At 47.0% G+C, this 51,760-nt stretch overlaps 1 protein-coding gene across 1 annotated transcript; it reads left to right on the forward strand.

Annotated features, from left to right (window-relative positions):
- The first annotated feature begins 7,586 nt into the window (after positions 1–7,586).
- Positions 7,587–33,859, forward strand: LOC149448956 (extracellular calcium-sensing receptor-like). Its single transcript, XM_089694032.1, has 4 exons — positions 7,587–8,318; positions 9,838–10,065; positions 11,900–12,023; positions 32,817–33,859. Exons 1-4 carry the CDS (start codon positions 7,602–7,604, stop codon positions 33,725–33,727), a joined length of 1,980 nt encoding a protein of 659 aa, XP_089550158.1. The 5' UTR covers positions 7,587–7,601; the 3' UTR covers positions 33,728–33,859.
- Positions 33,860–51,760: the final 17,901 nt, after the last annotated feature.

Raw genomic sequence — 51,760 nt, forward strand, 5'->3', positions numbered from 1 at the left:
AGTGCCCTGATGATCATTGCCCAGCAGTGCCGTCCACCTGTGCCCATCAGTGCCACTCACCTGTGCCCATCAGTGCCACTCACATGTGCCCTGCAATGCCACCCACCTGTACCCATCAGTGCCACTCACCTGTGCCTAGCAGTGCCACCCATCAATGCTGCCCATCAGTGCTGCCTATCAGTGCAGCATCATCAGTGGCAGTTCATCAGTGCCGCCTATCAGTGCCCATCAGTGCTGCCTATCCATGCCACCTCATCAGTGCCCATCAGTGCAGTCTATCAGTGCCCATCAGTGCTGCCTATCCACTGGACAGTTTGAGGCAGGAAGAATAGACATGATGTTCTAAGACACTGTTTTATGTTACTGTAACTGCATCAACTTTCAGTAAAGTTCTTTGTCCTGGTCTGAAGTTCCTGGGAAAAGGGGTGCAAGCAAGGCATATAAAGAACAGGGCTTATAATGGGGAGGAAGAGGAGACTAGGAAGGAACACTAAAAAGAGTTAACATGTGGTGACGATGCAAGAGTAAAGGGCTATATTTCCATTGCTACGAGTATTGGATGTTATAGCTGCCAACCAGCAGAAGGACAATGTGACCTGACATGGATGATGGCGAGCTCTGGTAGCAAGGACTGATTTTGTGGCACAGAGTCCATATAGAGGAGCGCAATACAGGCTCTGTGGTATCCCCTCAGAAGTGCTGCACTGGATGGAAGAAGATAAACTACAGTTATGCAAACTGTGAACCGCTTTGGAGCGCGATTGTATGCTATATTGCCATAATTTTTGGGACGCTTGCCTTTACACGCACATGAACTTTAATGGCCCCCCAGTCTTAGTCCGTAGGGTTAAATATTGAGTTGGCCCCACCCTTTGCAGCTATAACAGCTTCAACTCTTCTGGGAAAGCCATCCACAAGGTTTAGGAGGGTGTCTATGGGAATGTTTGACCATTCTTCCAGAAGCGCATTCCCAGGGACAAGGCTGTGAGGGAATACTCAACCTTAAGGAGGGTCTCTACTCTTAGAGATGAACATACACCATGTACATTTGCACAACAACTGTTCTCCAGTTAACTCTTGGGCCCAGCTGAACACTGACCACAGCCACCTGCCTAGCGTTCTTGCACTACCTGTCCCGGTAGCAACATGGAACCTGCCATGCACATAACATGGGCTCCAATGTGCACCTGACTTTAACGCTTGAACTTCGATATCTCTATACAGGATTGGGGCCTTGACAATGCAGTTCTCCTCCGGTTGCTATGGAAGGCAGAATGTGGTGTAGGGTGTGCCAACTACATCTCCCTCATGGCTAGAGACTGACCCAGCTATAACAGGCACATGTTTCTGATAGGCTGCCTGCTGACAGCACCTCTGCACTAGAATGACTCTTCATATACTGGCTCTTCTTACCCCATGTATTACATGACCCAAACCTTAGACTCAAGGTGCCAGTTACTTGCATTACACTCCTTTAAAGAACTTCAGACCAAGCAGAAGGCAAATCTCAACACTTTACTGTATAAAATGAAGAGCAGTACAGAAAAGTCCAAAGATCAGGCGAAACAGTCATTTTCCCTTTTCCCTAAGTCCCTCCTTACCTACTCCTGTTCTCCCTCAAGGTACCTGCAAAAGGCATAGTCCATGCGAATAAGGGTCCATCAGTGGCGTTCCCCAGCAGCTGGTGTCTTGGGGTGGAACCCCATGTGTGTCTCTCACATTCTCAGGGCCAATAAACCTGTGACAGGACTCCTCAGCTCTTAAGTGGCATTGTGGCTTCCTAGAATTCTTTGGGGCTCTCTCTCTTTACTGCTTTCCCTTTTCCCAGGGGCTCTTTGACTCTGGACCACCGTCCCTTTTTATACCCACAGGAGCAGTGGGTCAGACCTAGAGATCCCACCAAACAAAAAACCTTGGAACTAAGTTAACCCCAACTCTCCCATCTGGGGCAACACCCATCTAACTAATTTCCACCTGTTAATAAGCATGCCTTTGGGTGAGGTGTTACTACATATGTATGGGCACAGTATTCCCCACCCACACGCTGACATGCACTACATATAGAATAGTTATAGAAAATGTCTAGGCTATGATTGTCAGATGTCTTCCCAATGCTGGGAACAAGAAGAATACAAATCTGAAAATATGTAATTTTTTTGTACTAAATAAAAGACCAGACACCTGACAGGGTTTTAACCACTTGCCGCCCAGCCACTGTAGATATACAGCGGCAGGGCGGCACTCGCAGGCAAAACCACGTTTTAAAACGTGTGTTTTGTAAACAAATAAGGGGCGCGCGCAAGGTGTGCCGCCGCCATATCTGTCCCGCCGCAGATGTGAGTCGCCGGGTCACAGCCGGTCCTTAACGGCTGTTTCCCGGCGATCGGCGGCAAACAGTGACAGAGAGCACAGCTGCAGTAGCTGTGCTGTCTGTCACTTCCCTGTCAGCTCGAGGATGAGCTGATCGAGAAAGAACAGTTTCTCTTTCTCGATCAGCCTTGTCCTGCCCAGTACACCCCGCCCCCTAGTAAAACACTCCCCTCACTCCTATAACCCTTCCCTGCAAAATAAAGTTAACCCCTTCCTCCCCATTGCCATTAGTACAGTGTCAGTGTTTTTTTTTTTTGCACTGATCACTGTATTAGTGTCACTGGGGATGTCAGTGACCCCAAGTCAGTACCCCCCAATGTCAGAATGTCCGCCTCAGTCCCGCAGTCCCGCCATAAGTCGCTGGTCGCTGCCATAAGTCACTGATCGCCGCCATAATTCGCTGATCGCCACCATTATTAGTAAAAAAAAAACACCCTAAAAATCCCAGTATCTTTCCTGCCATTTGTAAACGCTATAACTTTCACGTAAACCAATTAATTTACACGTATTGGGTTTTTTTTTTAGCAAAGACATGTCGCAGAATACATTTTGGCAGAAATTTATGACTAAATTTGATTTTTGCATTTTTTTTTACTGGACATGTTTTATAGCAAAAAGTCCAAAATATTGTTTTTTTTCCTCAAAATTGTCAGCCTTTTTTTTATAGCGCAAAAAATAAAAACCGCACAGGCGATCAAATACCACCAAAAGAAAGCTCAATTTGTGGGGAAAAAAAGGATGTAAATTTCATTTATGTACCGTATTGCATGACCGCGCAATTGTCCGGTAAACTAGCGCAGTGCTGTATAGCAGAAAAATGGCGTAAATTGCAGTATTTATACCATAGTTTGTAGACGCTATAACTTCCACACAAAGCAATCAATATAAACTTATTGGGATTTTTTTTTACCAAAAACATGGAGCAGAATACATTTTGGCCTAAATTTATAACCAACTTTGAGTTTACTATATATTTTTTATAGCTGAAAGTAAAAAATATTGTTTTTCTTCAAAATTTTTGGCCTTTTTTTGTTTATAGCGTGAAAAACAAAAAGCGCACAGGTGATCAAATTACACCAAAAGAAATCTCTATTTATGTGAAAAAAAGGACGTAAATTTCGTTTGGGTGCAGCATTGCATGACCGCGCAATTATCAGTTGAATTAGTGCAGCACCGAGTGGCAAAAAGAGGCCTGGTCATTAAGGGGGGTAAATCCTCTGAAGCTCAAGAGGTTAATTGATAAATGACATATTTGAAAAATGAACAGGTTCTTTTTAGAGTGTTTTTTTTTTTTTTTTTTTCAGGTTGATGCCCCATCTGTACCAAACGCTCTGGCACCTCGTTGTCCTGTACAATGTCCCGACTTCCTACTCAGATAGTAACCCGGCAGACATGTATCCCAGCGGCATACTGGTACCTGGAGATGTTCTCATTGGGGCTGTGGTTCCCCTCCACATCAACCCAATTTACCAAGAAGTCACCTTTCAAGAGAAACCCCCCGCAGATGTGTGCACAATGTAAGAGAAGTCATAGTAGTTCTGTGTATGGTCATGAGGCTGGATGTGGAATCTCACACCATTCTGTGGGTCCATAATTATTTATTACCAATAGATGGAAATAACACTTTTAAGTAATTTGAAGGTTACAGCATTGGCAGAAGGTACCTATGGCCCCGTTACAAGTTGTGTTATGGACTTCACATAAATGAGTCCACCTCTTGCTGCCCCTTCCTTTCCTGAGGGAAACAAATAATGGAAAAGCCTCTCTAAGGACCAGCATTGATGAGTCTTTGTTCACGGCAGAAGTTCTTTTCTCCCCATACCAGTCAACAGTTATATGAAAGCAGCTCATCAATTAGTAAAAGGTCAACAGCAGGTTAAGCGCAGAATCATGAGGAGGTCAAATGCAAGTTGCTGCAACTTAGAAGCAGGTGAAGCAGGTCAAGTGCAGGTCAAAAGGAGGCCAGCTGAAGGTTGAGGCAACATAGAAGAAGGTCAAGTGTAGGCCAGCAGGAGGCCAGCAGGAGGTCAACTGCAGGTTGGTACAACTTAGAAGCAGGTCATGTGCAGGTCAGAAGGAAGTCAACTGCAATTTGTTACACCTTAAAAGCAGGCCAGAAAGAGGTCAACTGCAGGTTGATGCAACTTAGAAGCAGGTGAAGCAGGTCAAGTGCAGGTCAAAAGGAGGCCAGCTAAAGGCTGAGGCAACATAGAAGAAGGTCAAGTGTCAAGCAGGAGGCCAGCAGGAGGTCAACTGCAGGTTGGTACAACTTAGAAGCAGGTCATATGCAGGTCAGAAGGAAGTCAACTGCAATTTGTTACACCTTAAAAGCAGGCCAGAAAGAGGTCAACTGCAGGTTGATGCAACTTAGAAGCAGGTCCTGTGCAGATCAGAAGAAAGTCATCTGCGGGTTGATGCAAAATAGAAGCAGATCAAGTTCAAGTCAGAAACATATCAACTGCTGCTTGCTGGACCTGTCACTGAACTCGGAATGATTTCAGAAGCATCTCAAACTTATGTCAAATGCAATTACCCATTGACACCAGCCCAAAGCCCCTAAACACAGGTCCTGGTGGTGGTTTGGCATCTTTCACTTTGCTTTCCGTAATACCGAACTCGTAAAAAGGTGGTCCAAAGAACTACACACCACTTCACTAAGGAGCAGTAAAGAAGCCATGGTATGGTATGTCACCTACAAACCATTGAACCTGGTAGGTTCTCTTGCCAGCCAATGCAAACATAGCACCAAAAATCTAAACAGTGCCCCAGTGTTGAAGTTGAACTCCATGCAAGCAGCTAAATACACAGATGAAATACATACTGTATATGAGAGCTGTTTTTAGACTCATACCGCACTGCCAAATAGCATTGGTGACCTGACTTTCTTCTCCTGCAGTTAAAGCAATACAACTAAGTAACCTTCCTGACTCCCAGACAGTGATTGGAAAATGAAGGAGCAGCAGTTGATTAATGAGGTCATCAGACTATTTTTTTATTGTTTGTTAGTGATATTTTCCAGCTGTTGAAATATTACAATTAATAAAAAAAAGTTAGTTTTTTTCTCTTACACTTGTTTCATTCTTCATTTTCAGGTTCCTCTTTGAACAGTACCAGCTGTTGCAGGCTATGCGGTTTGCTGTTGATGAGATCAACCAAAGCGTCAAACTTCTTCCCAATATCACTCTGGGCTTCTACTCTTATGATTCGTGCACTGTGCTGCGGAAGGAGATGGAGGGCACCCTGTGGATGGTGACGGGTCAAGATTGGGTCGTACCCAACTACTGCTGTCGTGACCGTCCACCACTGGCTGCCGTCATCGGCCATTCAATGTCCACATACTCCATCCTCATGGCTCACATTTTGGGGTTGTATAGATATCCACAGGTAAGACACAAAAGCCATTAGAGTTGCAGAAACCAAAGCCACTGAGGTACAGACTGGATCCAAATGTAATCATTAGTCAAACACTGGCCAATCAGAGCCTCAATGTGTTTTTTTAAGGAGACCTTCATTTTAGATAAATTCACCAGTTACCTTAGGGAATGTTGGTTTATGTGCATTAATTGTTTCTTTTATTAAACTTTATATCAACCTTCTGTAATCCCCTGTACAGTAGCACTGTAGGAAGGTAGGAACTAGGAGCCGCTCAAGCTGTGCTTACAGTGAACATGCTGACAGAAGGAGTGATCAGAGGTAGCAGAATGATGACTCATCACAGTGCTGTGACTCCTTTGCTTGTCCAGTCAGCAGGCTGGGGTGTGTTCTTGACCTGGAAATTTTCTTTTGTTGTGTATACTCCCTGTGAGCAGGATGCAGCAGGATGGTGTGACTCAGAAATCACACAGAGGTTGAGTAACTTGAACTATGTATTGCAGAAAATTCCATCAAAGTACAACTAGGCCCCGCAGGTGAGCAAAACCATCCAGAGCCAGTTATGGAGTCTGTAGAAACAATACTTTAACTTGACTTGATTCCGACAGCTTCTGCAACGAGGAGTGGGAAGGTGGCCTAGATGGTCCAACCCAACTGGGTTGCTTCCTAAGCGGAGAGTAACATAGTCATGTAGTCCCCGCACTGTCCCTACTCCTCAGGAACCTCTCCCTAATGCTAGATACTGTCCTTGAAATATGGGGAGCCTGCCCCTATGCTAACCACTCACAAAATCTATGCCAAGTAGGGGGGGGTGCCCTATATAAGTACTGCCCTCACCCGAAATAGCTGCAGGCGTCAAGCTGGGCACCAGCATCCAATCGAACAGCTGCTCTGCCAATGAATCAGGAATCATAGAGGAATTCAGTTCCCCTCAACTTCTCAATCTTTGGTATTGCCACTTAAGTCAAGTGCCAGCTACAGAGGAGAGTACAGATTGTACCTGCCTACATGCCTGCACCATGTGCAATGTACACTCTGAGGTCATTCTTGCCATCTGTCAAATGCCGAGAGTGTAGTCAGGTGCTAGCACAACGCAGTTCCATTGCACAAACCCAAGAAGTACATCATCAATGGAAACCCAATGAAAGAAAAGAGAAGACACTGAATTTACAGTGTAGTGGAGAAGATGGCAATGATGGCTCCTTTAAAGGATTATATAATAGGAAATTACTTTTCTTTACACTGATTGTATTCCTAACAAAGAATTTGCTCATTTATTTTCCATATTAAATGCTATTAATGTAAATAACTTTGTTAGTTTGTCTGGAATGCAGTCAGAGAAATTATCATCATTCGTTACATAATCCTTCAAAGGAGCTTTGACACTCATACCTATTATAGTACAGTAGACCTTATTTTAGCACACACAACCCAGTCCAAGGTCATGGCCATTTATTTGATATGGTCAAAAAACCCACATAGCCTAAAGAACTATTCATTATTGAAAAACATGAAAAGACAAATATATTCTCCACCTGCAGAAGATCCAGATTGCCATTCGAGCAGAACTTTTTTCTCAATCATAATACTTTTACAAATATTTTTGAACATATATTTACTATACCATACGTGGTCTCTCCTGTATCCCCATCATGACCACCCTTCACATGTTTACTTTTTTCCTCCAAAGCAACATTATAAAAACTCACCAGAAAATATTTTATTAACTATGATAATTTGATTGCACCCAACAGATAAGCTTTTTTTCAACCAGTTCCCTTCTAAGCAACAGAGCAAAGTTCCCATCCTTCTTCAGGACCGTTCCAAGCGATGCTTTCCAGTCTCAGGGACTGGCACAGATGGTCACTCATTTTGGATGGACATGGATTGGTCTTGTTGCTGCTGATAATGATTATGGCCAAGAGGGCATTAAGATAATTAAGCATGAAATTGCCAAATCTGGAGCTTGTGTGGCATTCACAGAGTATATACAGACTTATTACAGAAACATCCATAGGATAGCCAAGGTTATTAAGACCTCAACAGCTAAAATTGTGGTGGTTTTCTCTACGGACATCTATCTTATGCCCTTACTTGCTGAACTTTTGATACTGAATGCAACTGGGAAAGTCTTTGTAGCTAGTGAAGCTTGGTCTATTTCAAACGTACTCTCAGTAGATGAGTATTCTTCCATCTTGTTGGGAACAATTGGTTTTGCATTCCGCAGCTCAAAGATCCCAGGCTTCCAAAACTACCTTAACAGCATTGACCCGTACAATACTCCAGGTGCTTCTTGGGCCAACATTTTTTGGGAAAAAACTTTTGGGTGCACGTTACCAGACCAAAAGATTGTTAACGGATCAAGGAATGCATTAAATGTATGTACTGGAGATGAGGACCTTCATAGCATCCATAATCTTTATAACGATGTGTCAAGCTTGAGAGCATCTTACAATATTTACACTGCTGTCCATGTTATAGCCAAAGCTCTTGATGACCTCATGTTTTGCAAAGATGAGGAAGGATCCTTTTCAAGTGGAAAGTGCAGAGATATTGGGAAGTTTAAAACATGGCAGGTAAGACTGTTCAAAAATGTTTTTTTTACATCAGTCTGATGATACATATGCAATTCTATGCACATTTAGGAGATAATTATTCATTGTCCTTATGTAGCATTTATTGCAAATAATACATTTAACAAATAATACCATTTCTTTTTTTGCTTGTTATATAAGTAATTTTTGGTCTAAGAAATCAAAAGATAATCAAAATTCTTTATCTGGCCTTTAACACTGAACCCCAGGCTTGCCGTAATCCTAACAGTAAACCTAATCTTTATAGATAAATCCAGTTAAACATCAAAATATTTGATAAAATACAAAAATTAACCCTTTTGTGATCAGAGGTCATTGATACCTGAATGCCCCGGCCACTTTAGCATGGTCCATATGCCTCAGACAATTATAGAATTAAACAGATGAACAGCCAACTTCAGGCTGTAGGGGACATCTGCAGTGCCATCTGCAAGTTAAAGACGCATTTTGTCACTGACGTCTCCAGCCTGCATGTTATCAGTCCCTATGTCATAGCTGACATAGTGATCACATGATTAGGAAGCACTCTGATTGGTTCCCAATCATTAGTGGGAATCAGAGATGTCAATGACAGCTGGGATTAAGAGTCACTACCCCAACAAAGTGTCTACTGATGGATTGCCGTGATTGGCAACTTTTGCTTCTTTCATATTTTAATTTACAGATTGCCAGGTGGGAAGACTTTAACCCCTATCCCCAATTATTTAACCCTTAATTAAATCGTTAACACTTGGGAACCAGTGACCCAGCAAATAACTGATTGGTGGGGGCCTTTTTAAGTCTGCAAACCCAACCCCCTGTTTGCAAAAGTATACAATAGCGGTTATGAACTGTGGCTCCACTCCTTGGAGAGCCTATGGCAGGTTCTACAGAATGGGGACACGTCTCATTTACACCAGTAATTTCACTCTTTGAAATTCAATCTTGTTGATTCACTCAGGGATATTTATATTTATTTCCACAAATAGGAAAATGACATAGGCTGCCAGTGCTGACCTCAGTGTAACGCCCATCCTCTGAACACGTACAGTAGTTCTTACCTCCCTATCTACATTCTTGTAGTTAGCCAAATCACCATAATGGCCAGCCAATCAGCATTTTTAGAAGAAGGTCAGCAATGGTGACCTCTATACAATTATCACAAGAGATTTTCTTTTACAAGCTTTCAGTAAAAAAAAATATATATTTCCCCAAAGTAGACCACGTTGACCATAGGATCCTTTAGTTTGGAGATTACACCAGAAAATAATGTTTTTATTATATGAGGTAACATATACAGGACCTTATGTATTTGTATTGTGAAAGTCCCAGGACATTTATTCCTCTTCAGTAGCAATCAATCCCAAATTAACTCTTATTGGTCTTCCTTTGGTTGGACTGCTGTAAGCTCCCGAAAGCTAATTCATTGCTATGGGTTACACTATACACACATTTTTCTTTGTATGATCTAATGATTCAAATTTTAACTAAGTGTATTGCCTGGTTGTTTCTATCTGTACAGCTTTTGCACTACTTGAAGAAAGTACGGGTGGAACTAAGTGACAAGAGAGAAGTTTTCTTTGATGAGAATGGGGATCCACCAGCTGTGTACGATGTTGTGAATTGGCAAAGGAACCAAGAGGGTGCCATGGTCCAGGTGAAGGTTGGAAACTACGACAGTGTGGCCTCATCTGGAGAAACCTTTTTCATAAATGCAAGTTCAGTGCTGTGGCCAAATGGCAGACAGGAGGTAAATTCATACAACATCTGTTATATCTGATTGTAACTTTAAAGTGTTACTAAACCCAGGACCCTGCATTCACTATATCCGGTCTCCCCGGACCCTGCATTCACTATATCCGGTCTCCCCAGATCCTGCATTCACTATATCCGGTCTCCCCGGACCCTGCATTCACTATATCCGGTCTCCCCGGACCCTGCATTCACTATATCCGGTCTCCCCGGACACTGCATTCACTATATCCGGTCTCCCCGGACCCTGCATTCACTATATCCGGTCTCCCCGGACCCTGCATTCACTATCTCCGGGCTCCCCGGACCCTGCATTCACTATATCTGGTCTCCCGGACCCTGCATTCACTATATCCGGTCTCCCCGGACCCTGCATTCACTATACCCGGTCTCCCCGGACCCCGCATTCACGATATCCGGTCTCCCCGGACCCTGCATTCACTATATCCGCTCTCCCCGGATCCTGCATTCACTATATCCGCTCTTCCCGGACCCTGCATTCACTATATCCGCTCTCCCCGGACCCTGCATTCACTATATCCAGTCTCCCCGGACCCTGCATTCACTATATCCGCTCTCCCCGGACCCTGCATTCACTATATCCGCTCTCCCCGGACCCTGCATTCACTATATCTGCTCTCCCCGGACCCTGCATTCACTATATCCGCTCTCCCCAGACCCTGCATTCACTATATCCAGTCTCCCCGGACCCTGCATTCACTATATCCGCTCTCCCCGGACCCTGCATTCACTATATCCGCTCTCCCCGGACCCTGCATTCACTATATCTGCTCTCCCCGGACCCCGCATTCACTATATCTGATCTCCCCGGACCCTGCATTCACTATATCCGCTCTCCCCGGACCCTACATTCACTATATCTGGTCTCCCCGTACCCCGCATTCACTATATCTGGTCTCTCCGGACCCTGCATTCACTATATCCGCTCTCCCCGGACCCTACATTCACTATATCTGGTCTCCCCGGACCCCGCATTCACTATATCCGCTCTCCCCGGACCCTGCATTCGCTATATCCGCTCTCCCCGGACCCTGCATTCACTATATCCGCTCTCCCCGGACCCTGCATTCACTATATCTGATCTCCCCGGACCCTGCATTCACTATATCCGCTCTCCCCGGACCCTGCATTCACTACAGTTGTGCTCAAAGGTTTGCATCCCCTGGCAGAAATTGTGAAATTTTGGCATTGATATTGAAAATATGACTGATCATGCCAAATAATGCTCTTTTATTGAAGGATGATGATCATATGAAGCCATTTATTATCAAATAGTTGTTTGGCTCTTTTTTAAATCATAATGATAACAGAAATCACCCAAATGGCTCGGATCAAAAGTTTCCCTCCCCTGGAATGTTCGGCCTTGGTACAGACACACAAGGTGACACACACAGGTTAAAATGCCAATTAGAGGTTAATGTCCCACATCTGTGGCTTTTTAAATTGTAATTAGTGTCAGTGTATAAATAGTCAATGAGTTTGTTAGCTCTTACGTGGAAGCACTGACTAGGCTAGATACTGAGCCATGGGGAGCAGAAAAGAACTGTCAAACGTCCTGCGTAACAAGGTAATCGAACTTTATAAAGATGGAAAAGGACATAAAAAGATGTCCAAATCTTTGAATATGCCAATCAGTACTGTTAAATCACACTCGTGCTATCAACCCCCAAACATCACAGTATGTCTTTGGTTAGCCTCGTCCAACAATTTTCCATCAAGTTCTAACATGTTCTCTATCTAATCCAGCTATTAACAAGCTGCATATCCCTTTGTACTACAATCAGTTTTAATCCCCCCTAACTTCTTCTTAGGTCCCCATCTCTGCTTGTAGTGTCAGCTGCTTGCCAGGATTCAGGAAGGCACACCATGGCGGGGAGCCTATATGCTGCTTTGAATGTATCCCTTGTCCACAAGGTGAGATCTCTAACACCACAGGTAAGAAAATTCATGACAAATGCAGTGAGGTTCTAGTGAAGGCACATAGAAGTGTCCTTACGGCTGGTACACATGGAGGGGGGTCCCCCCCAAAGCACCTTGTCCCCAAGGTGAAAGGGCCTCTTTCTCACAACCGTGACCTGTGGTTGTGGGGTCTCCGGGCGGGGGGGCTTACCGGAATCTGGAAGCCCCCTTTAACAAGGGGGCACGCAGATCATGACCACCACCATGTGAATGAGAATGCGGTACATGGTAAAAAAAAGTGAAAAAAGTGTAGTGTAAAAAAAGACAGGAGACAGTCGTTGACAAGTCCTTTATTCAAAATAAAAATAAAAAAAATGTCCCCTGAAGTAGATTTATTTATTTATAATTTATTTCAGGTTCTTATATAGTGACGTCAATTTACGCAGCACTTTACATATATATTGTACATTCACATCGGTCCCTAACCCTCAAGGGGTGTACAATCTAAGGTCCCTAACCCTCAAGGGGCGTACAATCTAAGGTCCCTAACCCTCAAGGGGCGTACAATCTAAGGTCCCTAACCCTCAAGGGGCGTACAATCTAAGGTCCCTAACCCTCAAGGGGCGTACAATCTAAGGTCCCTAACCCTCAAGGGGAGTACAATCTAAGGTCCCTAACCCTCAAGGGGCGTACAATCTAAGGTCCCTAACCCTCAAGGGGGGTACAATCTAAGGTCCCTAACCCTCAAGGGGCGTACAATCTAAGGTCCCTAACCCTCAAGGGGCGTACAATCTAAGGTCCCTAACCCTCAAGGGGCGTACAATCTAAGGTCCCTAACCCTCAAGGGGAGTACAATCTAAGGTCCCTAACCCTCAAGGGGCGTACAATCTAAGGTCCCTAACCCTCAAGGGGGGTACAATCTAAGGTCCCTAACCCTCAAGGGGTGTACAATCTAAGGTCCCTAACCCTCAAGGGGCTTACAATCTAAGGTCCCTAACCCTCAAGGGGCGTACAATCTAAGGTCCCTAACCCTCAAGGGGCGTACAATCTAAGGTCCCTAACCCTCAAGGGGTGTACAATCTAAGGTCCCTAACCCTCAAGGGGCGTACAATCTAAGGCCCCTAACCCTCAAGGGGTGTACAATCTAAGGTCCCTAACCCTCAAGGGGTGTACAATCTAAGGTCCCTAACCCTCAAGGGGTGTACAATCTAAGGTCCCTAACCCTCAAGGGGTGTACAATCTAAGGTCCCTAACCCTCAAGGGGCGTACAATCTAAGGCCCCTAACCCTCAAGGGGTGTACAATCTAAGGTCCCTAACCCTCAAGGGGTGTACAATCTAAGGTCCCTAACTCACATTCATACATACACATACTAGACAATTTAGACAGGAGCCAATTCACGTACCAGCATGTCTTTGTAGTGTGGGAGAAGACTGGGGTGCTGGGAGGAAACCCATGCAGACACAGGGAGAACATGCAAACTCCAGGCAGGTGGTGCTGTTGTTGGGATTCGAACCAAGGACCCTAGTACTGCTAGGCAGAAGTGCTAACCATTTAGAAGTAGATCCAATGCCCCCTGCCGCTACCCAAAAAAAGAAAACCAGCTTTGCTCTCCACGCCACCAGCTCCCACCATCTGACAGCTGCGCCCTCGATCACAGTTATTATATACTGTCATGATGGCACAAGGGGGCCCCTTGTGACATCATCACATGCTGTGATTGGTCAAAGCAGTGCACCTGACCTGTGGTCAGGTGCTCTGCTTTGACCAATCACAATGCACTTGTCAGGGTGCAGTACATTGTGGGGTGCGGCGGGCGAACAGCCCATCAAACACCCATACTGTTCATGGGTTCATCGAATACATGAACGGCCCATGTTCGAGTCAAACTTATGTTCGACCCAAACATGCAGCCCATCTCTACTGATCAGCACTTGCAACCACTGGCAGCAAGCACTGACCGGAGTGTTCTGCTGGGGAGGCATTCCTCCAATCAGAACACAATAGTTCAGTAGGGAGATTGCTCCTCAGGTTTTTTTTTTTTCATTCAGCCCGCTGGGTAAAACAAAAAAAAGCTGTCTGTGTGTACCAGGCTTTACTCTCTTTGGTTTTAAAATGCCATCCCAGCCAAAATATAGTTTTGGATAAAGTGAAAGAGGATTAGGAATTTTGTAAAGAAATTTTTTTTATGTCTGGATCTATGCCTAGTGATGTGTCCTCACACACGGGCCAAGTGCATTACCTTCTAAAAATGAGATTTATTGAATAAAAAGTAGTATACTCACAAAAGAATATAATCAAAGGCACATCACAAGAAAGACAGCATGGTCCAATCTCCCTAGATGATGGCTGTTGGGGGACTGTTGACCTCCAAAGAGCTCTGAGGAAGAGGTTCTGCCTTGAAACGCGTCAAGTTTGGAGGCCTATAGTCCCCCAACAGCCATCATCTAGGGAGACTGGACCATGCTGTCTTTTTTGTGATGTGCCTTTGATTTTATTCTTTTGTGAGAATACTACTGTGAGTAGAGATGAGCGAATCGAAGTATCCGAAGTGGAATTCGAGTCGAATTTCGGAAAAATTTCGATTCGTGCCGAATCCGAAAAACAGCCTAATTCGGACGCGCGAATCGAAATTTTTCCGAAAATGGCGGCTGACATGTGCGGCGACGGAGCGGGGATGTCGGGGAAGGCGCGCAGACAAGGCGCGCTGCCCCATAATGCATTCCTCAACGACATGTGATCGCATCAGCCAATCAGCAGCCAGCCAGCCAGCACTGTGTAATGGTCGAGGTATATATAGCGGCCATTTTGGAAATCTTCATTTGCCTGCAGTCATTGAACAGAGGCAGACCGCTCTGTACTAGGGACAGGGACAGAGTTAGGGCCACAGAAACGAGAATTGGGGACAGAGAGAAGTTACTTAGGGACAGAGAACCATTACTCAGGGACACAGACTTGTTAATGAGGGCCACAGAATCGTTATTTAGGGACAAAGAAACGCTAGTTAGGGCCACAGAATTCATACTCAGGGACAGACAGAATTGTTACTGAGTGCCAGAGAATTGTTACTCAGGGACAGACAGAATTGTTACTGAGTGCCAGAGAATTGTTACTCTCACAGACACAAAATTGTTACTTGCACAGACACAGAATTGTTACTTGCACAGACACACAATTGTTACTCAGGGCCACAGAATTCATACTCAGGGACAGACAGAATTGTTACTGAGTGCCAGAGAATTCTTACTCAGGGCCACAGAATTCATACTCAGGGACAGACAGAATTGTTACTCAGGGACAGACAGAATTGTTACTGAGTGCCAGAGAATTGTTACTCAGGGACAGACAGAATTGTTACTGAGTGCCAGAGAATTGTTACTCTCACAGACACAAAATTGTTACTTGCACAGACACAGAATTGTTACTTGCACAGACACACAATTGTTACTCAGGGCCACAGAATTCATACTCAGGGACAGACAGAATTGTTACTGAGTGCCAGAGAATTGTTACTCAGGGACAGACAGAATTGTTACTGAGTGCCAGAGAATTGTTACTCTCACAGACACAAAATTGTTACTTGCACAGACACAGAATTGTTACTTGCACAGACACACAATTGTTACTCAGGGCCACAGAATTCATACTCAGGGACAGACAGAATTGTTACTGAGTGCCAGAGAATTCTTACTCAGGGCCACAGAATTCATACTCAGGGACAGACAGAATTGTTACTCAGGGACAGACAGAATTGTTACTGAGTGCCAGAGAATTGTTACTCAGGGACAGACAGAATTGTTACTGAGTGCCAGAGAATTGTTACTCTCACAGACACAAAATTGTTACTTGCACAGACACAGAATTGTTACTTGCACAGACACACAATTGTTACTCAGGGCCACAGAATTCATACTCAGGGACAGACAGAATTGTTACTGAGTGCCAGAGAATTGTTACTCAGGGACAGACAGAATTGTTACTGAGTGCCAGAGAATTGTTACTCTCACAGACACAAAATTGTTACTTGCACAGACACAGAATTGTTACTCGCACAGAGACAGAATTGTTACTCAGGGCCACAGAATTCATACTCAGGGACAGACAGAATTGTTACTGAGTGCCAGAGAATTGTTACTCAGGGAAGACAGAATTGTTACTGAGTGCCATAGAATTGTTACTCAGGGACAGACAGAATTGTTACTGAGTGCCAGAGAATTGTTACTCTCACAGACACAAAATTGTTACTTGCACAGACACAGAATTGTTACTCGCACAGAGACAGAATTGTTACTCAGGGCCACAGAATTCATACTCAGGGACAGACAGAATTGTTACTGAGTGCCAGAGAATTGTTACTCAGGGACAGACAGAATTGTTACTGAGTGCCAGAGAATTGTTACTCTCACAGACACAAAATTGTTACTTGCACAGACACAGAATTGTTACTTGCACAGACACACAATTGTTACTGAGTGCCAGAGAATTGTTACTCAGGGACAGACAGAATTGTTACTGAGTGCCAGAGAATTGTTACTCAGGGACAGACAGAATTGTTACTGAGTGCCAGAGAATTGTTACTCAGGGACAGACAGAATTGTTACTGAGTGCCAGAGAATTGTTACTCTCACAGACACAAAATTGTTACTTGCACAGACACAGAATTGTTACTCGCACAGAGACAGAATTGTTACTCAGGGCCACAGAATTCATACTCAGGGACAGACAGAATTGTTACTGAGTGCCAGAGAATTGTTACTCAGGGACAGACAGAATTGTTACTGAGTGCCAGAGAATTGTTACTCTCACAGACACAAAATTGTTACTTGCACAGACACAGAATTGTTACTTGCACAGACACACAATTGTTACTGAGTGCCAGAGAATTGTTACTCAGGGACAGACAGAATTGTTACTGAGTGCCAGAGAATTGTTACTCAGGGACAGACAGAATTGTTACTGAGTGCCAGAGAATTGTTACTCTCACAGACACAAAATTGTTACTTGCACAGACACAGAATTGTTACTCGCACAGAGACAGAATTGTTACTCAGGGCCACAGAATTCATACTCAGGGACAGACAGAATTGTTACTGAGTGCCAGAGAATTGTTACTCAGGGAAGACAGAATTGTTACTGAGTGCCATAGAATTGTTACTCAGGGACAGACAGAATTGTTACTGAGTGCCAGAGAATTGTTACTCTCACAGACACAAAATTGTTACTTGCACAGACACAGAATTGTTACTCGCACAGAGACAGAATTGTTACTCAGGGCCACAGAATTCATACTCAGGGACAGACAGAATTGTTACTGAGTGCCAGAGAATTGTTACTCAGGGACAGACAGAATTGTTACTGAGTGCCAGAGAATTGTTACTCTCACAGACACAAAATTGTTACTTGCACAGACACAGAATTGTTACTTGCACAGACACACAATTGTTACTGAGTGCCAGAGAATTGTTACTCAGGGACAGACAGAATTGTTACTGAGTGCCAGAGAATTGTTACTCAGGGACAGACAGAATTGTTACTGAGTGCCAGAGAATTGTTACTCAGGGACAGACAGAATTGTTACTGAGTGCCAGAGAATTGTTACTCTCACAGACACAAAATTGTTACTTGCACAGACACAGAATTGTTACTCGCACAGAGACAGAATTGTTACTCAGGGCCACAGAATTCATACTCAGGGACAGACAGAATTGTTACTGAGTGCCAGAGAATTGTTACTCAGGGACAGACAGAATTGTTACTGAGTGCCAGAGAATTGTTACTCTCACAGACACAAAATTGTTACTTGCACAGACACAGAATTGTTACTTGCACAGACACACAATTGTTACTGAGTGCCAGAGAATTGTTACTCAGGGACAGACAGAATTGTTACTGAGTGCCAGAGAATTGTTACTCAGGGACAGACAGAATTGTTACTGAGTGCCAGAGAATTGTTACTCAGGGACAGACAGAATTGTTACTGAGTGCCAGAGAATTGTTACTCTCACAGACACAAAATTGTTACTTGCACAGACACAGAATTGTTACTCGCACAGAGACAGAATTGTTACTCAGGGCCACAGAATTCATACTCAGGGACAGACAGAATTGTTACTGAGTGCCAGAGAATTGTTACTCAGGGACAGACAGAATTGTTACTGAGTGCCAGAGAATTGTTACTCTCACAGACACAAAATTGTTACTTGCACAGACACAGAATTGTTACTTGCACAGACACACAATTGTTACTCAGGGCCACAGAATTCATACTCAGGGACAGACAGAATTGTTACTGAGTGCCAGAGAATTCTTACTCAGGGCCACAGAATTCATACTCAGGGACAGACAGAATTGTTACTCAGGGACAGACAGAATTGTTACTGAGTGCCAGAGAATTGTTACTCAGGGACAGACAGAATTGTTACTGAGTGCCAGAGAATTGTTACTCTCACAGACACAAAATTGTTACTTGCACAGACACAGAATTGTTACTTGCACAGACACACAATTGTTACTCAGGGCCACAGAATTCATACTCAGGGACAGACAGAATTGTTACTGAGTGCCAGAGAATTGTTACTCAGGGACACCTAATCGTTGAATTAAATAGTATGTCAGACAACATGCAGAGGAGTGGCAGAGGAGGCAATGTTTTAGGAGCGAGCAGACGTGGCAGCAGAGGAAGGGGTCGAGGCAGCAGTATTCGCAGCCAGAGGCCAGTGCTCCCGGTGTCATCCAGCGGTCGTGTCTCCACCGACAACCCTGCCGTCATTGATTGGTTGGCTCGGTCGTCTTCCTCTTCCCAGGTCACCTCTGACACCTACAGCCAACGGTCGGTGGGTACGTCAGACACAACCGTTAGTTGGCATGGCCCGGGACCAAGCCCACTGAAATCACGTGTCCTCTACCTGCCCCTGTCCTTTGCTGTTCCCTCACCAAGCGAAGTATCGCATGCTGTGGGCTCAGCCCCACTGTACAGTGAGGAAGAGCTAACAGAGGGCGGTCAGGAACGGGGGGAGACATCGGCCTTTTCAGCAGCCAAGCGAACAAGTACTGGCGAGGAGAGTGGCTCGGTAGCCGGTCTAGAGACAGGTCTGTCTCCTGACCCAGACGCAGCCGAGGGGGCTAGTAGTGAGGCGGAGACCCTACTTGATGATGAGGAGGTTGATCGCACTTGGCAGCCTCGTCGTCATCAGGCAATTTCTTCCGCATCATCAGGAGAAGAGGGTGGCAGCTTGGCAGCGAGCAAAACAGTCGGTGGGTTGCCCAGGAGACAGCAGCAGGGTCGCATCAGTGTCAGTGGAGCCAAACGTCCACGGAGTAGAGCACCAGCTCCACTGCAGCCTACCACCACGGCCAGTAGTGGTGCCGGTGCGCACGGAGGAAGTAGCAGTCAGCCAGTGAAGAGTAGCGGGGGCAAAGTTTCCTACTCGGTGGTGTGGCAATTTTTCCTCAAGCCGCCCGAGGAAGTAAACGTAGCCGTATGTCGACTATGTGGCCAGAAATGCAAGCGTGGCCAGGGGGCCCATGTTGGGACTACAGCGTTGCGTCAGCATATGCAGCGTCACCATTCGGTGGCCTGGGAAAACCGTGATAAACATACGGCGGTTCTGCCTGCCCCAGCCCCCGCTCCATCACCCGCTCCGTTACTTGCTCCGTCACCCGACGTCGTCAATCGCCCTCTATCAGCCAGTCAAGGCTCCAACACCTCTGCTGAGGGGAGTTGTCGCTCATTGGCATCTTCCGCTCGTTCAGATGCTCCTTCTCCTGCTACTCCTCTTCTCGGATTCCGTCAACAGTCTTTCTTGGAATCCGTATCCAAGAGACAACAGTTTGCGAGCACGCACCCGACGGTGCAAAAGCTGAACGTCCTCCTGTCCAAGTTGCTGGTGCTGCAGTCCCTCCCTTTCCAACTGGTGGACTCAGCACCTTTCCGAGAAATGATGGCTTGTGCCGCGCCGCGGTGGAGAGTGCCAAGCCGTCATTTCTTTGCCCAAAAGGCAGTGCCAGCCCTGCATTCACATGTAGAAGAGATGGTGGGCCAGTCTTTGAGCATGTCGGTCTCTGCCAAAGTGCACGGCAGCGCCGACGTGTGGAGCTGTAACTACGGTCAGGGACAGTACATGTCATTTACGGCCCACTGGGTGAACGTGGTGCCGGCACAGCCGCACCAGCAACTTGGACAGGTCACGACGCTTTTGCCTCCACGTTTGCACGTCCTTGGTCCAGCAAGCATGTCCGCCTCTACCACCTCTTTTTCCGCCGTGTCCTCAGCCGCCACCCCCGTGCCAAGTCCCATTACCCGACCGGCATATCACATGTGCAGGGCGCAACGGTGTCACGCTGTGCTGCACCTGGTATGCCTTGGCGAACGTAGTCACACAGGGGAGGAACTGCTGAGTGTAATGAACAGAGAAATCGACAGATGGCTGTCTCCGCGCAAACTAAAAATCGGAACCATGTTGACTGACAACGGAAAGAACATGGTGTCTGCTCTGCGTCAAGGAAGGTTGTGCCATGCGCCATGCATGGCTCACGTGTTCAATCTGGTTGTCAAGCGGTTCCTAAAATCCACCATCCCACTGCAAGACATCCTTAAAATGTCACGTAAACTGTGCATGCATTTCAGCCATTCCTACACCGCAAAGAACACCCTCATTGAGCTGCAGCGGCAGAACGGAATTCCACAGCATCGCCTGATCTGCGACGTTGCAACAAGGTGGAATTCAACCCTACACATGTTAGACCGCCTTTACGAGCAGCGAAAGGCCATCACCGATTTCCTGATGTTACAAGCGGATAAAGGTACTCCCCTGTGTAACTTAGATGTCAGCCATTGGCAGCTCATGCGTGACACCTGCCGCTTGCTCAGGCCCTTTGAGGAGGCCACGCTATTCGTGAGTCGGCAGGACTATGGGATGAACGACGTCATTCCTCTGTTGCACGTCCTGGAACAAATGCTGTTAACAATGGCTGGTCAGGGTGCGGTAGACGTGGCGCACAGATCTCAACGCCACATGACCCCTGTGGGGGCAGGACAGGAAGAAGAGGAGGAGGTAGAGGAGGACATTTGTGCTCAGGAATTATTGAGTGAAATGGGTGGTTTTTCCACTCAGCGGACAGGAGTGGAGGAGCAGGAGCATCTGGTAGAGGAGGAGGAGGAGGAGACAGAGGACCCAGACGCACCGTGGCAGTATGCTGTGGAGATGGAGGCAGGGAGTCCCTCGCATTCCTTGGCACAAATGGCCCATAGCATGCTCGGTTGCTTGCGTAGCGACAGCCGAATAATAACCATCAGACAGAGGGATGACTTTTGGCTGTCCACCTTGTTGGACCCTCGCTACCGGTCCAAAATGGTGGCCTTTTTCACACCTGCTGAGAGGGAGGCCAAAATTACGTACTATAAAAACCACCTATGTAGTCAGTTGGTCTCTGCCTTTGTGCGCCAACGTCCATCCTCAGACACTGTGGGCCCTGTGCGCTCGCGTTCCGCTGGCATGGCAGCAGGGGAGGGGTGGGGTGGTAGGAGCAGTGGCAGCTCCACCAGCAGCGGCTGCCTCAGTCTGCAGTCGATGATGAGTAGCTTTCTTCACCAGCGCAGTGAGGAAACTACTAACCAGCCGCAGCAGCAGCAGCAGCATCAGGTGGACCTGGAGCAGGAGCTCAAACAACAGGCTTGGGCCTACTTGGACAGCACCCTGCCAACCGAGGTAGACAATCCCCTTGACTACTGGGCAACGAAACTTGACCTTTGGCCCCAACTAGCTGAATTTGCCCTTGAAAGGCTGTCATGCCCGGCCAGTAGCGTGGCATCGGAGCGCGTGTTTAGTGCGGCAGGAGGTATTGTAACTCCGCGGAGGACACGACTGTCCACCCAAAGTGTGGAGAGACTCACGTTTGTGAAAATGAATCAGGCGTGGATTAGTCTGGATTTCAAACCACCAGTTCCTGACACAACTGACTAAATCCGCCATGAATCATGCCTCAAACATGTGCCACTTTCAGGTCTCCTCACACTGCTGGTGTGTTGAATTTTTTGACATAGGGTGCTGGCAGATTACGGGCCTCCTATAGCTGCTGCCAGGCCCCTAATCTGCCATAGGCCCCTATATACCGCCTCCTCCTGCTGCTGCCAGGTCCAGAGTCTCTCATGGGTCCCTGTACGGCCTCCCATTGCTGCTGTCTCCATCGCCACACTCTGCTGCCATGTGCCACTTTCAGGTCTCTTCACACTGCTGGTGTGTTAAATTTTTTGACATAGGGTGCAGGCAGATTACGGGCCTCACATAGCTGCTGCCAGGCCCCTAATCTGCCATGGGCCCCTATATACCGCCTCCTCCTGCTGCTGCCAGGTCCAGAGTCTCTCATGGGTCCCTGTACGGCCTCCCATTGCTGCTGTCTCCATCGCCACACTCTGCTGCCATGTGCCACTTTCAGGTCTCTTCACACTGCTGGTGTGTTAAATTTTTTGACATAGGGTGCTGCAAGATAACGGGCCTCACATAGCTGCTGCCAGGCCCCTAATCTGCCATGGGCCCCTATATACCGCCTCCTCATGCTGCTGCCAGGTCCAGAGTCTCTCATGGGTCCCTGTACGGCCTCCCATTGCTGCTGTCTCCATCGCCACACTCTGCTGCCATGTGCCACTTTCAGGTCTCTTCACACTGCTGGTGTGTAAAATTTTTTGACATAGGGTGCTGCAAGATAACGGGCCTCACATAGCTGCTGCCAGGCCCCTAATCTGCCATGGGCCCCTATATACCGCCTCCTCATGCTGCTGCCAAGTCCAGAGTCTGTCATGGTCCCTGTACGGCCTCCCATTGCTGCTGTCTCCATCGCCACACTCTGCTGCCATGTGCCACTTTCAGGTCTCTTCACACTGCTGGTGTGTTAAATTTTTTGACATAGGGTGCAGGCAGATTACGGGCCTCACATAGCTGCTGCCAGGCCCCTAATCTGCCATGGGCCCCTATATACCACCTCCTCCTGCTGCTGCCAGGTCCAGAGTCTCTCATGCCATGTGCCACTTTCAGGTCTCTTCACACTGCTGGTGTGTTTAATTTTTTGACATAGGGTGCAGGCAGATTACGGGCCTCACATAGCTGCTGCCAGGCCCCTAATCTGCCATGGGCCCCTATATACCGCCTCCTCATGCTGCTGCCAAGTCTAGAGTCTCTCATGGGTCCCTGTACGGCCTCCCATTGCTGCTGTCTCCATCGCCACACTCTGCTGCCATGTGCCACTTTCAGGTCTCTTCACACTGCTGGTGTGTTAAATTTTTTGACATAGGGTGCTGCAAGATAACGGGCCTCACATAGCTGCTGCCAGGCCCCTAATCTGCCATGGGCCCCTATATACCGCCTCCTCATGCTGCTGCCAAGTCCAGAGTCTGTCATGGTCCCTGTACGGCCTCCCATTGCTGCTGTCTCCATCGCCACACTCTGCTGCCATGTGCCACTTTCAGGTCTCTTCACACTGCTGGTGTGTTAAATTTTTTGACATAGGGTGCAGGCAGATTACGGGCCTCACATAGCTGCTGCCAGGCCCCTAATCTGCCATGGGCCCCTATATACCGCCTCCTCATGCTGCTGCCAAGTCTAGAGTCTCTCATGGGTCCCTGTACGGCCTCCCATTGCTGCTGTCTCCATCGCCACACTCTGCTGCCATGTGCCACTTTCAGGTCTCTTCACACTGCTGGTGTGTTAAATTTTTTGACATAGGGTGCTGCAAGATAACGGGCCTCACATAGCTGCTGCCAGGCCCCTAATCTGCCATGGGCCCCTATATACCGCCTCCTCATGCTGCTGCCAAGTCCAGAGTCTGTCATGGTCCCTGTACGGCCTCCCATTGCTGCTGTCTCCATCGCCACACTCTGCTGCCATGTGCCACTTTCAGGTCTCTTCACACTGCTGGTGTGTAAAATTTTTTGACATAGGGTGCTGCAAGATAACGGGCCTCACATAGCTGCTGCCAGGCCCCTAATCTGCCATGGGCCCCTATATACCGCCTCCTCATGCTGCTGCCAAGTCCAGAGTCTGTCATGGTCCCTGTACGGCCTCCCATTGCTGCTGTCTCCATCGCCACACTCTGCTGCCATGTGCCACTTTCAGGTCTCTTCACACTGCTGGTGTGTTAAATTTTTTGACATAGGGTGCAGGCAGATTACGGGCCTCACATAGCTGCTGCCAGGCCCCTAATCTGCCATGGGCCCCTATATACCGCCTCCTCATGCTGCTGCCAAGTCTAGAGTCTCTCATGGGTCCCTGTACGGCCTCCCATTGCTGCTGTCTCCATCGCCACACTCTGCTGCCATGTGCCACTTTCAGGTCTCTTCACACTGCTGGTGTGTTAAATTTTTTGACATAGGGTGCTGCAAGATAACGGGCCTCACATAGCTGCTGCCAGGCCCCTAATCTGCCATGGGCCCCTATATACCGCCTCCTCATGCTGCTGCCAAGTCCAGAGTCTGTCATGGTCCCTGTACGGCCTCCCATTGCTGCTGTCTCCATCGCCACACTCTGCTGCCATGTGCCACTTTCAGGTCTCTTCACACTGCTGGTGTGTTAAATTTTTTGACATAGGGTGCTGCAAGATAACGGGCCTCACATAGCTGCTGCCAGGCCCCTAATCTGCCATGGGCCCCTATATACCGCCTCCTCATGCTGCTGCCAAGTCCAGAGTCTGTCATGGTCCCTGTACGGCCTCCCATTGCTGCTGTCTCCATCGCCACACTCTGCTGCCATGTGCCACTTTCAGGTCTCTTCACACTGCTGGTGTGTTAAATTTTTTGACATAGGGTGCAGGCAGATTACGGGCCTCACATAGCTGCTGCCAGGCCCCTAATCTGCCATGGGCCCCTATATACCACCTCCTCCTGCTGCTGCCAGGTCCAGAGTCTCTCATGGGTCCCTGTACGGCCTCCCATTGCTGCTGTCTCCATCGCCACACTCTGCTGCCATGTGCCACTTTCAGGTCTCTTCACACTGCTGGTGTGTAAAATTTTTTGACATAGGGTGCTGCAAGATAACGGGCCTCACATAGCTGCTGCCAGGCCCCTAATCTGCCATGGGCCCCTATATACCGCCTCCTCATGCTGCTGCCAAGTCCAGAGTCTGTCATGGTCCCTGTACGGCCTCCCATTGCTGCTGTCTCCATCGCCACACTCTGCTGCCATGTGCCACTTTCAGGTCTCTTCACACTGCTGGTGTGTTAAATTTTTTGACATAGGGTGCAGGCAGATTACGGGCCTCACATAGCTGCTGCCAGGCCCCTAATCTGCCATGGGCCCCTATATACCGCCTCCTCATGCTGCTGCCAAGTCTAGAGTCTCTCATGGGTCCCTGTACGGCCTCCCATTGCTGCTGTCTCCATCGCCACACTCTGCTGCCATGTGCCACTTTCAGGTCTCTTCACACTGCTGGTGTGTTAAATTTTTTGACATAGGGTGCAGGCAGATTACGGGCCTCACATAGCTGCTGCCAGGCCCCTAATCTGCCATGGGCCCCTATATAACGCCTCCTCATGCTGCTGCCAAGTTCAGAGTCTGTCATGGGTCCCTGTACGGCCTCCCATTGCTGCTGTCTCCATCGCCACACTCTGCCATGTGCCACTTTCAGGTCTCCTCACACTGCTGGTGTGTTGAATTTTTTGACATAGGGTGCTGGCAGATTACGGGCCTCCTATAGCTGCTGCCAGGCCCCTAATCTGCCATAAGCCCCTATATACCGCCTCCTCATGCTGCTGCCAAGTCCAGAGTCTGTCATGGGTCCCTGTACGGCCTCCCATTGCTGCTGTCTCCATCGCCACACTCTGCCATGTGCCACTTTCAGGTCTCCTCACACACTGCTGGTGTGTTGAATTTTTTGACATAGGGTGCTGGCAGATTACGGGCCTCCTATAGCTGCTGCCAGGCCCCTAATCTGCCGTAGGCCCCTATATACCGCCTCCTCATGCTGCTGCCAGGTCCAGAGTCTCTCATGGGTCCCTGTACGGCCTCCCATTGCTGCTGTCTCCATCGCCACACTCTGCCATGTGCCACTTTCAGGTCTACTCACACTGCTGGTGTGTTCCATTTTTTGTCATAGGGTGCTGGCAGATTATGGGCCTCCCATAACTGCTGCCAGGCCCCTAATCTGCCATGGGCCCCTATACCGACTCCTCATGCTGTGACGTTGCAACAAGGTGGAATTCAACCCTACATATGTTAGACCGCCTTTACGAACAGCAAAAGGCCATCACAGATTTCCTGATGTTAAAAGCAGATAAAGGTACTCCCTGTGTAACTTAGATGTCAGCCATTGGCAGCTCATGCGTGACACCTGCGCTTGCTCAGGCCCTTTGAGGAGGCCACGCTATTCGTGAGTCGGCAGGACTATGGGATGAACGACGTCATTCCTCTGTTGCACGTCCTGGAACAAATGCTGTTAACAATGGCTGGTCAGGGTGCGGTAGACGTGGCGCACAGATCTCAACGCCACATGGCCCCTGTGGGGGCAGGACTGGAAGAAGAGGAGGAGGTAGAGGAGGACATTGGTGCTCAGGAATTATTGAGTGAAATGGGTGGTTTTTCCACTCAGCGGACAGGAGTGGAGGAGCAGGAGCATCTGGTAGAGGAGGAGGAAGAGGAGACAGAGGACCTAGACGCACCGTGGCAGTATGCTGTGGAGATGGAGGCAGGGAGTCCCTCGCATTCCTTGGCACAAATGGCCCATAGCATGCTCGGTTGCTTGCGTAGCGACAGCCGAATAATAACCATCAGACAGAGGGATGACTTTTGGCTGTCCACCTTGTTGGACCCTCGCTACCGTTCAAAAATGGTGGCCTTTTTCACACCTGCTGAGAGGGAGGCCAAAATAACGTACTATAAAAAACACCTATGTAGTCAGCTGGTCTCTGCCTGTCTGCGCCAACGTCCATCCTCAGACACTGTGGGCCCTGTGCGCTCGTGTTCCGCTGCCATGGCAGCAGGGGAGGGGTGGGGTGGTAGGAGCAGTGGCAGCTCCACCAGCAGCGGCTGCCTCAGTCTGCAGTCGATGATGAGTAGCTTTCTTCACCAGCGCAGTGAGGAAACTACTAACCAGCCGCAGCAGCAGCAGCAGCATCAGGTGGACCTGGAGCAGGACCTCAAACAACAGGCTTAGGCCTACTTGGACAGCACCCTGCCAACCGAGGTAGACAATCCCCTTGACTACTGGGCAACGAAACTTGACCTTTGGCCCCAACTAGCTGAATTTGCCCTTGAAAGGCTGTCATGCCCGGCCAGTAGCGTGGCATCGGAGCGCGTGTTTAGTGCGGCAGGAGGTATTGCAACTCCGCGGAGGACACGACTGTCCACCCAAAGTGTGGAGAGACTCACGTTTGTGAAAATGAATCAGGCGTGGATTAGTCTGGATTTCAAACCACCAGTTCCTGACACAACTGACTAAATCCGCCATGAATCATGCCCCAAACATGTGCCACTTTCAGGTCTCCTCACACTGCTGGTGTGTTCCATTTTTTGTCATAGGGTGCTGGCAGATTACGGGCCTCCCATAGCTGCTGCCAGGCCCCTAATCTGCCATGGGCCCCTATACCGCCTCCTCATGCTGCTGCCAAGTCCAGAGTCTCTCATGGGTCCCTGTACGGCCTCCCATTGCTGCTGCCTCCATCGCCACACTCTGCCATGTGCCACTTTCAGGTCTCCTCACACTGCTGGTGTGTTCCATTTTTTGTCATAGGGTGCTGGCAGATTACGGGCCTCCCATAGCTGCTGCCAGGCCCCTAATCTGCCATGGGCCCCTATACCGCCTCCTCATGCTGCTGCCAGGTCCAGAGTCTCTCATGGGTCCCTGTACGGCCTCCCATTGCTGCTGTCTCCATCGCCACACTCTGCCATGTGCCACTTTCAGGTCTCCTCACACTGCTGGTGGGTTCCATTTTTTGTCATAGGGTGCTGGCAGATTACGGGCCTCCCATAGCTGCTGCCAGGCCCGTAATCTGCCATGGGCCCCCGTACCGACTCCTCATGCTGCTGCCAGGCCCGTAATCTGTCATGGGCCACTGTTGTCGCTTGTTGGCATATTCCGCTCGTTCAGATGCTCCTTCTCCTGCTACTCCTCTTCACGGATTCCGTCAGCAGTCTTTCTTGGAATCCGTTTCCAAGAGACAACAGTTTGCGAGCACGCACCCGACGGTGCAGAAGCTGAACGTCCTCCTGTCCAAGTTGCTGCTGCCAGGCTCGTAATCTGTCATGCGCCCCTGTACCGCCTCCTCATGCTGCTGCCAGGTCCAGAGTGTGTCATGGGCCCCCGTACCGACTCCTCATGCTGCTGCCAGGCCCGTAATCTGTCATGGGCCCCTGTACCGCCTCCCCATGCTGCTGCCAGGTCCAGAGTGTGTCATGGGTCCCTGTACGGCCTCCCATTGCTGCTGCCAGGCCCGTAATCTGCCATGGGCCCCTGTACCGACTCCTCATGCTGCTGCCAGGCCCGTAATCTGTCATGGGCCCCTGTACCGCCTCCTCATGCTGCTGCCAGGTCCAGAGTGTGTCATGGGTCCCTGTACGGCCTCCCATTGCTGCTGTCTCTATCGCCACACTCTGCCATGTGCCACTTTCAGGTCTCCTCACACTGCTGGTGGTTTCCATTTTTGTCATAGGGTGCTGTATGGCCTCCCATTGCTGCTGCCTCCACCGCCACACTGTGGCTCCACACTCTGGTTTTGGCCCCGTGACTGCCCAAATGAGTGAAGTGTGCGGTGATTCTAAGATCGACGGCACTCATCTGCATGTCATACTGACTGACAGTATTATTTCTCTTCCCCAGCAGACTCCAAGGGCATTTAAATTAAAGGTACAGTGTTCTGCACTAATATTAAGTCTCTCTGAAGCCTAGAAACACCCTTTTTTAAGTTAAATTCACAGCGAATTTATTCGACTCGAATCGAATATTGTCCACGAATTCGCCGAATCAGTCGAATCGAATTTTTCATTTCTTCGCTCATCTCTAACTGTGAGGTCTTGTGGACCATTGTCACAGTATAGAAAGTGAGTGGGAATGTAAAGCTTTATGGTTGTCACTGGACCAGTTGGTGATGGTACGTTCCAGAAGGGACAATTGTTCCATTAAAAAAGGTCAGTGGTGAGATTTCCTCTAATTTCTTCCATTTTTGTATCTTATGAAAAGAAGTTTATGGAGATCTCCTCAATTTGAAATATCTTCAATACGCAGTCAGTGGCTAAGATTTGACAACTGTTTTCACCCTTTCCAAAAGTTTTGGCCAACAGATTGCTGGTTTTCATCCATAGCTCACTTAATTTGTGATGTCTTCTTATGTGGATTGTTCCTACTTAGCTCCCTCTACTGAAAATGTCTCTGAATCAGGGGTGGACTGACCAATTGAGCACCCGGGCACTTCCCGAGGGCCCGGGGTCAGTAGGGGGCCCCATGAAATGCTCCTGGTACCTTTTATAGGCTTTTTTTGATTGTGGGTGAGGACATGGGGCCCCATGATCCCCTATTGCTAAGGGCCCCATGAGTTGTCAGTCTACCCCTGCTCCGAAGCACCTTCTAAAGTTGGCCAAAAGTTGAATTCTGAAAGAATTTTCTTTTGAAAATCTTTTCTAAGAAATTCCGTTCGAATTTCGCACCATTAGTGGGCCAGAGAACCGGACAATTTTCGTGCGACCATCGAATCTGAGTGATCAAGCATGTTGGAAATTTTCTGGAAAAGGAACAAATTTAATTCATATGTGTTCAGTTTTAAAGGGATGAGGTGACAACTCTAAACTTGACCCATGTATGGCCTGCATTAGTCCTGAAGCTCTTTTCTCTCTTTTCCTGGTCCACCCACACTGCAAGCTCCCCTCCAGAGTCCACACATTCAAAGGACCATCCTTTTCAGAGCCTCAGGCTTCCTCTCCACCTGCAGGGATATGGCTGAACAACCCCCTGTGATAACATGCGTTCCTTTTTAAGTGGCAATATTGGCCACTCTTAAATTACTCATTTTGAAGTTTGTTAGCTAGTGGGTACAACTTTTTACCTCTTTGGCCTCTTTTTTTCTGATACCATCTGTATTCCACCTACACTAACCCCTATTATGCTTCCTGACAAGGCATTTTCTCCTTTTTTTTTTGTTTTGACGTTTGGCCCTGATCAACCATACCGTAAAGTGGATATAAAAAGTCTTCACACCCTTGTTAAAATCTCAGGTTTCTGTGATGTAAAAAAATGAGACAAAGATAAATCATTTAAGAACTTTTTCCACCTTTAATGTAAACTATAAACTGTACAACTCAGTTGGACAACAAACTGAAATCTTTTAGGTGGAGGGAAGTAAAAATAAAAATGAAATAATATGGTTGCATAAGTGTACACACCCTTAAACTAATACTTTGTTGAAGCACCTTTTGATGTGATTCCAGCACTCAGTCTTTTTAGGGAGGAGTCTATTAGCATTGCACATCTTTGCCCGCTCTTCCTTGCAAAAACACTCCAAATCTGTCAGATTGCGAGGGCATCTCCTGTGCACAGCCCTTTTCAGATCACCCCGCAGATTTTCGATCGGATTGAGGTCTGGGATCTGGCTGGGCCATTGCAAAACTTTCATCTTCTTCTGGTGAAGCCATTGCTTTGTTGATTTGGATGTATGCTTTGGGTCGTTGTCATGGTGAAAGATGAAGTTTGTCTTCATGTTCAGCTTTCTAGCAGAATCCTGAAGGTTTTGTGGCGATATTGACTGGTATTTGGAACAGTTCATAATTCCCTCTACTTTTCCTAAGGTCCCAGTTCCAGCTGAAGAAAAACAGCCCCAAAGCATGATGCGGCCACCACCATGCTTCACGGTGGGTATGGTGTTCTTTTGGTGAGGTGCAGTGGTGTTTTTGCACCAAATATATCTTCTGGAATTCTGGCCAAAAAGTTCAACCTTGGTTTCATCAGACCAGAACACATTTTCCCATATGCTTTTGAGAGACTTCAGATGTGTTTTTGCAAAATTTAGCTGGGCTTGGATGTTTTTCTTCGTAAGAAAAGGCTTTCGTCTTGCCCCTCTACCCCATAGCCCAGACATATGAAGAATACGGGAGATTGTTGTCACATGGACCACACAGCCAGTACTTGTCAGATATTCCTGCAGCTCCTTTCTGTTCTCATGGCTGCCTCCTAGACCAGTTTTCTTCTCATCTGTTCATACATTTTGGAGGGACGTCCAGTTCTTGGTGATGTCACTAATGTACCATGTTTTCTCCACTTGATGATGACTGTCTTCACTGTGTTCCATGGTATATCTAATGCCTTGGAAATTCTTTTGTACCCTTCTCTTGACTGATACCTTTTAACAATGAGATCCCTCTGATGCTTTGGAAGCTCTCTGCGCACCATGGATTTTGCTGTAGGATGCGTCTAAGAAAATGTCAGGAAAGACCTACTAGAACAGCTGAACTTTTTTTGGGGTCACTCAGAGGCAGGGGCGGACTGACAACTCATGGGGCCCCCGGGCAATATGGGATCATGGGACCCCTGTGTCCTTGCCCAAACTCAAAAAAGCCTATGAAAAAGGTACCAGGGGCATCTCATGGGGCCCGCTACTGCAATAGGGGGTCATGGGGCCCCTGTGTCCTTGCCCAAACTCCAAAAAGCCTATGAAAAAGGTACCAGGGGCATCTCATGGGGCCCCCTACTGACCCCGGGCCCTCGGGCAGTGCTCGAGTTTCCAAATGGTCAGTCCGCCCCTGCTCAGAGGCACTTGAAATGATGACATGTGTGTACTGACTCGTATTTAACATGATTTTGAATGTGATTGCTTAATTCTGAACACAGCTACATCCCCAGTTATAAGAGGGTATAAGAGGGTGTGCACACTCATGCAACCACATTATTTTAGTTTTTTATGTTTACCCCCCCCCTAAAAGAATTCCGTTTGTTTTTCAATTGAGTTGCACAATTTATCTGTCACATTAAAGGTGGAAAAAGTTCTGAAATGATATATCTTTGTCTCATTTTATTTTACATCACAGACACTTGACATTTTAACAGGGGTGTGTAGACTTTTTATTTCCACTGTATATCCTTAAGTTTTAGCTCAGCTGTGAACTGCTTTCACCATGGCCTGCCTAGCTGTTGTTTGTCACCCCTCTTCCCTAACTGGTGAAACATTCATTCTGGAAGCAACACGGCACTATGCTGCCTTTGGCCCCAGAACTGCTCTGCCAGGGGAACCAGCTCAGCTTCAAGCCTGCCCGCTTATGTAGCTGTCACTCTCCACCATTCTCCCCTCATCTTCTGCTGCCCACATGGTCACTAGTCACCAACCTTCTGCTGCCAAGCAATTGCAGTGGTCATGTCTAGGCACTTGGCTTGACAAAACTGATACCATGTTTTCACAGAAGGCATCTAAATCCTGATCTCCCACAAAATGTAAGTATCTCTAAGAAGCGTGTGAGACTAGCCAAGAGCCTACTAGCAGCCACTGCGTTTTTGAGAACATTGTGGGGTTTTCAAGTGACTGGTGTAGGGCCTGGGGAGAAGAAAGAGAGAAGAAGCTGGTGAGGAGGGTGGCGGGGCAGAGTTTTGATATATGTGTATCAGGACAAGGACTGGTGACATCAGCTGCCATTAGGCATTGTGATGGAATATGTCAACAGCACTTGTGGGTCAGCTGCTATAAGTTGACCAAGACTCACAAGACCTGTTGTGCACTTTTCCATAGTCCGGGAGGTGAGATTGAGGGCAGTGCTATCAATTCTTTTTTTTATTTTACAATACCTATAGGATGTCTACCTGAAATGACAGGTGCACTTAACACGTTCAAGGCCTGACTTGTTTATACGTTTAAAATTATTCTCCATCTTCAGATGCCGTAGATTGTTCCAGGTGTCCATGGGATATGTGGCCGAATACAGAAAAGGACCAATGTATTCCAAAACCAATTGAGTATCTTTCATATAGTGAACCATTAGGAATGACTTTAATGGCTACAAGCCTTTCCTCTTCCATGATCCCAGTTTCCATTTTCAAACTTTTCCTTCGTTACAAGACCACACCAATTGTCAGAGCCAATAATTACTCTGTGAGTTGTATTCTGCTATTGTCCCTGTCACTCTGCTTTCTCTGTTCTTTGACTTTCATTGGTTATCCAGAGCCTGAGAAGTGCCTTCTGCGCCAAGCTGCCTTTGGTATGGCTTTTGCTCTCTGTGTTTCCTGTATCTTGGCCAAAACTTTAATGGTGGTTTTTGCCTTTATGGCCACCAAACCAGGAAGCAGGCTGAAGAGATGGACCAGTCCTTATGTGTCCTATATAGTGATTGTCACCGGTTCTCTTCTACAGTTTCTCCTCTGCAGTATTTGGGTGGGGGCTGCTCCACCGTTCCCTCAAAATAACACAAAAACACAACCTGAAATCATTGTTGTTGAATGTAATGAGAACTCACCCACTGCCTTTTGGAGCATGCTGGGATATCTCGGCCTCTTGGCCTCCATCAGTTTTGTGGTTGCGTTCTTGGCCAGAAGACTCCCCGACAACTTCAACGAGGCCAAGTTTATCACCTTCAGCATGTTGGCCTTCTTAAGTGTCTGGATTTCCTACATCCCGGCCTCTCTCAGCTCCAAAGGAAAGTACAGCGTAGCCATGGAAATCTTTGCAATCCAGTCATCAAGCTGGGCTCTAGTGATCTGTATGTTTCTTCCTAAATGTTTCATCATCCTTTTTCGACCAGAGATGAACTCCAAAGAGCATCTCATGGGGAAAGACAGAGGCCGGAAATAGAACATAGATAACAGGCCATGAAAACTAAAAATGGCCAAATAATCATTCTTCCTGGAACATATGTACAATTTTGTACCTTTAGGTGAAATGTAAAAAATTTAATTTCATGTATTAAATGACTATTATTGGGCATTATATGGTTCATGATATTTTGTTTCTGTATGTTCTATACAGGTAGTATTTAATATTTTATGTTTACAATACATTTTAATATCAGTGAGACCACAGCCTGGAATATTTTTACATTTTTGGTTTACAAAATTAGATAACACATTTTGATTTATTTAACATTGCTGGAAATATTTCTTTAATACCCAAATTAGTTCATTTCATTTCAAGAATGGTGCCCCAAGAGGGGTTTACAGAAAAAAAACAAAAAAACCCCCAAAAGCTCTGATTGCAGCACTCACCTCCTCTCTGTTGCTGTGCTCCATAGTTATTTTCTTCTGCCCCGTAATGATTCCACCCAGAAGACTGAAGTCATCTCGTGTCACAGAGTATTACAATATGGAACAGGAAAAACCAATAAAAAGGTTGTACAGCTCCCCAGACAGAAAGTCTCAACACCACATAACAAAATACATAGGCCCATGTGTCAAAGGTGTGACAGAGCCAGTACTCCCGGGGTTTATGCTTTTGCCTTTTAATCCAAATGTTGACCTTCTGATTTTCTCAGAAAATAAGCCCTGTGTTCTCAATGTATATAGAAGATTACAAGAAAGGGTCGGTGGGCGGGATGTAAATGCCTAGAAGGGATAGTCCATGGTCAGAGGCAGAAATACTACATCCCTCCTAAACTTTATCTATTTTCACAATAATGAGCAAAAATTCCCCCTCCAAAAAATCCATCCATCTGCACAAAACCTCCCCTCCCCCTCCAAATCCTCCCTCCCAGCTCAAATCCTCTCCCCCTAAATCCACCCCCCAATACCCCCTCCCATCACAAATCCTCTCCCCCCCAATACCCCCTCCCAACACAAATCCTCACCCCCAAATTCACCCCCCAATCCCCCATCTCAACACAAATCTTCTCCCCTCCAAATCCACTCCCCCAATACCCCCTCCCAACACAAATCCTATCACCCTAAATCCATTCCCCCCAATCCCCCCTCCCAACACAAATCCTTCCCCCTCAAATCCATCCCCCCATCCCCCCTCCCAATACAAATCCTTTCCCCTAAAATCCATCCGCCTACCCCCCTTCTCAACATAAATCCTCTCCCCCCAAATTCATTCCCACCAATCCCCCCTCCAAACACAAATCCTCTCCTCCCATTCCATTTCTCCTCAATACCCCCTCCCAACTCAAATCCTCTCCCCCCCAAATCCACCCTCCAATACCCTCTCCCAACACAAATTTTCTCCCCCCAAATCCATTTCCCCCAAACTCCCCTCCCAACACAAATTCTCTCCCCCCAAATCCATTATCCCCAATCCCCACTTCCTAAACAAATCCTCTCCCCCAAATCAATCCCCCCAATCCCCCCTCCAAACACAAATCCTTTCCCCCCAAATTCACCCCCCCCCCAATCCCCCCTCCCGACACAAATCTTCTACCCCTAAATCCATTCCCCCCAATCCCCCCTCCCAACAGAAATCATCCCCACCCAAATCAATTTCCCTCTACTCCCCCAATTCAATTCCCCCCAATCCCCCATTCCAAAACAAATCCTCTCCCCCCAAATCCATTTCCCTCCAATCCCCCTCAAATCCATTTCCCTCAAATCCCCCCCAAATCCATTTCCCCCCAATCCCCCCTCCCAACACAAATCTTCTCCCCCAAAATCCATTTCCCTCCAATCCCCCCCAAATCCATTTCCCTCCAATCCCTCTTGCCAACACATAACCTGTCCCCCAAATCCATTTCCCTCCAATCCCTCACAAATCCATTTCCCCCCAATCCCCCTCCCAACACAAATCCTGCTCGCCCTCTGTATACACTGCTCCCCCACTGTATACGCTGCTCCCCCACTGTATACGCTGCTCCCCCACTGTATACACTGCTCCCCCATTGTATACGCTGCTCCCCCTCTGTATATATTGCTCCCCCTCTGTATACGCTGCTCCCCCTCTGTATACGCTGCTCCCTCACTGTATACGCTTCTCCTTCACTGTATAGGTTGCTCCCTCACTGTATACACTGCTCCCTCACTGTATACACTGCTCCCCTACTGTATACGCTGCTCCCCCACTGTATACACTGCTCCCCTACTGTATACGCTTCTCCCCCACTGTATACACTGCTCCCCTACTGTATACACTGCTACCCCACTGTATACACTGCTCCCTTACTTTATACGCTGCTCCCCCACTGTATACGCTGCTCCCCTACTGTATACACTGCTCCCTCACTGTATACGCTGCTCCCCCACTGTATACACTGCTCCCTCACTGTATACGCTGCTCCCTCACTGTATACGCTGCTTTCCTACTGTATATGCTGCTCCCCCACTGTATACACTGCTCCCTCACTGTATTCGCTGCTCCCCCACTGTATACACTGCTCCCCCACTGTATACGCTGCTTTCCTACTGTATATGCTGCTCCCCCACTGTATACGCTGCTCCCTCACAGTATACGCTGCCCCCCCACTGTATACACTGCTCCCCCACTGTATACACTGCTCCCCCTCTGTATATATTGCTCCCCCTCTGTATACGCTGCTCCCCCTCTGTATACGCTGCTCCCTCACTGTATACGCTGCTCCCCTACTGTATACGCTTCTCCTTCACTGTATAGGTTGCTCCCTCACTGTATACACTGCTCCCCTACTGTATACGCTGCTCCCCCACTGTATACACTGCTCCCCTACTGTATACACTGCTCCCCCACTGTATACACTGCTCCCTTACTTTATACGCTGCTCCCCCACTGTATATGCTGCTCCCCCACTGTATACACTGCTCCCCTACTGTATACACTGCTCCCCCACTGTATACACTCCTCCCTTACTTTATACGCTGCTCCCCCACTGTATATGCTGCTCCCCCACTGTATACACTGCTCCCTCACTGTATACGCTGCTTTCCTACTGTATATGCTGCTCCCCCACTGTATACACTGCTCCCCCACTGTATACGCTGCTTTCCTACTGTATATGCTGCTCCCCCACTGTATACACTGCTCCCTCACAGTATACGCTGCCCCCCCACTGTATACACTGCTCCCCCACTGTATACACTGCTCCCTCACAGTATACGCTGCTCCCCTACTGTATACGCTTCTCCCTCACAGTATACGCTGCCCCCCCACTGTATACGCTGCTCCCCCACTGTATACACTGCTCCCTCACAGTATACGCTGCTCCCCTACTGTATACACTGCTCCCTCACAGTATACGCTGCCCCCCCCACTGTATACACTGCTCCCCCACTGTATACACTGCTCCCTCACTGTATACGCTGCTCCCCCACTGTATACACTGCTCCCTCACTGTATACGCTGCTCCCCCACTGTATACACTGCTCCCTCACAGTATACGCTGCCCCCCCCACTGTATACACTGCTCCCCCACTGTATACACTGCTCCCTCACTGTATACGCTGCTCCCCCACTGTATACGCTGCTCCCTCACAGTATACACTGCTTTCCTACTGTATATGCTGCCCCCCCACTGTATACACTGCTCCCTTACTGTATACGCTGCTCCCTCACTTTATACGCTGCTCCCCCACTGTATACACTGCTCCCTCACTGTGTACGCTGCTCCCCCACTGTATACACTGCTTTCCTACTGTATATGCTGCTCCCTCACTTTATACGCTGCTCCCTCACAGTATACACTGCTCCCCCACTGTATACGCTGCTCCCCCACTGTATACGCTGCTCCCTCACAGTATACACTGCTTTCCTACTGTATATGCTGCCCCCCCACTGTATACACTGCTCCCTTACTGTATACGCTGCTCCCTCACTTTATACGCTGCTCCCCCACTGTATACACTGCTCCCTCACTGTGTACGCTGCTCCCCCACTGTATACACTGCTTTCCTACTGTATATGCTGCTCCCTCACTTTATACGCTGCTCCCTCACAGTATACACTGCTCCCCCACTGTATACGCTGCTCCCTCACTGTATACGCTGCTCCCCCACTGTATACGCTGCTCCCTCACTGTATACGCTGCTCCCCCACTGTATACGCTGCTCCCTCACTGTATACACTGCTCCCCCACTGTATACGCTGCTCCCTCACTGTATACACTGCTCCCCCACTGTATACGCTGCTCCCTCACAGTATACACTGCTTTCCTACTGTATATGCTGCTCCCCCACTGTATACATTGCTCCCCCACTGGAAAAAATACCTAGATCAAGGTTTGATCTAGTTCAGTGCCAGGATGTGTGTCAAAGGTCAGAATTTAAAAAAAAGAAATTTGGTGTCAGTGTGTTTTAGGTAAATAAACAAAAAAAACAAAACAAAATGCGCACTATTGTTTCTGGGCTGTACTACGGGTACAAATAACATACACATACAATATATGGTATCGCTGCGATCGTCAAGAGCTGGAGAATGTATTTTGGGTTGTTCTTTGGTGGTAGGTTATGGCAGTAACAAGAAACACAGCTAAATTAAAAACATTATTTGTTTTTACTATTTTGGGCCAGTTTTCCTTTGATAATAAAAAAAATCAGGAGATATTCATTACCATTTACCACCAAATGAAAACCCAATTTGTCCTGAAAAAAACGCGGTATAATCCACCTGGATGTACGAAGTAGTTGTGATGATATGGACGGTTTTACTATCACATGTCAACATTGCAGAATTGTGCTTAGGCATTTCGATTTGTTTTACCCTTAGGCATGAAGGGGTTAATATACATAGATAATGTATTATATTTTGAGCAGGATGTACCAACCACACAAATGCTGAAATCTAAACCATATCTACAGTAATGTGCATAAACATTAGGCTAACCACATTGTGAGTGGAATCACTTCCCCAGCCTCAGTAACACTTCATTACCACTTCATTTTTTGTCATACTTGGCTATACTTTACCAAAGAGGAAGCGGTCACAGACGGTTAACCATAGGCTGATGTGATATGAATGCGAAATGATTTCATGAAATGATGCAGAAAAATGGAACAACTATCAAACAATAATAAAGATTACAGAAACTCTTCACCAATTAGAGTAAAATGGCAACATTGTCGCCAACACCCGCCATGTCCAGACCAATCATAAACTATGGAGCTAATATCAAGGGTACTATTACCCCACCATCACTTAACTTCTTCTACAGCACAATAAAAATTATAAACACAGTTTAAATTTGATGGTTGCAAATATATATATAATATAAGGGGCCCATGTACACTGCAGCTGATAAACTCACGTTTAGGAGCTGTTCAGCGTTTTTTTCAGCAGCCCCTGAACTCTCCCTAATGTTGTCCTATGTGTCCGTGTACACATCGTCCTTTACAGTCGTTTACAGGCAGTTGAGTTTACAGTCCTTTTTTTTGAATGCAGATAACTTGCGTTCAGCAGTTGATTTTATCATCGTTTCAAACGCAAAATGCTTGTAAACGTGGCAAATTGCATTTACAAGCATTTTCATTTCAAACATTTTTTTAACTCTTTCAGTTCCCTATGCTGCCCAGAGCCTTTTTTCATCATGAAAAATGCATGAAAAGTGTTTTCAAGGTACTCAGATGGACAAAACACTGAACACAGGATGTTCCTACCAAGCTTGTCCCACATTGTAATGACCAATTCACACCTCAGACCTCTCCCACCCTTGGAAACAAAAGATATGGTAATGACCATTCACACCTCAGACCTCTCCCACCCTTGGAAACAAAAGATATGGTAATGACCATTCACACCTCAGACCTCTCTCACCCTTGGAAACAAAAGATATGTTAATGACCATTCACACCTCAGACCTCTCCCATCCTTGGAAACAAAAGATATGGTAATGACCATTCACACCTCAAATTCCTCTTGAAGACCCCCTGCCAGTTGGCCTTAATGACTCCCTCCACCAGACACCTTTCCCACCCTTGGAAACAAAAGAAATGTGAATGACCATTCACACCTCAAATTCCTCATGAAGACCCCTTGCCAGGTGACCTTAATGACTCCCTCCACCAGACACCTTTTCCACCCTTGGAAACAAAAGATATGTTAATGACCATTCACACCTCAAATTCCTAATGAAGACCTCTTGCCAGGTGACCTTAATGACTCCCTCCACCAGACACCTTTCCCACCCTTGGAAACTAAAGAAATGTTAATGAGCAACTCACACCTAAGCTAATCTTAACATATACTGCTGTCTCTGCTTCTACTTTCTGTATTTCTCTGAAACAGTCTGAAATAGTTAATAATTTACCACTTTTCAGTGCATTCTGGGCATTTGGGAGATTCTCCTGTGCTTATCTTTAAAAGACTCTTCTAAACGCGCATAAACTCGTTATGCAAATGCGGCAAAACAGACATTTTTTAATCTATGTTTTCCAGCAGTCAGTTTCCATCGTTCAGAAGTGTCCCGTGTACATGGGACCTAAATGTCGGAATGTCTTCTGCGAGTTGAGTCCAGTTTGGTAATCATAAAGGATGAGGTCTGAGTTCATGGAGACACAAGGTTTGCTGTCAACTTTGTTTGGGCAAACTAAATAGCATGGCCACCTGCCCAATGAAGTGAACCTCCAGTGGATGCAGGAAGCATGACATTTAAAGACAGTATTATTACCACCTCTAAATGTGACAGCTTTGTGCTCAGGGCCATGCATCCACCCCCCCCCCGTTGCTTGCTAGGACACTGGTGGCCAATGATGCACCCTCAGCCCCTTTCAGATGCCAGCCAGGAGATCCCCTTCTTTGCACACCTGAAGATGACACACCTCAATCACCCTGCACTTACTGACATACCTTGGGGTAGTTCAAAGAATTTATTAGACCAAATATAGCCTGAAAGGAGAAATGATAATCAAGTGTCCTTATACAACCAATCAGTAGGACAATTGCTTATCCCAACTGGGTCCAAGGTCTTGGAAGGCACTGTTACTCACATCAATAACTCGGCTGTATCTGATGCCCAACGAAAAGGCCCCCAGACGCTACTACACCGCCTCGGGAACAATACTACAGCTATGTAGTCCCAGATACAGCCAATGAACTCCCACATTACCAATGTGACCTTATAATTGGGAAGGGACACCCATACCTACGATGGGCCAAATTGTCACTCCAGCACCACCTTCAAAGACCCAGCGACCCCTGCCGGCTGCCATGACAAAAAAAAATCAGACAAACACATCAGGACACAAAATACTGATCAGGAAAAGAAAACAAAATCAAGGAACCCACACAAAATAAACAACAGGACAAATACAAAGGACAAAACCAATAACCAAAACAAACAAAACAAAGAAACAGCTCCAAAGAGGGAGGGTGGGAGAAACCACACCCGTGCTGGCACAAGCTCCGACTGACCTCTGACAAGTCCCAACCCCTCTCCTCATCCTGGCAAGACCACTTTCAAGCTTGAATACTCCAATCAGGTGAGTAACCACCCCTACCTCCTGAATATACTTCCACACCCGTGCTGCCACAAGCTCCGACTGACCTCCGACAAGTCCCAACCCCTCTCCTCATCCTGGCAAGACCACCCTCAAGCTCAAATACTTAAGTCAAGTGAGTAACCATCCCTACCTCCTGAATATACTCCCCACACCCGTGCTGCCACAAGCTCCGCCTGACCTCCAACAAGTCCCAACCCCTCTCCTCATCCTGGCAAGACCACCCTCAAGCTCGAATACTTCAATCAGGTAAGTAATCACCCCTACCTCCTGAATATACTCCCACCCAATTCCGATCTCTGCCACGTCTGTAAGCCCCAGTCATGCTGGCCCTCCCCTTTATCTTCGCTCAGTCCAGGCCCTGACTATCCCATCACATACAGTTGCAAGAAAAAGTATGTGAACCCCTTGGGATTACGTGGAGTTTTGCATGAATTGGGCATAAAATGTACTCTGAACGTTATCTAAGTCACAACAATAGAAGAACACAGTCTGCTGAACATAATACTACACAAACATTAGATGTTGCCATGGTTTAATTGCACATAACATGTAAACATTCACAGTACAGGGAGGAAAAAGTCTGTGAACCTTTGGACTTAATAACTGCTGGACCCTCCTTTGGCAGCAATAACCTCAACCAAACGTTTCCTGTAGTTGCAGATCAGACCTGCACAACGATCTGGAGTAATTTTGGACCACTCCTCTTCACAAAACTGTTTCAGTGTAGCAATATTCTTGGGATGTCTGGTTTGAATCGCTCTCTTAAGGTCATGCCACAGCATTTCAATCGGGTTGAGGTCAGGACTCTGACTGGGCCACTCCAGAAGGTGTATTCTGTGCTGTTGCAGCCATTGTTTTGTTGAATTACATGTATGCTTTGGGTCATTGTCCTGTTGCATCACCCATCCTCTGCGGAGCTTCAGTTGGCGGACAGATGGTCGTACGTTTTCCTGCAAAATGTCTTGATAAACTCTGGAATTCATTTTCCCATCAATGACAACAATCCGTCCAGGCCCTGAGGCAGCAAAGCAGCCCCAAACCATGATGCTCCCTCCGCCATGTTTTACAGTGGGGATGAGGTGTTGATGTTGGTGTGCTGTGCCTTTTTTCTCCACACATAGTGTTGTGTGTTCTTCCCAAACAACTCAATCTTGGTTTCATCTGTCCACAGTATATTTTGCCAGTAGTGCTGTGAAACATCCAGGTGCTCTTTTGCAAACTTCAAACGTGCTGCAATATTCTTTTTGGACAGCAATGGATTCCTCCGTGGTGTCCTCCCATGTACTCCATTCTTGTTTAATGTTTTCCTTATTGTAGATGTGTCAACAAAAATGTTAGCATGTGCCAGAGATTTCTGTAGGTCTTTAGCTGACACTCTGGGATTCTTCTTTACCTCATGCAGCATTCTGCGCTGTGCTCTTGCAGTCATTTTTACAGGACGACCACGCCTAGGGAGAGTAGCAACAGTGCTAAACTTTCTCCATTTGTAGACAGTCTGTCTTACTGTGGACCCATGAACATCAAGGCTTTTGGAGATACTTTTGTAACCCTTTCCAGCTTCATGCAAGTCAACAATTCTTGATCGTAGGTCTTCTGAGAGCTCTTTTCTGCGAGGCATGGTTCACATCAGACAGTGCTTCTTGAAACCAGTAAACCCAAAACAGGTGTGTGTTTTTTAAGGGCAGGACAGCTGTCAGCAACACATCCAATATCATCACACTGATTGGAGTCAAGGTTGGCTCACTCCTGGCTCCAATTAGCTCTGGGAGAAATCATTAAGCTAGGGCCTCACATAATTTTTCCTCCCTGCATTGTGAATGTTTACATGTTATGTGCAATTAAACCATGGCAACATCTAATGTTTGTGTAGTATTATGTTCCACAGACTGTGTTCTTCTATTGTTGTGACTTAGATGACGTTCAGAGCACATTTTATGCCCAATTCATGCAAAACTCCACGTAATCCCAAGGGGTTCACATACTTTTTCTTGCAACTGTATGTATAGACATGCTGCAAGTTTGTTAGGTCCTGAAAAATGGAAGAGACCCATGGAATGTCATGCACAGGAAATCAATCAAAGATGCCAATGAGGGAACCCCGATGAAGAACTTTGCTGGAAGAGGATAACACTGGACTCCATAAACTACTAAGTATCTGTTTTTTCATTTACATACAGGAGCCAAACCAAGAAAAAAAATGTAGCTGGGTAGTATGTAGTGCCTCCTTAAAGCTGATCTCCACCTTTTTGATATACTTGACATAGTTCGCTCGGGCCAGCTTGACCCAAACAAACGATGTCCCTCCTGTGTGATGTAAGTATATAGCTGCAGCATTCTGGGTGTGAGCTGAGACTTCCAATCTCATACCTGGAACACAGTCTATCACAGTGGAGCTCAGCCATTAAAAGTAAGCCATGTGTTCTGTCAATAAATACAAAGCTTCATCTGACTGGCTGAGTCAGAGAGGCGGGCTGATGATGTCACAACCTCTGACTCAACTAATCAAAGGAAGCTTTGTATTCATTGATGGAACACATGGCTTACTCTGAATGGCTGAGCGCCACTGTGACAGACTCTAATGCAGGGGTGTCAAACTGGCGGCCCTCCAGCTGTTGAGAAACTACAAGTCCCATCATTCCACTGCCTTTGGGAGTCATGCTTGTAACTGTCAATCTTGCAATGTCTCATGGGACTTGTAGTTTGGCAACAGCTGGAGGGCCGCCAGGTTGACACCTGTGCTCTACACTCCACCGAAACTGCCTTACTCAAACTCTCCAATGACCTGCTAACTGCCAAAGCTAAGTCAGTGCTCCTACTCCTTGACCTCTCTGCGGCCTTCGACACAGTCGACCACCCCCTCCTCCTCAAAAAGCTACACTCCCTCGGCCTCAGAGATTCTGCTCTCTCCTGGCTCTCATCCTACCTGTCACAACGCTCTTTCAGCGTTACCTATAATGCTACCACCTCCCCCTCACTCCCAATCTCTGTTGGGGTCCCTCAAGGCTCCTTCCTCGGGCCCCTTCTCTTCTCCATCTACACCTCTTCCCTTGCCCAACTCATACACTCTCACGGCTTCAACTATACCACCTATATGCCGACGACACACAAATCTATCTCTCAACCCCCCACCTCACCCCCTCAGTCTCTGCCCGAATCACACACCTACTGAGCAACATATCAGACTGGATGTCGCTCCACTTCCTTAAACTGAACCTCTCCAAGACCGAGTTTCTTGTCTTCCCCCCAGCCCGGACCCCACCCCCCATTGACTTCTCCATCATGTCCAACAACGCCACCATCAAACCCGCCCCGCAGGCCAGAGTACTTGGTGTCATTCTGGACTCCAACCTATCCTTCCAGCCCCAAGTCCAATCTTTAACAAACTCGTGCAGACTCCACCTCTGCAACATTGCCAAAATCCACACGTTCCTAACCCCAGAAACCACTAAACAGCTCATCCACTCCCTCATCATATCACGACTCAACTACTGCAACTCCCTCCTCACTGGCCTGCCTCACCGCTGGCTATCCCCGCTTCAGTCCATCCTGAATACGGCTGCCAGACTCATTCACCTTTCCAACCGCTCTGTCTCCCCCACCCCCCTCTGCCAATCCCTCCACTGGCTTCCGATTGCGCAACGGATCAAATTCAAAATCCTAACACTGATGTACAAAGCTGTCCACCATACTGCTCCGAACTACATCACTGACCTAATATCCAAGTACCACACAGCACGCACACTCCGCTCCTCACAAGACCTCCCTCTCTCTAGTTCCCTGGTCTCCTCCTCCCATGCTCGCCTCCAGGACTTCTCCAGGGTGTCACCCTTCCTCTGGAACTCCCTGCCCCAACCAATCAGATTATCACCTGCTCTCTTCTCCTTTAGGTGCACCCTGAAAACCCATCTCTTCAGGGAAGCCTACCCCACCCCCTGCTAACTTGCCGACCTCCTCCACTCTTCCTACCACTCCATCCCCCACAGCTATCTCCTCCTGTACCGCTATCCCCTCCCTCCTAGATTGTAAGCTCCAAGGAGCAGGGCCCTCGATCCCCTCATGTTTTGCATTGTATTGGTATTGTTCTGTCACATGTTCTGTCCCCCTTTGTAATGTACAGCGCTGAGCGAACTATTGGCGCTTTATAAATACTGTATAATAATAATACTGTGTTCCAGGTATGAGACTGGAAGTCTTGGTTCACTCCCGAAACACAGGGTAGTACTCTATATGTAACCACAGCCATTTACAGTTTAGATCGCACATCCAGTGGCCTCACAGGTTAATGAGCCCAGCTATCCATACCCTTTGTTTGTGAGTCTCTTGACTATTAGCCTTAAAATGGAAATAATTGATTTTGAAGATTTGCCTTCCATCGACTTCAATAGGGTTTGCATTAATGTTCGCACTTTTCAGACCTTTAGGCGTGTTTGCTGAATATAACAATAAACTGAACTAGGGATGCACTGAAATTTCGGTGGCCGAAATGTTTCAGCCGAAAACACTCCTTTGAGTGAAAAAAAAAAAAAAAAGCACTGACGGAGGTGCTGAAAAAACCCGCCCCTCGCTTCCACCCCTCTCCGCCAGCCGCTGCCGCCACCGGCCGCCGCTCGGTAGTTCAGCCTTACCTGAGAGACCATCCATCAAGGCTCTGGGCATAGAGATGAGTGAAGGAAAAATGGCCGCTACACATCTCTATGCCCTTGGAGGACTGGAACAATGTGACTTCCCATTCCAGCCATTTTTGTTTTTGTTAAAGCACCAGCTCAATGCTTTTTTTTGATCCAATGCTTTACATTGCAGAGGAGAGATGTGGGGTCTTATTGACCCCATGTCTCTCCATAAAGAGGACCTGTCACTAATTATTTCTATCACAGGGGATGCATGCATTTCTTGTGATAAGAATAAAAGTGATTACATTTTTTTTTAAAAGAAACAGTGCAAAAAAAAAATTAAATACATTTAAAAAAAAAAAGTTTAAAGTGCCCCCGTCCCCCCGTGCTCGCACATAGTGGTGAACGCAGACATAGGCCACGCCCACATATGTAAATGGTGTTCAAACCACACACGTGAGGTATCACCACAAATGTCGGAGTAAGAGCAATAATTCTAGCACTAGACCTCCTCTGTAGCGTTACACTGTTAACCTGTAGAAATGTTTAAAGCATCACCCATGGAGATTTTTAACCACTTCCCGACCGTCCGTTGCATATAAACGGCCGGACGGTGGCAGTACAGGGTCGGGTGGCCGTTTATGAACGGCCTCCCCGCACCCTGCTTGTGCGCGCTCCCTGGGAGCGCGCAGCACCGCGATCCGGTGCCCGCTGTGTCCTCCGGACACAGTGAAACACCGATCGTCGGACGGGACCTCTGTACGAGGTCCCGATCATGTGATCACTGATTGGTCAATCAGTGATCACATGCAAAGTAGTAAGCAAGATGTCACTTGTGACATCATTGCTTACTACGTGTGAAATCTGTGAATGATCACAGAGGTCACATGGTACAAGGCTATTCACAACAGCCTTGTACCATGTGACAAGCTGTGATCAATCACAGCTCACTCAGTACTTCTCAATGAGTGCAGGAATGCACACAGAGAGAAAGAGAAATGATTGCTTTTACATCCTATATGGGTGTAAAAGCAATCAGTAAAAAAAAAATAAAAAATCTTCATCACCCCCCACAAGTAGTACAGTGTCACCATGGTGACACTGTACTGCTAGGGTGACAGTATGTAAAAAAAAAAAATAAAATAAAAAATATTATAAAAAAATAAAATAAAAATGTAAAAAAAAATGTTTAAAAATTATAATTTTTGGTTATAAACTAATTTTTTTTTTCTAAAAAGATAATTGAATACATTTTGGCAAAGATTTATGATGAAATATTATTAATTTGCAAAATTTTATAAAAAAAAACACTTTTGTTCAAAATTTTTGGACTTTTTCATTTATATAGCAAAAAAAATAAAAATCCCAGCGGTGAGTAAATACCACCAAAATAAAGCTTTATCTGTCTCAAAAAAATGGTAAAAAATTAATTTGGGTACAGTGTTGCATGACCGCGCAATTGTCATTCAAAGTGTGATAGCGCTGAAAGCTGAAAATTGCTCTGGTCAGGAAGGGGGTAAAAGTGTCCGGTCTGGAAGTGGTTAAGTACTGCAGTTTCACGCCATTCCACGAGCTTGCACAATTTTAAAGCGTAATATGTTGGGTATCTATTTACTCGCCGTAACATCCGCTTTCATATTTTACAAAAAAAAATGGGGTATATATTGTTTTTTTTTTTTAAATCAAAGTGTATTTTTTTCCAAAAAATATATATTCATTTTTAAAAACTGAGCATTTCAGTTTCAGCTTTCGGCCAAGTGCATTTTGAATATTCATTTTCGGTTTTGGCACCAGAATTTTTATTTTGGTGCACCACTAAACTGAACACAAGCAGTTTCACTCATCACCAGTAATCAGTGAGCTGCTGGCACTTAGAAATGTGGATGAGATGGTGCCCAGCCCCAGTGTCACTTTAACAGGCTTTGTGTGCCCGGGGGTAAGAAGGAGCGGCCGATCATATGAATACTGTGATTGGCTGTCACAGTGGTGACCTGATAAGGAGCTGGTCCGCCGCCACCCAATAATTAGCTGGTTTTGACAGATCTCTCATTTTGTTGAGACTATGTAATGAGAGCACTCTTGGCTTTATAGCTTAATCTCTTTTGCACCACACGTATGCGTTTCATGGGCAGCAAGGCCTTAAGGCCAGCTTCACACCTATGCAGGTTGCATTTGAGCCGTTTCTGCATTGCGTTTTGCATTTTTGCACCTGCATTTTTTCTGCGTTTTTGATACATTTTGCAGGGATTTTTAAAATTTTTCTTGTTGCTAGGTGTGAGATGGGGAAACAGCTCTCATTGTTTGAACACTGTTTGTGTGGAAGTAAATTAATGTTTTGACTGACATTCTGCAGTTTAGCCACAAGATGTCACTGTTTTTCTAACACAGCCTCAGACTGCATAGATATTTGTATATTCATGAAGAGGTGGGGTTTTGCACTCAGGGTTGGAGAGAACAGGAAGGAGAGAGAGAAGCCATGTTTTGGAGTATGGTGAATAAGGGGACGTGTGAGCTGAGAATCTGATGACATCTAGGTGTGAACCAGGTGTAATGGACCGCCTGACAGCACCTCTATCAATCCCCTGGCAGAGCCTCCCCAGAGTGCGGAGTCTAAGCACCGGAGCATTGTTCACCAGGGCCCCTGATGGTGGGGATGGACTTGGAGCGCTCCGGTACCAGGTCGCAGCTGCTAGGTATCTCCAACAGGGGTAGAGGAGTCTGACAGGAGCTCCAGGGGGCTAAAAGTCTGATGTGAGGGAGCCTAGTGATCCCTGTGGGATGGATGGATGGATGAGCTAAATCAGAGTCATACAGGCCGGGTCGGTAACTAGCGGGTCGGTGAGGTACAAAACGGTAGGCAAAGGATAGTCGGGTCACACGCAGGGTCAATACCAAAAGATCAGATTTAAAGGGGAACATCCAGGAGCAGAGTCAGGCAGGCCAAGGGTCAGGACAGGAGAAGGCAGCAAGGTCAAACAATCCAGATCAAGATACTCACAACACAGGTAACAGCATACAAAGACCATTCAGCAACAAGTCTTTGTGCAGAGCTGGTTTAAATAGCCCGCCCTGCACCTGACAGGCGCAGCCTAGGTCCTAGTGCCTGCCTAGTACTGTCACGACGACGGGTGCGCCTGGGTCCTAATGCCTTGCCACCTACACGTCTTGGCAGACACCTACGCCTGTGTAGACCCATGCGTCGCGATGGTCCCTGACACCAGGATACTGATGAGATTGCTGCCAGGAAGCTGATGAGATTGCTGCCAGGATGCTGATGAGATTGCTGCCAGGAATGCTGATGAGATTGCTGCCAGGAAGGCTGATGAGAGCAGAGGAACTAAGCAACATATACAGCAAGACCATATGATTGTTGGAGAGACATTTGTTCTGTTCAGTGTCACCAGCAAATGCAAAGAAGACCCGGGTCGGTAAGATCGTGCACGCACCTCATTTCAGTGTTGGCGCCTTGAGACTGAGTCCAGGCCTATAGTTAGTTAGTTAGGGTCTCTGTTTGTGTCAGGCCACAAGTGTTGTTACTGATCATTGGAAGGACTCCACAACTTAAAGTGACATTTCACATTGGAGAGCTGATAAAATCCTACAAACTCAAGCCAGACTGGCGTTTTGATCAGAAGGAATACTCAGGCACGTGCTACAGGACCAGTTATGGGGGGGGGAATACTGTAGATTTGTGTAAGATTGTAAGCTGTTGTGCTGCACCGCAGGCTAGCCCATACCGTACACCCATACACTGATTCCTGCTCTTTTAGGGTAATAACGGGTAAGGTGTGGCAGCTTAGTTGTGCCCGCCAGTAGGTAAATTACTTCACTTTCTACCTGCATCCATCAGGAGGCGCCGTGCTGTGCAGCACAAGGGTCTCAGCCTTTGGGCTGGGTGTATGTAAATTTATTGTACGTTCCCAGCATTTGGGGTTGTGTTTATTTGCCACATCTAAGTAAAATTCTGTTGTGGCAAAAGCTGGTGTTGGGATTGCTTTCCTCGTTCGTGACTTCACTGTATCCTGGGGAGCCCACCCCGGTACGCGGCTTACATAGGCAGATTTAAAATGCAGTAAAAACGCAATACATGCTTTTCTGCGGCATTTCCATTGAAGTCTATAGAACCAAAAACGCAAGTTTTTGCATTAAAAAAGTCCCTGACCCTTTCCAAAAAAATGCACCGGGTGAAAACGTGGAGATGTGAACGTGTCCCATAGGAAATCATGTTAAAGGGACCTTACTGCATTTCTGCAAAACGCTGCAGAAAATGCTTAGGTGTGAACCTAGGGTAATACTGTATATGGGAAATTTCCTGTTGTTTTTTATTTGTTATTATCACACTTGACTCCCTGGTAAAAAGTCAGGTTCACAGAATATGTCATGACAAATCCTCCTAGAAGTCCTTGCCAAAATAACGCACATCTGTGGCCAGCTGTGATCTTCGTCTCGTTGGCAATGAATGACACCCACCTATAAGGCCAATGGCTTCCATGGTGCAATTCCACTACAGCTGATTTTCCTGCAGCAGCAGTTCCTGACATACAGCTACATATGGACGGGGCACACCTCTGTGTAATAAATAGAAACCCTAAAACTAATGTGGATTCCAACAATAACTTATCCAGTGCAGAAAATGTAGCAAAGGATCTTACTTTGGCCAAACAGGATAGAAGTTGTGAACAATGATGAATTTGCACAGACATACCATCAAGGAACATAAAGAACATGACTTCTGCACATCTGTGGTCAGGGGCGTCCCTACAGTTGGTGCGATAACACTTGGTGACACCCCCTTTGACGATCCCCACAGAATGGATCGGATCTGCGGATTGAGCATATTGGATCGGACTCTGATCCATTATGCTCCCCAATCTGCAGATCCGATCCATCCTGCGGGGATAGTCGGCTTGCCTTACAACTTACCTTTTAATGGAGCGAGTCCGGTGTCACCCCATATAGGTTGCATGCCGACGATCCCCGCAGGATGGATCGGATCTGCGGATTGAGCATAATGGATCGGACTCCGGTCCATTATGCTCCCCAATCTGCAGATCCGATCCATCCTGCGGGGATCATCGGCTTTCTTTACAACTTACCTTTTCCTGGAGCGGGTCCGGTGTCACCCCGTATAGGTTGCATGCCGACGATCCCCGCAGGATGGATTGGATCTGTGGATTGAGCATAATGGATTGGACTCTGATCCATTATGCTCCCCAATCAGCAGATCCGATCCATCCTGCGGGGATCGTCGGCTTTCTTTACAACTTACCTTTTCATGGAGCGAGTCCGGCGTCACCCCCTTTAGGTTGCACGCCGATGATCCCCGCAGGATGGTTCGGATCTGCAAATTGAGCATAATGGATCGGAGTCCATTTTGCTCCCCAATCCGCAGATCCGATCCATCCTGCGGGGATCATCGGCGTGCTTTACAACTTACCTTTTCGTGGAGCGGGTCCGGTCCCGCACCTGCCTCAGAAGAAGAGATAGAATATGAAGAAGAAGAAAAAGAATTTCAGTCCGATATTATATTTGACATTTAAAAGTATAGCAACATTGTATCTATTTATATCCGAATAGAAACATCTGCATCCGAAATGGATACAAATAGATACAATGTTACAAATGTTTCTTCTTCTTCATCTTCTTCATATTGTATTTCTTCCTCTTCTTCTTATTCTATTTCTTCTTTTTATTCATATTCTATTTCTTCTTCTTCTACATATTCTATTCCTTCTTCTTCTGCCCGAGAGTTGTCCCCCCCCAGTCTTTGTTTTTGCTGTGTCTTATCTCTAGTCTAATCCTAGTTTTATAACCATTGCTGTGTACATTTGTTTGTGTGTGTTTTTTTCTTTATTTTGTTTTTTCTTTTATCCCCTTTTAACATTTCTTTT

Source organism: Staurois parvus, unplaced genomic scaffold (genome assembly GCF_062004578.1).
Source record: "Staurois parvus isolate SC_StPar_1 unplaced genomic scaffold, SC_StPar_1.0 ptg000647l, whole genome shotgun sequence".
Lineage (NCBI taxonomy): Eukaryota > Metazoa > Chordata > Amphibia > Anura > Ranidae > Staurois > Staurois parvus.

Coding starts and splice junctions, on each gene's coding strand:
- LOC149448956 (XM_089694032.1), top strand. CDS start 7,602: ATGGTCACTCATTTTGGATGGACATGGATTGGTCTTGTTGCTGCTGAT. Junction 8,319..9,837: donor GGAAGTTTAAAACATGGCAG/GTAAGACTGTTC, acceptor CTATCTGTACAG/CTTTTGCACTACTTGAAGAA. Junction 12,024..32,816: donor TGAGATCTCTAACACCACAG/GTAAGAAAATTC, acceptor CTCCATCTTCAG/ATGCCGTAGATTGTTCCAGG.